Source organism: Quercus robur, chromosome 8, assembly GCF_932294415.1.
Source record: "Quercus robur chromosome 8, dhQueRobu3.1, whole genome shotgun sequence".
Classification (NCBI taxonomy): Eukaryota; Viridiplantae; Streptophyta; class Magnoliopsida; order Fagales; family Fagaceae; genus Quercus; species Quercus robur.
The window spans coordinates 28,919,244-28,991,021 of NC_065541.1; the positions used below are offsets into that span (position 1 = coordinate 28,919,244).

The 71,778-nt window shown below is 37.6% G+C and overlaps 4 protein-coding genes and 1 pseudogene across 4 annotated transcripts; 2 read left to right on the top strand and 3 right to left on the bottom strand.

The window, feature by feature from the left end:
- The first annotated feature begins 3,390 nt into the window (after positions 1-3,390).
- Positions 3,391-17,098, top strand: LOC126695129 (polynucleotide 3'-phosphatase ZDP). The gene is made up of 10 exons (XM_050391770.1): positions 3,391-3,804; positions 3,898-3,954; positions 4,755-4,826; positions 5,029-5,085; positions 5,792-5,868; positions 14,071-14,152; positions 14,323-14,439; positions 15,615-15,742; positions 15,905-15,974; positions 16,801-17,098. Exons 1-10 carry the CDS (start codon positions 3,523-3,525, stop codon positions 16,846-16,848), a joined length of 990 nt encoding a protein of 329 aa, XP_050247727.1. The 5' UTR covers positions 3,391-3,522; the 3' UTR covers positions 16,849-17,098.
- A 1,975-nt stretch (positions 17,099-19,073) lies between these two features.
- LOC126695130 (uncharacterized) lies at positions 19,074-33,548 on the top strand. Its single transcript, XM_050391771.1, has 8 exons — positions 19,074-19,512; positions 19,680-19,817; positions 20,552-20,743; positions 23,803-23,864; positions 24,024-24,181; positions 26,767-26,915; positions 26,998-27,144; positions 33,274-33,548. The coding sequence occupies exons 1-8, from the start codon at positions 19,144-19,146 to the stop codon at positions 33,451-33,453; spliced, it is 1,395 nt and encodes a 464-aa protein (XP_050247728.1). The 5' UTR covers positions 19,074-19,143; the 3' UTR covers positions 33,454-33,548.
- On the bottom strand, positions 21,423-23,572 carry LOC126694000 (40S ribosomal protein S29-like; annotated as a pseudogene).
- A 1,956-nt stretch (positions 33,549-35,504) lies between the features above and the next one.
- Positions 35,505-40,004, bottom strand: LOC126695131 (GEM-like protein 2). Its single transcript, XM_050391772.1, has 4 exons — positions 39,649-40,004; positions 39,384-39,485; positions 36,823-37,097; positions 35,505-35,885 (listed from the first exon to the last, which is right to left on the bottom strand). Exons 1-4 carry the CDS (start codon positions 39,767-39,769, stop codon positions 35,682-35,684), a joined length of 702 nt encoding a protein of 233 aa, XP_050247729.1. The 5' UTR covers positions 39,770-40,004; the 3' UTR covers positions 35,505-35,681.
- A 21,620-nt stretch (positions 40,005-61,624) lies between these two features.
- Positions 61,625-62,080, bottom strand: LOC126696116 (uncharacterized). Its single transcript, XM_050392901.1, has one exon. The coding sequence runs from the start codon at positions 62,078-62,080 to the stop codon at positions 61,625-61,627; it is 456 nt and encodes a 151-aa protein (XP_050248858.1).
- Between the last annotated feature and the right edge of the window lie 9,698 nt (positions 62,081-71,778).

A 71,778-nucleotide genomic window follows, 5' to 3' on the forward strand; every position in this document is an offset into this window, starting at 1 on the left:
TATCAATACTTATCACTGGCTTATAATGTCTGAATCCATCAATGCATGAACCGAAAGCCCAAAAGATATAGCGCAATAAAGTATCATTGAACTCACTCCTGGGTATGGTGTAATAGAAGTACCGGGTGCTCGAATCTTGATCTAAGTATGCCAACAACAACTTTCTCAACTTTTGGTAAGACTCTTCCCAATCCCCGAATATCTTTGCAATAGCCTTTTTTTTTTTTTGCATCTCATATCTTTTAGTAAGAAAGCTTATGATCATAATACTTCGCTTTAATGATGTCTCTGAGGTGATGAATTGTTGGCGTGTGATTTTCTTGCAATGTTGGAACAAATTCTACTGCAAGAAAATTAGTATCCATCATTCTACCATCTTTTGTCATGGCAAGGGGTATACAACTGTGAGACCCACATAAGATGTGACCATCCATAGTCCATTAAGTTTAGGCTTCACAACTGCCCCAACGTACCATTTGCAAGATACATCCATGCATTTCACAGATAGTTTACTTTTGGTCAACCTACTAGTCATAAAGTTTCTTTTATGCTTTGCGGTGTAAATTGTTAATGCATGCTTCACCCCCTCTTTATTCGCAAAAATCAACCCTGTACTAAAATTCATCTCCACATTCTAAAAAGAAGCAAATGCTTGCTAAAGAACTTTATAAGGATTGGAAGTAATTTCATGGTCATCAACACTCCTGTCAAAGTCACCTCGCTCAATCCTCTCTTCGTACTCATTTTTATCGTCAAGATCTTCACCATTAATGGCAACATGATCAACACAGTCTTCGTCTTTGTCTTCAACTACTGAAAGTGTAGAGGGTTAACCTTGATATGCACAAAATTAATCTTTATATCTATTGCCAGTTTCGCTCTTAATTGTTGTTGGTGTCTCAAGAAAAGGGGGTGTATAGCCTCCCAATGTGGTGCATCGATCATCTGGGACTGCAAACTGTAGAGATGTAGTTGTTTGTAGAATTTCCTCTATGCCAACTTCCGCACGCGGCTCCAAAGAGTGACGTACAACTTAAAATTTGCTACTTGGGACATGTTTTGCATCCTGTTAAATATGATCCTCACATGTTTGTCTTCTGTTATCGTCATATATTTGTAATTAATGTGTTGATTGAGGACTTCATGCGGAGAATGAAAAGTAATATGTATGTCATGCAAAGCAAGGTTCACTTGCAACTCTTTCATAATTTTTATCTTTAAATCATTCAGGGTCTTTAGCTTATGATGTAACATCATATAATAGCACTAGATACCTAGACCTTGAAATGGGAATTCATTAAAAGGGTTGGCATTAGAAAGGGCTCCACCGTAGTATATATTTATATAGATCATTGTCAACTTATTGATCATCAAGTGTAATTATGTTAGTGACAAATTTATAACTTTCAATCAACATCAATCACAAAACTTTGAGTATGAAATGCAAATAATACTAACTTCAAACAAATTTGATATAGTCACCTTAGATCACATACAAAAATAGTCATTACCTATTTCATATTCTTTTAAAATTCCAAATCATCCTAGGGGCATGACATTCAAAACCCATTCAAATAAGTTATGATGAACAAAGATATTATACCAACCCACTCATTATCCATTTCATCTCTGTTACAAATCTTACACAAATATATCTTGAAATAATTTATGCTAAAAAGACTACAAATACTATCTTAGGTATCGAACTCATAATTTATTTCATACCCATGATAAAAACCTAACAATGCTAAATATTCCTAATAATTAATCACAATATTTAGTACTAAATATTCCCAATAATTAATCACAATATTAATTTTTTTTAAAACCTAGCAAATAATTAATCACAATATTTACACTAACAAAAAAAATAAACAAATATTCACAATATGTTGTAATAACATAATTAATCACAATATACTAAATATTCCCAATAATTAATCACAATATTATTTTTTTTTTCAAAACCTAGCAAATAAATTAATCACAATATTTACACTAACAAAAAAAAAAAAAAAAAATTCCCAATATGTTGTAACACATTAATCGAATTATCCTTAGTACTAAATATTCCCAATAATTAATCACAATATTAAATTTTTTTAAAAAAAACCTAGCAAATAATCACAATATTTACACTAACAAAAAAAAAAAAAAAATATTCCCAATATATAACATAACACAATAAATAAATAACATAACTCAAGTACAAATTTATATAAAACATTACCTGTGAGAGAGTGTTGTGAGAGTGGATTAACTTTTGTTGAGAATATTATTGTGTGAGAGAGTGCAGGGAGAGCTGTGAAGGAGTGTAAGGGAGTGTGAGGAGAGCTGAGGTCTGAGTGTATGAGTTCTGAGTGAGAGGGACGGGTAAGGGGGGAAAAAGGCCCTGCTAGGACCCTCATGCTACACGTGGGGGGCTGGGCACCATTCATGGAAATCGAGTTCTTTAGACTCGGTTGGATTTTTTTTCAAAATAACACTGAATCCCAAACAATTTCGTTAGTTAGCAAGTTTTCAAAACAATTTAGCAAACTAACATCTCGAGTGGCAGGGAGTCGATTTAGCACAACTAAATTGAGTGTGAGGAACTCAAGTTCCATGGAACTTGAGTCTTCAAGACTCGATTTCCCTGAAATATCCACCAGAACGTCATCAAACCAAAGACCCAACATATCATCATCATCACACCCAAAGACCTAGAGAAGAAAATGAAGGAATTAGAAGAAAACCTTCGCCTAGAGCTTCGTCGTCGTCGCTACCTAGGTTCAGTCTAAGGCGAACGTTTTCTTCGTGTTTACTCTAGTTAGTTTTTCTTTTTCGTTTAGTCTGGGTTTCTTCCTTCTAGGCTTGGGTTTCTTTTGGGTTTCTTCTTCGTTTGGTTTCTTTATGGAAATTGAGTTTATAATGCTTGAGTTCCACACATAGAACTCGAGTCAGTAATGCTCGATTTAGCGCAACAAAATCGAGTTCCTCGCACTTGAGATCTTAGTTTGCTAAATAGTTTTGAAAATGTGCTAACTAACAAAATTGTTTGAGTTTTAGTGCTATTTTGAAAAAATCCCGACTTGGTTTCCATTAAAAAAAATTGAGTCTAAAGGACTCGAGTTTAGTATGCATGTGGCCAAAAAGCAAACTCAAGTACTTTAGACTAGATTTTAGTAAACCAAAAATTGAGTCTATAGGACTCGATTTGCATGCCTACGTGGACGGTTTGTCCATTTTAGCTGCTGCTGCTGCGATGGGAAAATTGAGTAAGTTACTCTTGATTTATAACTCTAGAATCGAGTATATTGGTCTTGTGTTGTTAGATACCAAAATAATTTCAAAAGTGTGCTAATTAACAAAATAGTTTGGCTTTTAGTAGTGTTATTTTCCAAAAAAACCCGTAAGGTCATAAGTAACAGCTCTGCTTCACCGCCAGTAAGGGTAAACGCATAAGTAACAGCTCTACTAGCTACCTGTGGCAACCGGCGAAGGCAAACGCCGCCGAAGTGTGCTTCCATAAAAAAGTCGGCAATGGCTTCTTCTTCTTCTTCCCAGTACCAAATTAAAATCATGGCGGAGTATGCCAAGTCGGATCGGTCGTCTTGCAAGAAGTGCGCGAAACAGATCGCCAAGAAGTCTCTCAGAGTGGGAATGGTGAGCCGAGACGCGCGAGGCTTCGACATCACCAAATGGCACCATTTGGAATGTTTCCCACTTGGCTCAGCCCAACCCTCACCCTCTCCTTCGCTCCACTCCATTAAGGGCTTCGATTCACTGCAGACTAGTGATCAGGAAGCACTCAAGAAACTGTTGGTAAGTCTGTAGAAGATGGAAAGGTGTAATAAATAAATAAATATAAATGTTCATCACCATTCTACTTAATACCAATTTTTTTTTCATTAACAGGTTCGCAAAAGAGACGAGGATGAAGTGGTAGAATTGGGGAATTCGAAAAAAGCCAAGGTAGCCAAATCTGTTTCATTCTCTCAACTGGTTTTATGATAATAATATAATTTACTAATTAATAGGTTCTTTAAGAAATTGAGCGTTTCAGGATTGTGCAGCAATCCTATCAAGTATTGATTGCTGGTATGGGACAAGGGTAAAGATACAAAAATCTTTTTATTTTTTTAACTTGACGTCTATTAGTTGAACCAATGAACTTTAAACAACTATTCTAGTGTGTAGTTTTCATAATTATTGAAGTAATTTAGGTTCCGAACATTAGAATATGCCCGAGCCTGATGATCCTAGAATAAATTTGTTTTGATATTTCTCGACATTATTTTGTTTCATAAGAATATAATCATGCTATCAATGTGTATTCAAGTTGAAAGTGTGGATTGAAATGAGTTCACCAGTGCATTTATCTGTCTTGTTGGAACCCATGCACAACAATGCATTATATATACATCTCATGAGTACATCAATAACAATTTTTACATGGATCTCGATGGTCTATGGAATAAGTTCAGTGCACCATTTACAATTCTGGTGGGTGTGGGTATGATTCTACCCATGAAAGCTGTCGCTTGCTGGGTCATACATATTGCACTTAATTCCTGGTGAATGTGACCACATGCAAAAAGCATTTAATCACATAGGTTGTTGCTGTAACTTTTGGTGGATTATTGACAATTATGGATCATTTCTTTTAGTACAGTTCATCTTGTACACTGTTTCTCTACCTTCTTTAATTACCTTTTAATTGTTCGGTTGTAACTGAGTTTGTTGATCTTTACTTTTCACTCAATTGCTTGTAGTTATCAACATCTCATGGGGAACCCAACCTAGAAATAGCCTTCTCACTTTCTGACATCAAGGAGAAGTACAAAGTATGATTCATTCCCATTGTTGCTTTTTCTCTGTCTAACAATTCAATGATTTTTGCACATTTATTGTTGGTCATAGTATATATTGATTGTAATGCTGATCTATATTTGAAAATTATGTAGCATCATACTAATCACCTTTTTCTTGCATACTTTTGTTGCGTTCTACCAAGTTTTCTTGTGTTGAAAATTTTTCTTGATTCAGGATGCTACACTTCCACCTAAATGGAATGCGTTCAAGACAATAATATTTCTTGAACAGGTGAGAATATAGTATTGTATGTGTTTTTTTAGGTTGCTTGTTTGGTCTTGGATACAGAATATGCAGTATAATATTATTATTAAATATATTTTTTATTTATGATTAAAAATCTGCACTAAGTTACTCCAATCTGCTGTTTTCTCATTAGAGGAAACTTTTCTACAATGAATAAATATGACGCCAAAATTGTATTTTTTACTTTTCAAAATTCTATTGGACATATTCAGCCTAAACCCTAAAGATTGCCCAAACAACACTGGTTCCTGCATTTTTTACTGTTTACTGACATGTATTTATTTTACAGCTGTTATTGGCAATTTGATTGCTTATCAAGAGGAAAAAATTACTTTGTTACACATACAAGTTTTAAGTTGCACTTGTGAACTTGTGCCCACTAATATATTTGGTCTAAATGTCATCAAATAACAATGCTCAGCATAAAAAGCTTTAAGTTTTTATTCTTCACATTCCTAGGTCGTCCACTCTCTCCACGGTTTCTCCGATGGATTTCCTAGATACTCTACTTTTTGTGCCATTAATTATACGGCTGGTTTCGTTGTATTTTATTTTCTAGTCATGTTTTGCTTTGCTGCTTTTCTTTGATTTGTACACTCCCTGTTACACTTTTTTGTTTTTTAATAAATTACAATTACCTATAAAAAAAGTTTTTTTTCTTCACAAGGTCTATATGATTCACTTTTTGCAGGATGATGGTCTTCTCAATTCAAATAAAATTGCAGCATTTGATTTTGATGGATGCCTGGTAAAAACATCTGTAAAGAGGTATGGCTTTATCTTATGTTCGAGCAATTTAAATTTTTTATAAAAATCATTTATTATATTTTTTTATAAATATATTTCCGAGTTATTACTTATTAAAAAAATATTTCTTTTACACTTAAAGTTCCGTTTGTTTTGATGGAAAACCTTATGTAAAGATAGTTTTCCGTGTATTTTCGGTATTTGGTAACATAAAAAAAATAGGTCAATGGAAAAATCTATTAAAAATAAGGCTTATTTTTAGAGGTTTTTTCCGCTAAAATTTTTTTTTTTGGGGAAAACAATTTCTCTCTCTCTCTCTCTCTCTTTGTCTTCGTTTGTAAGGCCTCTTTAGATGGTATCTAATGAGGTTTCCAATCCAATTATCATTGTGTTCCATTTTCACAAAGCTCTTCAATACCTTGTGTAGTAACAGGTTCAACATCTAAATCAACAAGGTTATTAGGTCAGTCTGGATGGTTTCTACAACTACCGAGGAAGTGACATCCCATAGGGCTATTGTGTTAAAAAACTATTTCAACCTCATGGTGCTACGTTAGATGTAGGACAACAATGGTTTTTTTTTTTTTTGCCTACTTGGATTACCGTTGGCTACCAGACATATAATTATAAAAAATTATACAAAATTTTTATAATTTTTTGTAATGTTTATGTGCTATATATATATTGCTAATTTGAGAGTTACAATAGAAAGAGGATTGAATTATGGATGTCTTCGTTAGAAACACTAGGAGGTGTCAATCAATTGAACTACAACACTCTTGGTTATGTACTATTTTATTTTGATTATGTAATTATTTTACACAATATACATGTTATACATGTTTTGAATTATGCAAGAAATGTTAGTGATTTTTTGTGCATACTAAATGCCAAAAAACGTTTTTAGCTCATTTTTAGGGTCAATACCAAACACAGAAAAATGAGATGACTTTTTAGAAAATGACCAATTTTCTAGAAAACGTTTATGACGAAACAAATGGAGCAATACAAGGTATTGGCAAATAGATTTATAGTATAAAAGAAATTTCTAAAAACAAGTTACATGGACATGTATTGGATTACAACTCTACGTAGGATTCATTTAACTTATTGGCAATAACTACATGTATTCTATTTTTCCATTCAGCCTGTTAACATGATTATGACGTTTGGTCAAATGATAGGCATTAGGCAGCAATGTTGGTGAAAGCTTACTTAAAGGTGCAAAGCACATAGCTCCATAGCCACAGTGCTTTAGACAGTTAAAACGAGCAAAGAACTACACTTTTTATTTTTCATAAGTAATAAGATTTATTGATGTCAAAAAAGGGACACCCTAGTACACATGGAGTATACAGGGGTTAACAAATCAAGTACTGAAATTACATAAATCAAGAAAATCAAGAAAAGAAGTAAAGGGTTGGTTTTGCAAAGCCAACAATTAATCCAATAAGGTTCTAAAGAAAGATAACTTAAGGTCTGGCAAAGATCTCTCATTATCCTCAAATCACCTGCTATTCATTTCCTTCTAAAGACATCACATTAAACAATGGGGAACAATTATCCATATATGTCCATTTCGTTGGCGACCAAACTGACCTTGCCAGCTAGCTAGGAGCCCAACAACTGACTTAGGCATAACCTAACTTACTCCAAATAATCCCAAAACCATAGACCGCAGATTTATAGCAACCAGACAATGAAGGAAAAAGGTGGTCAACTGATTCACCGTTATACTTGCACATATAACACCAGTCCAAAATCCAAACCTTCTTTTTTCTTAAATTGTCAATCGTCAAACATTTCCCCAAAGCAACAATCCAGAAAAAGAAGGCCACTCTAGAAGGGATCTTCTACTTCCATATGCTTTTCCAAGGGAAAAATAAATCATTATTGCCAACTAAAAGAGAGTAATAAGCACTAACCAAAACCCCTTGTTTCTATCTAGTTTCCAACACATTTTATCCTCCCCAATCCCCCTTATAGAAGACCCATATATGGTAACTATGAAGCTCAAGTAAGCCTCCACTTCCCAATTGTTGGCATCCCTAAAAAACTTACATTCCAAAAGCTTTTTGTGAAGCTGAAATGATCTTGCCCATGACCGTGCATAGTCAAGTAGCCAAAACTTTAGCAATAATTTTATAAACACCCCCCAACAAGATTGATAGGGTGAAAATCCTTGACTTCTATTGTTGTAGTTTTTGTTTTTGTTTTTGTTTTTGGGATGAGAGTAATGAAGGTAGCATTTTTGAGAGAATCTCCTAACAAGATTGGAAAAATGCCATAGGAAAACCAACAGGTTTAGGTGATTTGTTACCATTAAAATCCTTAATGACTTCAAAAGTCTTTGTCTTGTCAAAAGGTCTCTCTAACCAGTTTGCTTTTTCTCCAAATATCGTTGGAAATTCCAACACATCTAGAAATGGCCAATCATCTTGCTGGTCAAAGTATAAATTCATAAAGAATTGAGTAATACAATTAGCAATCATATCCTAATTGGAAGAAATACTCCCATTAACCATAAGATTCTCAATATTGGTATTTCTTCTTTTTGAATTGGCCATCCTGTGAAAAAATATTGTATTGGAATCCCCCTCCTTCAAGCGCAGCACCTTAGACTTTTGCCTCCAATTAATCTCTTCTAATAAAGTGATCTTCTCAATTTCAATATGTAGATTTACTTGTTCTAATATTTCCTCAGTTGTTAGAGGGTGAGTCTCCCCTTTAACATCTAAAGCATTCAAATTTCTCCATAGTTGTTGCTTCTTAACAGTGAAATTGCCAAACCCCATTTCATTCCACTTTTTTAAATCCAATTTCAAAGCCGCTAACTTTTTAGCCAAAACATAGCTAGGAGTTCCTTGAAACAAATAAGATGCCCACCAAACCTGCACTTTGTCTACAAACTTCTCTGTCCACAACCACATATTTTCAATATTAAAAGGAGTTCTCCCTCTCTGTTGACTCCCACCCTCCAGCAAAATTGGAAAGTGATCCAATAAGACTCTAGGCATCCTTTTTTGGGAAAAGTGAGTGAAATAATCTGCCAACAACGGAGAGAAGAGAAACCGATCTATTCTAGATGTAGAGGAAGAATTAGACCATGTGTAAGTGCCCCCTTCCAAAGGAATATCCATCAGCCCATGAAGAGAGATAAAGTTAGAAAAGTCATACATAGCATGAGTATAACTTACAACCCCTAACCTCTCTAATGGAAAACGGATTATATTAAAATTGCCTCTCAGTTAGCATGGCACATTCCACCAATTGATAAGACCTACCAATTCTTCCCACACAATTCAATGCTTCCTGTTCAAATTTGGACCGTAGACACACCCATTCAAACTGATTGCCAACATTTTTAAATTTGCAAGAGACTGAAAATGTCCCACTGCATCCTCCACTTTTTCCACAATCCTACGATCCCACATAAGAAAAAAATACCCCTAGAAGCACCTTCAGAAACTAGATACAACCAATCTATATAAGGAAAACTCCAAATACTTCGATTGATACCTCTTGTAATCCACTCCAATTTAGTCTCCTGCAAACAAACAATATCAGCCCCAAGAACGCAATAAATTACATATCTGGAGTCACTTTTCCAACTCAGGATAATAGCTTCAAATTCATTGGGAAACAAGCTAAGCCCTATCCCTACTAGTACCACTACGCCTTGCTGATGTAGTGCCATAATTAATAGAGCTGAATTGACCCCTCATCTCCCTTAGTCTTTTCACTCCCGAACTCTTCAAATTTCTTGCATTATTTTCCTTAGCAGCCCTTTGAAGTAACTCAGCTTCAACAGCCAACTAAAAATTGGTTGCTTACTCTTCCAAACCGTTTAGAGATGTTCCTAGGAAATCATCAAACTCATTGAATCTACTTTGAAACCAATTTGAGTAAAGTTCTTTCTCCATAGACTTCTCCACACCCGCTTCTACTTGTCCTTCACAATAATCATCATGGCACCCAGTGGTTCAATAGATAGAGGCAACAAGCGACTCTTATTTGTTTGATAGCATCCTCTGAATAGGTATCTGAGACCCAATTCTCCACTACAACTTCATCCCCTTCAACCTGAACATTTGACATCTCCATATAGTCTGAAGACTTCAATGGAACCACCACCAACTAGTTTTGCTCAACTGAACCAATTATGGCATCACCTGACGGCAGAGAGATCTGAATCAGAATTGCCACCCTTCTCCCATTACATAATTCAAGAACCCATTGCTTAGAATTACCCCATTTCTTGCTGACATTGCCAGAATGCTCTTGAAGGATCAAACGAAGGTCGTGTTGCAAGGCCTCATCACAATTGGGTGTGGGTATTGACCCCTTCAGAGTCTCCATAGACTCATCGAAGCTGAGAAACTCAGCTGCGGCACCATCGGAGAGCAGTTGACCACTATGGTTAGTATTGTAGTGCTTGTTGTTTTGAATTGTAACTGAATCGGCCTAGCCACCACTGCATCGGAACTCAAAGACACCGGGGGACCCATCTCGGTGCTTGTTGAGACCCATCTTGCTACATCGGTACTTGTAGACACCAGACTCCCCATCTTGGTGCTTGTTGAGACCCATATTCTGCATCTGAACTCGAAGACACCAAAGGACCCAACTCGGTGCTTGCCGAGACACATAACTTAGAGCTCGACTTCTGAGGGAGAGATTGATGACGAATGGAAACATGGTTATGGGTGCACAAGAAGTGTTACAAGGCTGGTACCGTTTGGGCCTCCATGCCGAAATGGGTTTGGGGTTGGGCTTATAAGGATATGCATTGGTGGGCTTAAACTGGGGAGCCATGGGTTTCAAAAGAGTTGGGCCCACTTGATGGACTCTGGACCATTTGACCTTCCACTTACCATCCAGATCACGTTCCATCTTAAAAGAGACATCCAAAATCAATCCTTCTTCCGTGCCATTAGAAACAATGCCATATATAATCGACAAAATTTTCGCCCCAATATTTGCTTTTTCCTTCCTAGCATTCCTCTCATGAAAATCCTGGTTTTGACTACTCAAGATATTTTTCAAATTTTGAAAGTTTGGAATTAATTGCTTTCTTTTATTACCTCCACCATCTTCCCTCCGACAGCCCTCTACCACTGCTAACATGTGAGTTTTGGTATCTCTTTGTCGGCACTGCTCCACTATTGTTGGTTTCAAGACAGACTGGGATGGCAGTTTGATTGCAAGAGTCTCAGCAGCGATAGCCTTCCGTAGATGAAATCCAAACCCTCTCCAACCACTACCCAATTTTCCTTCCGGCACCACTATGAAACCTTTCTAGCAGCCATGAATAAGTTCTGAGATCATAAAAAAACTACCATATGCATTGGAGCCCAATTGCAGGATAAAAACTTTATCTCCATCCCTAAAGGTACATGGAACCTCCCATGACAACAGGAAAAACAAAAATTTCTGACTAATCCGAGGTAGCCAGGCCTCCTCTCATGGGGAAACTCCTACTAAGAGAAGATGCTCCCAAACAGTACCAAACAGTATGAGGACCTCAGATGTCTTGCACTTTTCTAATAAGTGCAAGTGTTCTTTTTAGTGCTTTTTATTTTTTGTGTAAAAAAAATATGTATTATTGAATTTAACTATTGGATCTCCCTTGATTGTTATAAAAATACCAAATATTGTGGTGTGATACACTCTATACATAAGCGAATCTCTCATTACTTCTCAACTCAATTAATTTTAGAAGAAGAGAGAAATAAATCAAACAAACCGCATAGCACTAGTAATAGCCAAATCTCAATATTTTATCAGGAAGATGACAAGGGTTACAAACGTTGTGATGACAATGATGACAGTCCTTTGCTTTGTTCTTTACATCTAGGTCTAGGGGCTTTTGCGCTTAACTGCGCATCACACTTTCACAAACACTGCTAGGCAGTTTTAGCCACAGATCAAGGCCCCAGGCATTTGTAAGGTTTATGGCTTTGCCAATGGGATCAGGTTTGTATCTCTATTGTGGTGTGTGTGGGTTGGGGGCTGGGGTGGGAGGAGGTTCTTATGCTTCTTTGTTCGAGAACTAAATACCCTACTCACTTTACATGTTGTCACTGACATTACCATCAACAGAAATATTAGCTTCATAGCACTTTGTTAATATAAAATCTTCCCATTTTTATTTTGTCTGGATGGTTCTTTCTTGTTTTGACCATTATATTTTTCTATATGTGATAAGAATGCTTTTACCTTCTTCTAAGAGCATTCACATCAAAGCTCTCAAAAAATTTAGCATTTAGCAACTAACTCAAAAAGCCATTTTATCCATTTTAACAACTCACTTTGCAATACACCCAACATCAAATGTTCTATTTCTACATTCATCTCATTAAAATAATATAAACATATTATTAAAATAAAATAAAACATCCCCACAAAAATTCATAGCAACCAGCCAACAGCCCCCAGCCCTGTTCACCACCACCAGCACCGCCGTGGCAGCCACAACCCACCACAAAAAAACTCAAAACAAAACCACCGCCACAAACACAACAACCTAGAAAAACCCAAAACAACCCACCAAGACCACCACCAGCTGAAAAAAAAACTCATAAAACTTCAACTACCAACACAACACCACCATTACCACCGTGACCCAAAATCAACCACAGCCACCAGCCATTGCACAACCACAGCCACCAACCATTGCACAATCCAGAAAAACCCATCAAACGGATACCCACCACAAACCGTACCCACCCACCATCAACAATGGCAAAAAATTGTTGTCCACCTCAATAAGCCATGACCTCATTCTCTCACTCGTCTTGCATCTCCAATCCCTTGAATCTGACTCTGGATAATTATCCAATTCGGCGTCATTTTCCTCTGAATAATTCTCCTATCCCTTCATCTTCTCTGCTATCTCCTTCAGGTCTTGCCGATTCGTCGATTTTGATACCCAATTGGATCGGACTGTTTCGCTATGGACCCCGATTCGCTTTCTTCTGCTTCGACACCAACAGCTGCAGAAGAAGAAGAAGAAGAGCCCTTAGCTTTAAGAGCGGTGAATCTGGCAGATAGATCGGAGTTGTTGTCGTTGGTTGATTTGTGCAATTGAGATTGAGATTGAGGAACAACGGATGAGGAGGAATGTCGAGATTTTTTGAGTGCTTGGAAGCAACGGTCAAGATCAGAGTCTATGTAGTTGGGAGAGACTCGGGACATGTGAGAATCGAGAGGGAGAAGATGAGAATGAGAGAGAGAAGCAAACTGCAATAGACAGAGGAAAGGGAAAGAGGGGCATGTGTGAGGAGAAAATAAAACTGTATTATTTTATTATAACATTCAGCTATAGTGAGCTGCTAGAGATGGCAACTCACTGTAGCTGAGTGTCAAAAATTATAGCATTTGACATGTTTGATGTAGTGTGTTTTTTGTGTGTTGGTTGTTATTAATAGCATTTTTAGTATTTTAGCATTCTTGATGTGAATGCTTTAAGAGTATTACATTGGGAATGCTGTTCCTAAAACAAGTGCTTGAGCAAAATATTAAATCTTGCTTGATGTAATCCTGTAATCCCTCACACAAACATCCCAAATCACTATTCAATTTACTAAGGTTTTTTTTTTTTTTTTGGGGGGGGGGGGGGGTGTTCCTATGAATATAATTTGCTTGACAAGTTTGTTCATTTCCTAAGAGTGATTTTTTGCCATCTGGAGCTCTTACTATACATAATGATCTGTTTATTTTTATTTGTCAAGTTTTAACTTCATTTTGTGACTGGTGGTAAGCAATGTTATTTATACCCGGTGGATTCCTGCTCTATAGTGCAATTTGGCCAGCTTATTAATTGATCGAGCTGTTTATGTTATTGCTGAGAGAGATTCCAAAACCAAAATTGGCAGTTTATCAGAATTGTTGAATCAGCCATACAATGTTAAACTGTTGGATCTCTAACATTATCTGAATTCTCCATTCATGATTACCTTAGTTTTTTTTTTTTTTTGGATAAGTTATTTGTCTCAGTTTGATTACTTGATTAAAATGAATGCTCTGGGAATTTAACCTGTATTGATTGCTTAGCTAGCTTATACTGTTAATGCTCATGGTCAAAGTCTATGTAAACTATTTCTCTCCTTATTGGTTGTCCTGTTTAATGCCGGAAACATTTTTCATGTGTACAATTCATCTCACTAAGATTATTGGAATAAATTGATTGACAACCTAATATTCTGCTCTACTTTCTTTCAGAGTAGGTGCAGATGCATGGTCCCTTATGTATCCTTCAGTTCCTGATAAACTACAGAGTTTGTACAATGATGGCTTCAAGCTGGTTTGTTTCCCTTTTCATTGAAGGCTAGTTGAAATTTATAATAATTGTGCTGTGGTTCTCACACTTGTTTTACAGTACTTCTTACTTTCTTAATTTGTAAGTGTTACTTTAGCACGGCAGTTTTGGTTCAATAGGTTTTTGTAGCTTTCTATTGTAACCATCATCATCAGGTAATCTTCACCAATGAATCAAATATTGAGCGCTGGAAGAAAAAGAGACAGGTAGCGGTGGACTCAAAAATAGGACGCCTCAACAATTTTATCAAGCGAGTAAATGTCCCGATTCAGGTAGGCTTTGTATGTCATTGTGATGTTATTTACAATCACAAGCCAATTGTAGTGAAATCATCTTTTGGTTAAGTATGTACTTTTTTGGAAATTAGGGTATTTGGTAGATGGATTAAAATAATTTATTTACTTTTGGTTCATAAGCTTTTAATTTTATTAGTAATATATGTTAAGAAGTTGATAACCAACTGTTTTGACAATCACATGCCAATTGTAGTGAAATCATCTTTTTGGTTATGTATGTACTTTTTTGGAAATCAGGGGATTTGGTAGATGGATTAAAATAATTTAGTTATTTTTGGTTCATAAGCTCATAATTTTATTACCAATATATGTTAAGAAGTTGACAATCAAATCCTTTTGACATGAAATCAAGTTTCAAATTATTCTGGTTCTCAAGTTCTTTGGACCTGAATTTCGAATTTTTCACTAAGGCAGTTGGCGTAAGATAGATGCAGGAAATCTTTCTATGTGCTTGCCATGAGTTTAGGATTAGGAGAATTTGTGAGTCTAGGGTTAAAAGTTGTAGGAGAAATGGTTAGGGCTTAAAATTTACTAGAGTTTAATAAGACGGGGAAAAAAAGGCAAGAGCAAACGAGGGTCTAGAATATATATATATATAAATATTTTTAAGAAATGAAAATTTTGTTGATCAAAAAAGGAAGCACCTGTGTATGCCGGCGGGGGTTTACTTGGGGAGCAGTACAATCAATCTTTCAAATTACAGTGCTCAATCTTATCTAGAAAATTAGAACAGGGAAGAGGTTTAAAAGCAACACTCTAATCCAGTAAAATATGAAAAAAAAGAGAGATTTAATCTCAAAAAAAGAATAGACCGTTCACATCTCTCAAAGTATCTCACATTCCATTCCCTCCAAAGACACCACATAATGCAATGCGGTACAATCCTTCAAAAGCTATATTTCAGTGTCTACCAAAGGAAACTTGCCAAGCTTCTAACAAATCAAGGGCCTCTATTGTAGGGCTGAGTATCTAGAAATTTATAGGAAAATTATAGCAATAATACTATTTTTCAAAAAGAAATGGAATATATGGTTTAGGGCTACTATTGTATCACTTGTCCTATCAAATTTATTCAATGAAATAGTAGCTTGCATTGATGTGAAAAGTATCCAGTAAAATATGCAAGTTGAATTGTAATTATCTTTGTGCAGGTTTTTATAGCTTGTGGGTTAGGTGAATCTTCCATCCAGGCGGCAGACCCCTTTCGTAAACCCAAACCAGGGATGTGGCATGTTATGGAGAAGCACTTCAACTCTGGCATTTCCATTGATATGGATCAGTTAACTTTCCATTCCCTCTGTTTCTTTGCTTTGTTTCTATGACAGATTTTCTCAACATTGAGCAAAATTTTCAGTGCTATCTTGTCCATTCTTCTATAGGAATTTACTTGAATACTTAATTTTATAATATTTAATTCTCCAAAAATATCTCTGCATTGTAGATCCTTTTACGTTGGTGATGCAGCTGGGAGAGAGAATGATCACAGTGATTCTGATATTAAATTTGCGGAGGTAAAATTTTGGTTTTATTGGAGCATATTTATTATTTTTATGTGGTAGTCTTGTTTCACCGTTCCACATTAAGTCTTGTGATTCAATAATTTTTCACCTCATCTTGTGTAATTCTTTTTCCAATCGTTTTTACCTGTATTTTTTTTAATAATTGTTGCTTTCCTTTCTCTGTCTGCTGATACTACTTCTCAGTAATGCTTGATTCAGACAAGTGAAACTTTTGCCTCTGGAGCATGATATTTTTTTATAATTTTTTCCTTTCTAAATTTTTTAATAAGGTTTTCAGATGGCAATCTTGCTAGAGTTTCTGAATAGTTCAGAACAGAAAATATCTCTTACAAGTACTCTATGAATGACTTAAATTTGGGATGATATAACTAGGATTGTCCTGGAAACTTTACATTATGAAACTGTCAATTAGCATTTCATAATGCCGACTTATAGTGGTCTAAGATTCTAAGCTGGTCTTGCAGTCTGAGGCTTCATAGCTTCCTCTTTATCTGAAGTTTTGATGCCTTATAGTGGTCTAAGCTGGTCTTGCAGTCTGAGGCTTCTTAGCTTCTCTTTAGCTGAAGTTTTTTGTATTTTATTTTTGAAGTTCAATTAGATGATTAGCCCAACAATAGCCTTTCTTTAATATATAGAATTTTTTGTATATCTGAAAATGCTTTTTAGTATTTGGACATCAGAAAGTCTGGTAAAACCATTACTTTTCCAGTGTGCTGTGGCAGTCTGCATTATATATGAGGTTGTTTGATGCACATAAATATCCTGGGTTAAAAGAAGGTTTATTATTTTCTGCACAAAATTTTCTTTGTGATCGCAGGCCATTGGTTTGAAATTTTTTGTCCCCGAGGAATACTTTGGTGCCTGAGGCGAATTTAGTGGTCATTGGCTTCTCAAGGATTGACATCAGTGTCACTTTGGCAGTTAATATTGCACTGACTAGCTAGTCATCGTTTACTGAAAATTATCCTAATTACTAATTAGTCATGTTTGCATTGGGATCTCTGTGGAAACTTTTGTATAAAGCTGAAAGCTCAAGTAGAACAGAATTTTCCCTTGATTGGGTTTTCTTTTGTATAAAGCTTAAGTAGAATAGTATTTTGACTAAATTTCCTTAATTGGGTCCTCTGTGTGTTTGTGTGTGTGTGTGTTGTTGGGGGGGGGGGGGGGGGGGGTCGTGGTGGTGGTGGTGGTGGTGGTGGTGTTTAGAGCTAATTCTTTGTACCCTGGTTATTGATCAGTTAATCGTTGTTTTGGAGAATTTGGATTAAACTGGAAATTTTTTTCATATATATATATATATATAAATAAAGCAAGGGTTATCTTAAGAAAGGATCCTAAATAATTAGTTGTCACCGACTCACCATGACAACAATTAGCATGAATATGAGAAATGGGTGATTTCCAGTTTCCACAAATGGTTCACAAGATAATTTATTGCTCTCATCATTCTTCCTCTATCACAGGTTGTTTAAACTTGACACATCAATATAATATAGAGTTCAAACCTAATGAGAGGGCAACACAAAGCCATGCCAAGTTACTCCAACATGCATGTCCACTGCGTTGTACGTGTTGAGTTAATATGTGATTAGGATTTAGGATGGGGCTTTTAGAGCATTCGCATCTAGAAAAGTCATCCTATTCTATTTTAACATTTCAAAAAACTATTTTATCAATTATACCATACCATTTTACAACACATCAAATATCCTATCTTTTATTTTCCTATACAACATATTAAAATAATATATCTACATAATAAAATGTTTTTTTTTTCTCTCAATCTCATTTTTCTCTTCCTCTCCATCTCAACCACTCATCAGTCATCCCCACAGAGAGGGGGAGGGATTGAATGAGAGAATTAGAACTGAAAAAAGAAGAAAATGAAAAAACAAAGAGATGAGATGAAAGTGACCGGTGAGAGAGAGAGAGGAGTTGAAAGACAAAATATCAGTGAAAGCAAAAAGTGAAAAAGGAATAAAATATTAATATTTTGGTTTACAATTGTGTTACAGTACCATCCTAATGTAGCACAATTGTAAATTTTTTTGCAATTCTTAGATTTTACAAGTCTAGCTGCTGAGCTCTTTTTAAGCCTTGATGCTAAATTTTCCCTACTTTTCTCATTTACAATTGCCATTGAGAATGCTCTTACACTAGTCCATATTGGAATATAACTATGGAATGTTGAATTGGAAGCTGACCCACCCAACCGCATAGGTTTGGGTGCCTAACACATTATCAAGTTTATACATTAACTTTGGACTTGATGTCTGGTTTGTTAGACATTTATAAATAACAAATGAGTTGGTTATCGGTTACTTGGCATGCTCTTGGGCCTGTGTGTAGGTTGGGCTCACATATGGCTACTTGGTTTGGCCTGATTACAATTTAATCGGCAACAATTATTTATCATATTTGACCTCCTAAGGTTTAGATTAAAGTAAATCATTGAAAATGTTAATTTAACACCCAATTTAAAATATTCTCAAAAAAAAAAAAAAAAACCCAATTTAAAAGGTTAGGCTACACTTATCTAATTATTTCACGTTGGGCTTTTAATTGACTATAATTTCGATAGTCTAGATGATCTAAGAGTATTGATAAGTGCTTATTCCCAAATTTTTTTTCTATTTTCAAAACACTCACATTAAATTATCTATTCTAAATTCTATTTTGTTAAAATTTCAATATTTTTTATTTTTAAAAATTGTTTCTCTCTATTCACATACTACAACCATTATCCAAAAACACTAAAAAATAATAAAAACTAAAATGCAAGATAATAGTTCTTGTGTATATTTGCACAAGTGCAATAGCAAAGATGCATTTTGCATAATAAATATATATAAACTAAACGTTTTGGGATTGGTGGGAAAAAAATTATTTTACATATACTTTTAGAGAAATATGATGTGGATAATATTTTTACAAAAAATTTTAAACTAGGAGGATGCTATAATCGGATAATAACGTAGGATATAGAATTTGTGATAAAAAAGCGGTAGAGTTAGAAAATTTCTCAAATTTTATTGCAAATCGAGGGCCTGCCTAGGTTTCCTATAAAATGAAAGAAGAGCACGTAGTAGGGTGGGATTGTATTAATTGATCCGATCACAGTAATTAATTAATTAATAAATAATAAATTAAAAAAGAAGAAATGTGGAGGCGGAAGCAGAGTAGCAGTAGTACGGAAGTGGGTTGCATTGCGTGCGAGGAGCTGAGCTTGGTTGGGGCCGGAAAGGAAGGGTGGCTCGTGGAGGACCCAAATCTTGTGTGCGCTCTGGACACTCACGCACTAGCGCTCGCCCACAACTCCCTCATACTCCTCCTCGGATTCGGATCTTCTTCTTCTTCGCCCGATTCCCGTGTCAGCATCCGACCCGATTTGTCCCCGATCGAGTCCGAGCATATTACAGCCATTGAGTGGCTCGTTTTTGAAGATTACGATATTCGGGTTGTTGTGGCCGGCACCTCTTCCGGCTATTTGCTCTTTTACTCTCTGCTTGGTCATTTCATTCACAAACAGGTTTTAACCAATTTCTAATCATCATCATCATCATCATCATCATCATCTGGTTGTCCGTTTTGTTTGATCAGCATCTTTGAGCAAAAAGTAGTTTACCTCTTTATTTATTTTTTTTTTTTGAGCTTACAAAAATTGTTGATGAAACTAGTGAAAATTCAATTACACAGATGATACATCCTGGGCGAATTCTAAAGTTGAGAGTTCGTGGAACAAAGAGAGATTTGACCCAAGACACTACTTCCTCAGAAGAAGTCTGTGTTGTCATGCCAGGCATAGTTGCTCGCTTTGATGGTTCTCATATTCAGGTACATTTTCTGTCTCTTATTATTATTATTTTGCAACTACTTTAGACTAACATGTACTAATGTACATCCTCCAAAATTTGGGTTAATTTTGCTTTTGGTCCTTGGAGAGGAACAATCTCTTGAGAGAGAGTGGGTTGGTAGAGTTAGTGGAAATGTTGCCATAGCCAGCTGTGGTGGGTGTGGCCATTGGTAGATGAGGGAGAATATAAAACAAAAGCAAGAAAAAGAAAAGGATTAATTTTTTTTAATAAAAGTACTGATGTGAATTTTATTTGGTTGGATTGTTGATATGGATTAAATAGTACTCAAAACGACATAGTTTCAAATATGAAAAAGTACGTTGTTTTAAGTACAAGTGGGAATTTAACAGCCATGTGTGGCTGTGATGGATGGAAGAGTCACATTAAAAGCACTCCCAAACATAAGTGATTAAAATTACAACTTTTAAATTTCAGAGATCAAAAAAATTGGTCCAAACTTAGAGGATGTACATTGCATTTTATTCTATACTCTATTATTAATAATGCAATTGTTATGTTAATATGATGCAAATGAGTAAGTTCTTGTCTTTGATGGGTTTCTAAAAGAAAATAACAAGGTATTATTCAATGATTTGTGTGAGTATAAGTTTATGGTTGCACCGTATATATTCTTGTTCTACGTTTGGTGTTATTGGATTCTGGCCTTTAGGGATCTTCATTCTAATAATGTGCTTTGCATGCTTGTTTTCTTAGAGTATGCTGCGCCAATGGTTTGAAGAAACACATACTCAGTATTGGGATCAGAAACCAAAAAAGCGAGGTTCAGAGGGCCAAGAAACTCCTTATGGAAGATTACCTTTCCAGTTATGGAATGTTAGCAAGTATGGTACTTGTGCTGATGCTGCAATCACTGGTATAATGCCTCCACCACTGATGGAACTCCAGGTATAAACTATTCTCTTGATTTTATTACTGTAAAGTTGGTTTCTTTAAAAGTCGTGTTCATTGTTTAAGGTTCTGTTTAGTAAACAAGTGGTAATATTCTTATTTATGTTGGCTTATAAAACATATTAGGGTCAATTACCATTTTGGTCCCTAACGCTTGCCCTATGTGTCAAAACAGTCCCTAATATTTCAAATGTGTCAGTATAGTCCCTAATGTTTTGGTATTGTGTCAAAATAGTTCATGCCATTAATTGGTGGATGGAAAAAGTTGATGTGGCTGACAGTAATATTAAAATATTAACTTTGGTGCCAGCAAGGATGCCTCTTGGCCTTAATTATTTTAAAAAAAAGGCCAGACTAAAATTCCAAGACCTGTTGGTTGGGTTTTCTTCTTCTTCTTCTTCTTATTTATTTTATTTTTTATTTTTCTTAAACAATCTACCTAGCCCCAAAGCCAATACACCCTTTTTGCTATTGGGTTCATAGCACTTGCAACAAGAATCAGATGGATTTAAGGAGAGCACCGACCGAGCATTTGATGTTACTATCTAATGTGCTTTGATAATTTGATTGTTGGAGATTACAAGTTCAACATTAGATGAACTAAAATTGAAAATCAAAAGTTGCTTCAAACTTGGACCGAAACCTCTATTTGTGTGCCATAGACAATTACAACCATTTACCTGTACTTAATGAAGCTAATTTCCTTGCGTTAGTGCAGAAGCACCATCTGCAACACATGATACCATACAACTTGATCAACCCATGAAGATTCTTCCACACATGACAGGCATAGGAGCCAAGGCCAAAGTTTTTAGAGTGAGAGTTCCACATGTTTGAGTGCCCTATGATTGGTTCTTGCTTTGTAAGGTGAGTCAAGAAAGAAGTCTACTGAGCTGTATTTGAATCTATGCAAAATGATTAGAGATCTAGGTATTTTAGTTTGGCTGATATTTTTTCTTTCTTTTTTTAAAAAAATTGTTTTTGTAATTGAGGCCATGCGGCATCCCAAGAGGCATCAAAGTTAATATTTTAATATCATTGTAAGCAACTCTAGTTTTTTCCATTCACCACTTGACGGCAGGGACTGTTTTGACGCAATATCAAAAGGTTAGGAACTAAATTGACACATTTGAAAAGTTAGGGACCATTTTGACATATAGGACAAACGTTAAGGATAAAAATGGTAATTAACCCAACACATTACTCTATACAAGCTGTCAATGTTGTGCTGTCTTGTTTTTGTTCTAGTATTTCCTCATAGTAATACTTCTAGTAGTTTTTTGATGGTGAGAAGCCAATTTCGTTTTAATTTAATTTTATTTAGTTTCAATGTCAAGGGCAATTTTGTAATTTATGGTTTCTAGGGATAGGCTGTTCTAATAGTCCAAATCTTACTAGGGGTCAAGAAGTTCAAATTCTACTAGAAATAGGTATTAATAATCTATTTATACAGATGTAAATGTAATGCTTTCTATTTAAGAAAAGGAATGATTTTTCTAATTTTTTCAGAAGCAATGAAGCTTTATTTGTGGTTTCTATGATACAACCTTCTTTGAGTTGTGATGCTTTGAAGTTTATTCTTTTTCTTTTCTGTCCTTAGAGTTCAAACAACTTGAAACCTAGAAACACACCTTAATTTCTGATGCAGGAGAAAACCTTGAATGGGTTCTGATACCAATTTTGATGTAGGATTTTTAGGAGTTTGGCACTAAATTAAATTCCTCGATGGGATGTTTAAGGGTAAAGTAATCAAAAGATTGGATGTTTGGTGACTGGTGTTAGAAGCAGTGAATAGAATGAAAAACAAAGAAGGATAAACACTAGGCAATCTTAATGAAGTTTTCCTAAGCAATCACACCTTCAAAGCTTTAAATGAGCTATTGCAATTTTATTAAATTAAGCTCATGTCTTTTTGACTAGAGTAAACGCTTTATATAGGCTATTACTAAATCTTTTCCTAGAAGGACTAGAACTTCTAAATAACCTATTCCTAGAAAGACTAGAATTACTAGTAGCAAAGAAAAATTACTTGAGACCTTCTAAACCAAATAGAAAAAGGACACCAAATACAAAAAAGGACTCAAGCCATGGACAGCCCATTCCTGAAAATTGGAATTTACCAATTTGCCTTTATTCTAGTAAACTTAATTAAAACTTAACCAGCGATTGTCTGAACTAAAAACCTTAATACTAAGACTCAATAATTACTAAAGTAACATATGAAAAGTACAAAGAAAATCCTACATCAAAACTATATTAGTTTACCATATATATTGAATCTTTTGGTATTTAATCTTATTTTCTCGCGCAGTTGAGCTCTTTATTGTTTGCATCAATCTCCCTTGGTTGCATAAAATCTAAAATTACCAAATTGCCCTTATTCTAATGAAACTTATTTAAAATTGAACCAACAACTTTCTAACATAAAAAACTTCTAATATTAAGACTCAATAATAACTAAAGTAACGTACGAAAGGTGCTATAAGAAAGTTCCACATCATAACTATATAACACATCTTGAATATTTTGGTATTTAATATTTTTTTCCCTCAAATTCTTTATTGTCCGCAGCAATTTGTCAACTTCAAACCCTAAAATTCAAAATTTCAAAATTTCAAAACCCTAAGGGCCTGTTTGGTGAGTGAGTTCAAACTCACATTTTCACATTTTAAACAACATTACACATATTTCCATACACTTTTTCATTCATACGTATTTCAAAAAACTCCAAACAATAATTCTCAAACTACTTTACCAAACACCCCCTAAATCATCCATCCATCAAATAACCCAAAACAGCCCTATTACTGTTGGTTTACTGCTCATTACTCTGGAACTGCAACCCAAACCTTAGATTTTCTCATTGATTCAATTCTAAATCCTACTATTCATTTTCACCATTTGAAACCCTATAGTCCATATTATTTTCCAGCTTTATTCCCACCAAACCTTAAGCCCTAATCCCTGAAAATCCAAGGTGTCTACCAGATCTCATTGATGGAAACTTTCTGAAGGTATTTTGGTTTTTGAATTCAGCTGCTTTTATTGTTGGGCAGTCAAGTCAGCGTTATTACTGTGCGGTCGCTGTTGGAGAGGATGCTGTTGTTTCGGCATTCAGGTACTGATGGGATATCTTTCTCTATAATGATTATTAATTTATTGTCTTGACAAAACTGACTCTTCTCACTTTGCAGCCTAAAGGGCTATCTTTGTTATTTGTCCTTTACTCTTTTACATTGGTATTTTGTTGACTAAGTTCTATTTCAACCTCTAAAAGGCTTTCAGAAGACAAAAGCAGGTCTTTAGTGGGAGCTATTTTATCAAAAGTCGTTCCTGCAACATTTTCGACAATTGCTTCTGTTTCAAGAATGTTTTGGCGGAGTGAACAAATGTCACCAAGAAAATCGGAAGTGAAGACTCAATCATTTGCTCGAGGTAGACTAATTAATAATTATGTTTCTAAATTGTGTGAGTTCTGCTGTAGATTTTTCACAGAAAAATTCACATACTTTCTCATAAACTCATCCAAGCTAATTGAGACCCACCACCAATGTTTTGAATTCCGTTCTAGAAACCGTTCCGGATTGACTAGTGGAACGGAATATTTCGGTACCGGTGTGCATTGGTGCATTGTTTTGGGATTACACATTGGATATATATATATATATATATATATATATTATAACCTCGATAAAATCCCTAATTTTAGTTTGTCTATCTAACCAATTTTTTTATTTAAAAAAAAACCGTCTATCTAACTTTTATTTGTAAGCAATATAAATATAAAATGTTAGTATAATAATAATAATAATATTATTATTATTATTATAATGAAACAAAATATAAAAGAGAAAAGAGAAGTGTCTTTTGTCTTTGTAAGCAAAAGCCCAAACGGGTAAAGTCAAACCCGACCCAAATTTGAATTTATTATTTTTTTTCCTTTTTCATTTTGGTTTTAGCTTTCCCTCCATTCTCTCTCTCACCTGCCAAATTTATGTCAAAGATCTCATTAAATGTTAGACCACATTTATTTCTTACTTTTTCTATTTCCCAAATCCTCTCTGCACTCTCCCATGTTCAGCCGTGTTCTCCTCATTTTCAGTCCACCATCTCCCTTTATTTTGTTCTCTACTTTTTTTCTCCTCATCTTAACTCTTTTTCTTCCTTCATCGGCTATCAGTTCTATCTCTTTCCTCATCTCCACTTTTCTCAAGCATCATATCAATTGCCAATTTTCTTTCATGCTTTCTCTCTCGCCTCTCTCCCTTTTTCAAGTTTTTTTTTTCTTCTCTTGAGTGTTATAATTTTGGGCCGGTACACTCATTTCACCCGGCATACCGAAATTTTGGCTGGAATGCTGGTTCAGGCTGGCACAGGGCGGTATTTGGAATGATATGGAACAAGGGGGTTCTTTGCACCGGACTAAGCACTGGAGCGAAAAATTCTGGCCATTCCAGTGGGAATGGAATGGTATTCAGAACATTGCCCACCACAAAACAAAAGAAAGAAGAGAGAAAAATAGTTTTGGTGAAAAAGTCGGTGAATTTTGGTGTCACCAGACTTTTCCATTGTGTATTATGTAATATAGAGAAATCGGCGCTCTTTTGAGGATACCAAGAAATCCTTGGTTCAATTACAAGCTCTATGCCAAAAGACTTTATTTGATTGGTCTAGGTGTTGGGGCTTCTCGGATTGTTCCACTATCTTGGAGTTTATTTCGTCTCTTAGTATTGCTCTTTAAGTTTATTCTTGGTGTTTGTTGCTGTTTGTTTGTTTGTTGCATTTCTTTGTGTTCACCATCATGAACACCTTGTATTTGCTTTCTTCTATTTTTCAGTTTGATTAATAAAATTCTTATTACTTATCAAAAAAAATTATGTAATATAGACAATATATATTTAGATGTGCTGCCAATGACCTCTATCTCAAATTTTTCTTCCTCATTAATGTGAGTTAAGGTTTTAAGTACTCATCCATCTAAATACAACTGTTTGGTGGGAAGAAAAAACGAAGGCGTTATACACACACGCACTAGCCTCATCACACGCTTGTGCGATGAGGATTTTTTTGTAGAAAAAAAAAGCCTGTGTTTTTATTTTATATTATGATTTTTATTTTGAGAATCTAATTTATGAGTGGATAAAATAATTTAAAAACTAATAGGAGAGTGACCTTATTTTTTAGGTAATGTTTTAGTGGGAGTTAGAGTTGTATTTTTATAGGATTGTCCTTTAGTTTTGTCTCTATTTAAATATAGGGGCGTATGGTCATTTTTGAACAAAAAGATGAGGATTCCAAATAGGGAAGCCCCTTAAATAGTAGTATAGATATATATGAAATAAATAATTACCTTATACATGGTTTTGGCCGGTGGTATTGTGTATTGTGATTTACTCTCTAGGGATGAGTCCAAATGACCTTGCCTTGGTGAGGTTCCAAGTCATCCCAAAAAAAAAAAAAAAGGAATGAAGAAATTTGTTTAAAGATATGGGTGGTTTCCATTGAGGAAATATGAGGGAGAGTTGTTTGAGATGGTTTGTTCATATACAAAGGAGAGATTAGTGTAGCAACGAGCAAGAGCAATTTCATTTAAATTAAGGGAACAAAAATAGGTATAGAGATCTATAATACTAGTAGAAGTAGTAAAATGAGACATGTTAACCAAGCAAGTAACATAGAATATATTTTTGGATATGATAGAAGGATGGAGAAGAATACATATGGTTGATCCTGCTTTGTTTGTTGAGTATTCATAGTTGATCCCAAAAGTTTGGGGCCTAAGGTTTTGTTGTTTTTCTTTGGGCTTTCCCTTCTTATCTTTATAGTCCACATCTCCAGTGTAGCACATCTGCATGTGCCATTTAATCATGTCTTTGTTGAAAATGCTATGACATAGTCTATCTCCAGTTTATTGTGAATGTGAAGTATGAATAGTGTTTCCTTCCAAGTTTCCTGTATCCAACTTTCAACTACCTACAAATTTCTATTGGCTGACAGGTTGGCAACTTGTTTTGTGACAGCTTCTCCTTTGACGTGTTTGAAGGATCACCCAAGGAAGGGTGAGAAGCTGACCCTCTCACCTAGTGGTACATTAGCTGCAATAACAGATTCACTTGGTCGTATATTGCTCTTAGACACTCAGGCACTTGTGGTGGTGCGGTTATGGAAGGTTTTCCCTTGGCATCTATAATTTGAAATTTTAGTCTGATGTAAGTATTTTCCCCCTAACAGTGGATTTAAATAATTTGCAGGGATACCGCGATGCTAGCTGCCTATTCATGGAGATGCTAGTCAAAAGAGATACTGCTGCAGCATCAAGTTCCAATTATTATGAACCAGTGAAGAGTGATTACTGTTTGTGTTTGGCTATTCATGCACCTCGAAAAGGAATTGTTGAGGTATGCTTTTGTTATGTTTGAGTGACTCATTGATGCCTATTCATGAAAGTGCATATTATTGTTTGGTAATTGGTATATTTTTCAAAAGCTAAAGCATAGGAGGTTTAAGCATCATTGAAATTGGTCTGAACCAATAAATATATATATTTTTAATAGTTAATTGAAGTTTCATCGATAAGAAAAGTAAATTGTATTTACGATGGTAAACCCATTGTACTAATGAATACAAACAAAATCAAAGAGAAGAGCTAACAAATATTAAAAAAATCAGACATAGTAATACAATGCAGAAAACCCCAAATACGAGATCACTCAAACAAAGTATTGGTTAGCAAAGACTTCAAAAGATCTACAAGTCTCTCAATGTCTTCAAACGTACGTGTGTTGTGTTCATGCCAGATTAGCCACAAAAGACAAGCCAATATTGAAGAAAATTTCCCTAACTAATTCCTCTGTGCAAAAAGAAGAGAAACAACTGTATTCAGCATCACCCATTGAACTCCAAACATCAAAAAAAACTTTGCCCCACAAAGCAGGGGCAAACTTACAATGAAGTAGAAGATGATCTATAATTTTCCTCATCATGATATAAGCAACATCAATTAACAAGAGGCAAGTTCCTCTTAACAAGGTTATCAATTGTGATAATCCCACCCCTAGCTGCTGTCCATAAAAAGAAAGATACCCTTTTAGGTACCTTTACACACAAAATGCTATTCTAAGGGAAAGAAATAGAAGGGGCGTCCAATAGAGAATTATAAAAAGAATGCACATCAAAAAACTATTTTGAATCAACTACCAATTTAAGACATCATCACCCTCCCCCCTTGGCATTTGAAGTAAATATGCTAAAAAAAAGTAAACACTCTCTGCAATTCCCAGTCATGAAAAGCTCGATAGAATAGTAAGTTTCAACACCTACCTCCCCCTTCAGGTGCATTAAAAACCAAATCAGCAATCCATGATTCTTTAGAGATAGCTTTGACAAACATCAGGATACAAATCTTTCAAAGGATCGGGATCACTCCAAGGGTCATACTAGAACCGAATATGAAATCCCTCTCCCACTGCATACACCACATGTCCAAAAAAACTCTTTGCACGTCCTTCTAACAACTCTATTGCACCAACCCCTTCTGACCTCTCCATATTTGGTTGCTACCTCTAGCCTCTCCATATTTGGTAGCTATAACTTGATGCCATAAATGGGTGGCTTTGTACCCAAAACGCCATAACCACTTTCCAGGCAAAGCTTGGTTAAACAACCCAATCCTCCAGATCCCCAAACCACGTATCTCAACCGGCCAACAAACCTTATCCCAAACAAGCAGATATTTGAAGACTTCATCAGATCTCCCCCCAATGGAAATTTCTCTTAATTCTTTCTAATCTATTCGCCACATATTTATGAATAGTAAAAAGAGATAGATAATAGGTGGTAAGGCTCGATAGAGTACTTTTTAGTAAGGAAAGCCTACCACCCTTTGACAAATATAAATGTTTCCAACCAGAGAGCTTCTTTTCCATCCTTTCTATGATAGGGTTCCAAATTGAGGAATCCTTATAATGAGCCCCAAGAGGCATAACCAAATAAGACATGGGCAAACTGCCAACTTTGCAACATAAAATATGAGCCAAAGCATCCAAGTTGCTAACCTCACCTAGTGGAAGAATCTCACTCTTGCCAACATATACTTTCAAGCCTGTGATAGCTTCAAAGAAGATCAACACCATCCGTGTATATAATAATTGCTCCCTAGAGGCATCACAAAATAAGATGGTATTGTCAGCAAAAAGGAGATGAGAGATATGCAAACCTCTTTGCGCATAGGGATTTGCTTGGAAACTACTAAGAAAGCCTCCCTCATTTGTTCTCTTCAACAATCTACACAACTCCTCCATCACCAACAGGAAAAGGAGTGGAGATAGTGGTCCCCCTTGACGAAGAGTGCAAGAGCTACCAAAAAACCCAGCTGGAGACCCATTAACAAGAACTGAAAACAAATAGTAGAAATACAAGCCTTCATCCATCTCCCCTTGCTTCTCCTTATAACCCATCCTCTCCATAAGGTTAAACAATGCATTCCAATTCACATGATCATAAGTCTTCTCAATGTCCAACTTGACAATCACACTTCGGATGCTACTCTTTATTCTGCTATCCAAGCATTTTTTTGCAATGAGAATAGAATCAAGAATCTGTCTTCCTCCAACAAAAGAATTCGGGGAATTGGAGATGAGCTTATCCATCTCCCCCACTTCTCCCCAAAACCCATCCTTTCCATAAGGTTAAACGACACATTCCAATACACATGAGCATGAGCCTTCTCAATGTCCAACTTGACAATCACACCTGAGATGCCACTCTTTTTTGGGTATCCAAGCATTCATTTGCAATGAGAATGGAATCAAGAATTTGTCTTCCTCCAACAAAAGAATTTAGGGAATTGGAGATGAGCTTATCCAACACATTACAAAGTCTATGAGCCAACACCTTTGACAAAAGCTTATACAAACTACCCACAAGGTTAATAGGAAAAAAGTATTTAATGTTAAGTGCATTAATCTTCTTGGGAATCAAACAAAGGAAAGTGGCATTGAGAGGTTTTTCAAAGACACAATGTCTATGAAAATCCTAGAAAAAAGCCATAACATCCCTTTCAAGCATGCACCAACGCTTTTGAAAGAAAACCATAGTAAAACCATTAGGCCCAGGAGCCTTATCACCCTTAGCCTCCTGAAGTGCCTTTGGATCTCCTCCTTTTCAAACTCCCTTTCTAGTGATAGCCTCTCAGTTTCATCCAAGCTAGCAAACTCTAACCCATTAACAGTGGGCCTCCAAGATTTAGACTCCCAATATTGTCCATTGTTTCTGAGTTATGGTCGATGGTGTTCACCTTGTTTGGTATTGGGCGATGCCAAAGACTGGTTGAGCTCCTTGCATGTTGGCAAGGAAATTTTGGTCAATATTGTAATGGTGTTATTTGGATGGCTGTCCCTTATCGTTTGATGTGGTGCATTTGGCGGGAGAGAAACAATTGGTGTTTTGAAGATTTTGAAAGGACTATAGCCGATTTAAAACTTTTCTTCTTTAAAACTCTATTGGATTGGATGTCTATTATAGGAAGTCATTCTATTTTTTTGGTCTATTATTTGATGGATGTTTGTAATTTATGTATTTGATTGTTTTGGTCCCCTGCTGTATACTTCCTATATACTTGGATGACTCATTCTTATGTCTTTGAATAAAATTTTCTTTACTTATCCCAAAAAAAGAAAAAAAGATTTAGACTTCCGATATAGATTCTTATAAGAATCCACTACCTAAGCCTGAATATCTGAATCAGTCTCATACAAAACGCCGTCAACCTCCACACCCTTGAACCAATAATGTGACTTGTTATGCTATATATCTTAGTTGCTTTACTGCAATGCAATTCTTGCTGCAAAAATTTATTGTTGAGAAGTTAAGAAAAGTATGGACTTGAGGAATAATAGGTAAAATTCTGTAAGATCAAGCAGATTAACACAGTTTACAAAGGGGCCTGTTTTTCATTTGTTATTGTTGAACCATGGTTGTGATTCTTATTGTATTGGGTGTATGATTGCCTAGAAAATCTCATCTTGGTGACTGCATGATCTTTAGGAATTCAGCACTAAATAGATTTCTTGATGAGATCTTGAAGGTTTCTTGAATAGGGTTAAAGATATGGATCTCGAATATGGTTGATAGAACAGTGAATAGATTGAGTATAAAGAAAGATAAACTCAAGAAAATCACACCTAAGTCTTCCTAAGCAATCACACTTAGGAAGGTGAAGGAAATCACACCCTCAAAATGCTCAAAGCTTAAAATATGCTGTTGGAATGTTATTAAAATCAGTCTCACTATCAATGTTGTTGACTGCAATAAAGCCCTTACCCATCTGCTCTCTCCCCCTCTATTTACGTTACTTCCCCCCCCCCCCCCCCCCCCCCCTCTTATAAACTATAAAATAAAGAGTACTAGGGGTATGAGAGAAAATTTATACAATCTACAGTTTCTATCCTCTCATTTTTCTTCTCAACCAAACAAAAATGTTTTCCATCCTTCCACTTCTCCCCCAACTAATCAAATCTCATCTATCCCTCTACTCTTCCATCCCCCAACCAAATGAAGCCTAAGCGTAAAGCACAGGTACACATTTGATTGAAGTGAAGTGCATATTTTAGAAGATAATGTAATAAATTTGAAATTAAATATTAATGGGCAACATAATGATCAAGTTATTGACTAATCATATATAATTGAAATACAACATTTTATATGATTTTACTTATAAGAAAATAACATTTTATATGATTTTCTTGTGCTTTAAAAAATATACACAAATATGATATTCGATAATATTTGATAGCCATTATCAAATAAAGACATGAAATACATGGTTGATACAATCCAAAAAGCACTAAAATATTGAGTAATGATTTCTATGCCTAAAAAAAGCAATGCAATGTAATCCTAAGAGTATATAAATAATCATGTTTATTAAGCATAGGACCATTATCATTAGCATCAAAAGATTTGTAACCCATCATCTTCCACATCTACTTCATCAAAATTAATACTCTCTCATGAGGAGTATTGTGAACTAGAAGTCTAGAACTTGAACTTGTTGCCTTCCTTAGTGACCCCATTCTTGCTTGATTCGGCTTTGGCGAGGATGAGCAGTATGTGGAGTGTGGTCCCTGGATGGTTTTTTATTCCTAGAATTTGTAAAGGTGTGGAGGGGCGGGCTTAGGTGTATGTTATCATGCCATAAAATTGACTTTCATATGAAAATCAGTTTTATATATCAACAACATTAAGATCCGATAGCTACATTTTACATTTTTTTAAGCTAAAAAAACTAAGCTTTGCTATTATTGAAAAAGCTCCACAAAGGGTATGCTTTAGGCGCACATTCACAGATGTGCCTTGCTTTAGAGGTGAAAAGCACTGAGCTTTTGGGGCTTTGAAGTTTTCTCTTGAGTGCACTTTTACGAACAATGGTTTATTATATTGTTTATTTACTATTGGATCAGTTTTAGTTTAGTTCTTAGTAGAATAAGGGCAATGTGTTGATCGTAGATTTTCTTGAACAGGCTGTCCTTGACTAAAGTCTGAGTCTTATTTTACTTTTTCTTTGTTATCAGTAGTCCTATCTTTCTAGGAATAGATTATGCCTATATATTCAACCTAGACAAGCCAAGAGCATTGTAACTCGGTGGCATTGATTGGTCTTCTTCATAAGGAGAACCATGGCCCAAAAGAGCCCTCCATCATCCGGAACATTCCAAATTAATGCTTGTGCACTAGAATCAGTTTTCTGTCACCTCTTTTACATTTTCAAAGGAGGCTTCCAGTTACATTCCCCGTCACAAAAGTTCAAGATTGGAAAATTTGAAACCTCAAAAGGCATGCCATTCTCATCATTAATTTTGCTGGCCTTAAGGGTGCTTCATTTTTAATCTTTAGGTGAGCCTTGTGGGTACTTTCTCTGTGCATTATGGTTCCCTTGCCAATGAAACGTTTTATTATGTGTGAAAAATAAAATATTGTTCAACTTCCTTGAAATTTTTTAGAATTACTTATTTACTTATTTACTTCTGCATTCATTTGTTATCTGCTTTAAATTTCTATTTTTGAGAACATACCATGCCATCTGCAGTCAATTATCCTTTGAATACTATTTTTATTTAACCTACTATGCTAAATGTTTGGAATGTCATCTTCCATGTTCTGCTTTTGGGTAACAGAATTACTCTTGCTTTCAGGAAGTTAGTAATCTGATAATAATTTTGGTTTCTTTAAGGAACCGCTTGTTCAATCTCTATTAATATTCTTGAGTGTGTAAATATTTGGTTCTGAGGCTTGTTTCTTGTCCTTTATCTCACTTTTGGATGTTAATGACCTTAAAATCTTGTTATGCCCCTAGTTTTATTACTCTTATCTATTGTTTCTTATCCAAAATTTCAAAATGTCATGAACTTAAAACAAGATGCTATTACTGTGCCCAGCCAACCTAAGCATTTCACCACCAATAATCTTTCACCAAAGTACCAGAATGATTTCTGAGTATGTTTTCTCATGTGAACAACTTCCTGCAGATCTGGCAGATGAGAACTGGACCACGTCTTCGGATTATTCAATGTGCCAAAGGTGCTAAAATACTGCAACCTACCTATAGATTTGGATCATCTATGACCTCTCCTTATGTTCCTTTGGAGGTTTTCTTGTTGAATGGGGATTCTGGTCAAATATCAGTTTTAAATCGAACCCTTAATTGATTTGTACAATGTAAAACACTCTTTATCCTGATATTTTACTGTAGGAAAATGATAATTTTTCTGATTAAGATGGCTCTTTAAATTTGGGGGATTTATATGGCTCTTTTAAATTTTCATTTGGTTAATTGGAGGACCGTTGGCCAATTGATTCAGCCATGGGGTTTGGGCATTCAAAGTATTGTGTGTTTTAGCCAAGCCCTGCTTGTCAAATGGTTGTGGCGTTTTACTACTGAAAGGAGGCAATTTGTTGTGATGTTATTTCTTTGAAATATGGTAGCCTTTGGGGTGGTTGGACTTCCGGGTAGCTGACAGAATCCAATGGGGTCAGTTTATGGAGAAATCTTCAAAATGGGTGGAAGAGCTTGGTGAGTTTTCTTATGTTTGAAGTGGGTAGTGGTTGTGAGTGTGACATCCGTTTTTGGTATGATTGTTGGTGTGGTGACTTATTTTTTATTTTATTTTTTTAATAAGTAATAAACTTCATTGAAGGAAAAAATAGTACAAGAACAGCCAGAGCACACAAGATGTGTATTAAGGAAAGCATAGGTACAAAGAAGAATAAAAAAGTAGTACATCTATCAAGCAAATCAGATAACAAAGAAAAAGATAAAACCCCCGAAGCATTAGTCCACCCAAACAAAGTCTGGAAAAAAGATAGGGATATGGAAGAGTATGGAGACTTTTGTCTAAAGGATGCTAATCCGGATATTTTTTGTCTAGCCAGGGATAAAGATGCAGCTCTAGCAGATTATTTTTCAGGGTCTGTTTTTTGGAATATCTCTCTCACCAGACCTTATATTGGGAAGAGGAGCTTCTACTTTACTTTATAGAGAAGTTATATTTTGTCAAGATTGGGAGTTCTGGGGAGGATTGTCAATTGTGTTTAATGGATCCTTACCACCAGAGATGATTTTGAAGTAAAATCTTATTATAAAGCTTTGATTGCTATAGGATCCAAAAGCTTTCCTTGGAAGAGTATATAATAGACAAAGGTTCCAAAGTTGCGTGGACACTCTCTAAGGGAAAAATCTTAATTATGAACAACCTCTGCAAAAGGTGTTTGTGTGTGGTGGATTGGAGTTGTATGTGCAAGTGGAGCGGGGAGTTTATTGAACATCTGTTATTTCATCACCCTTTTTGCTCATGAAGTTTGGTCCATGGTTTTTGGCATGTTTGGATTAGCTTGGGTTATGGCACCAAGTGTATTAGCATTGATGGAATGTTGGAAGTTAGGGTTTGTTATTGAACCCAAGAGGTAAATACTTAAAACCTTTATATAATTTGATGTATGAGAACATGAATATAGTGTTTTCCTTCATCCGTAAAACCTAGCCATCTTGGCTTAGCTTTTGAGCTCCCTGTTTTACTTCTCTCCCAAATTGTAGCACTTCCTCCCCGAGCATCAGGACACAAGGGTACCTGGGTGCCAATAGGCTACTGAGGCCAATGGCGCCAACGACATTCCCCTGAGCAGTTACTTCAATGGTATTTACATCAAAGTACCGTCTGCTCCATTTTGCACGTAGCATTAGAGCCCATATACCCGTGCAGTTCATTTCTCTAAAAAAAAATTGCTCCATCTTAGTACTGCAGTAAGCAAGGACATCAACTTGACTCTCCAACGAGTGAAAAATTTCCCATCAAATCTAATGCTGTTTCCCAACATCTTGCTAAAAATGATGAAGGTACATGAAAGTGAATCTGCTTTATACCCTTAATTTATAGGCAGTTCATATTTACAATCAAAATATCATGACTCTTTAATTCTTAAAAAAGAACAATTATGTTTCAAAAGTCAGTTGTTTTTATAGCAGAAAACTTTCACCGATTATGATTTGCATCCCAAGTGTGTGACACAAGTGTAAGTAAAATATAAAGTGACACAAACATCAACAAATAAATCATAAGAGAGAATCTATGGACTCGTGGCAGTGGAACTAGAACATGCACACGGCATGTTATGCAATGTGACTCTTTGTTGGTGTCACCTTATATACCCAACAAAATTTTTTTTGTAAACTTTCTACCTGTGTAGTGTCATGCACCTAAACTCGTGAAACCTCCCTGAAATTTGTTTACACAAAATGGAAACCAAACAGTTGTTTTAACTGCCGATTTATTTTCAAAAAAAGAAAAAAGAAAAAAGAAAAACAGTTGTTTAAACATTGCAGTCCAACATGCTTCTCTGTCTGTCTAAATTATACAAGCAATTACGTGCAATGTTGCACTTAAACTCGTGAAACCACCCCTGAAGAATTACAAGCTCGCTGTAAAGCCTCAGTTAGCTTCTTGAGTGCCTTGTCATATGATATAAATCCCATGAACCAGAATTCATAACCATCCCTTGTGACAATGTGGATGTACTTTTCTGAGGGGTTCAATCTGTTAGCAGAAGGATTAACTGCTCTCAATTGATCAAGCTGCACAACCATCTACATATTGACCCAGCAGATATAAAAATATAAGTTCAAACTAATCGAAATAAAAATTTAAAATTCAGTTACTTAGAAAGTGAAGATGTATGAACTCTAATTTGCAGCTTAAATTAACTAAACCTTCATCCTTGTTACTTAAAAAAGTTTTGAAATCTAAAATGTACATAACGGTAATCCTACAAAAGGAGTCATTGCTAGAGCACAAGCAAAAATGTGTTTGTTTGGCTTGCAGGTGAATTTGTTTGTTTGGCTTTTTTGTATTTTATTAATGATTACTGCAGGTTCTTCTCATGTTGGACAAGAAATCATGGAATCAGTTCTCCCTTTTATTTTAAGAAGTATTCCCCATTCAAATAACAAAAAGAATCGAGAAAGGACCATTACTAACAAATTATAAAAAGAAGAAGAAGAAGAAGATATTCATTCGCTCTCAGCAAAAGGGTTCATCTCTCTCTTTTCCCTTCTCCCTTTTCTCAATGGATGCAACCATTCCCACTTTAAACTTAAGAAGTGGATATTTTTAAAATATCTGATATGCTTTCCACCAATGAAACACAATCAATCTGCTGATTTGGTAGCCTTAAGATGCCAATTGTATGACTATCAACATTCTAGTAATAACGTGGTACGTAGCTGACAAACATAAACATTCTTCACACTTCATATCTCTAGACAATCCCCAAGTTGGAAGAAAACTCAACTAATTCATGGACAATAATTGGTGCTCTATTAGAGTTCAATTCTTGTATGCATGCTCAAAACTCTATCCTTAACTTTGCCTCTTAGCTCAAAAACCTGAACTTGTAGTTCGATTAAAAGTTATCTACTCAGATATTGAGAAACGATAATCTAATGGTTGCCAATGCCAATACATGGTTAGGTTAAGAATATGAGTCGAGGATTGTATTATTAAGTGAAAAAGGAATGATAATACCTTGTAGTACATCCACTCTGGCTGCCCTGTGGATGAATAACAACAGAAGGAGTAATCACTGCAAAATGCTACTCTTTTAGTGGATAAGTAAAGCGTTCCAATCACAGGTCCGGAGGTAGTTGATAAATAGCAGGCATATGAGTTCAATAGCTCTTCTCCTGGCAAGATATTGAATGCTTGCTGGAATGCATGATCAAGCCCTCCTTCAGCAAGTACCTTTGTCCCTTGAACAAGTCTTGCCATTGCTGCATCAGTGAGACTAGGACTAACTCTGACTGTAATACAAAAAAGTAGATTAATTGTCTGACTCAAAATGCATATTTGAAGCAATAGGTAACAGAATTATGCAATCAAGTGAGAATTTAATGATTATTTCTTTGATTGTAATCCTATGTGCCATACAAAGTCATATTAGAAGTAATTCTGTAGAAGCCCAAGGAAAGAGAACAGAAAGTGATTTCTGACTACAGGATATGCAAATCATTTTACTGTTAATAGCTGAAGTAGCCTCTAGTACAAATTACAATACTATTAGTCTACAATTTAGATACCTTAGACAAAGTTTGGCTACAACTCCCACTAAAACAATTAACATAGCTATATATTTTGAAAATATAACTGTTGGATTGTATATTCTTTATATTTTTAACACGCATATTAAATTTTGCGCTAATAAGATGTTATTTACTATTCAATCTATAAACTTATTTTTTATGTAAAATTTTAGATTACAGAAACTTGAAATTTATATATTTAATTGATGATATAGCTATTGATCTTTGTTTTTATGGAAATTTTGCAAGCGTGGAGAATATAAGAAGAAAATGTTATCCAATAGTGGATTTATCAAAATTCACATCAAATAAAAAGATATGGAGTGGAGTTGTAGTCATTAGCTACAATTAAGTTTGGTAGCCAAACTTGGTCCAGATACCTTATGGAATTATATGCAACAATGCTTTGATCATAGTACTAAGGACTAAGTTGAGATCCTCTCCAGTTCACTTCAACGAAATCATCCTTTACCTATTACAATCAAGCTAGTCAGACTCATTGCTGCACTTAATTTCAAAATCTAATGACTCCTTACAGTTCTATAGTCCACAATATTTTTAAATGAGGGTTAAGCTAATCCTTTTTATTGACGGTGAGAAAATTTTTAGAGAGAGAGGATTCCTTTGAAGGAGAAGAGATAAATGAAAGCAAATAAGTAAATCATATTCAAAGGCAAATACTCTTTGTAATGCTTCCCACTCACTCCTTTTCTTTCTTCTTTTGCATGAAATCTGCCCGCTTCCAACTTCTTCACTTATTTCCCCTCAACAATGATAAGATGGTCTAAACCCATGTTCTTCAAATGTATTTTGGCATTGTAAGCAGATCTTATAGATTTCATGAACTCCTTTCTGCATTTCACAATGCTTAAGGCTTGTAGCAATCTCCTTCAACATTTATATTGGAAATTCCAAGTTCTTAATTTTTCTCAAACCCAGCAAAGAGATGGAGCTCAGCTCCTTTAGCTTTTGATACTGAAAAGCTCAGAAAAAGTGAAATACTAATGCTTTCGGATGGAACCCATAAAAGGCCTCTTGTTTCTAACTGTCGGGCAGACTTCAAGGGGACATACTAGTAAAATAATTCTCAATCACAAAAACGGAAGAAAAGCGGTGAAAGAAGAAGAAGAAGAAGAAGAAGCTATGTGTTGAAGAACATACTGCCTTGCCTTCTAATTTCAAGCATTCCAACACACAAAAAGTCACTTAAAATTTCTTTTTTGAAAGTCTGAAGAAACCACTAAATTAATAGATTTCCCATAATATATCAATCTTATTCAGTGCCATATATGTTATACAGAATTTATTTATTTATAAATTAAAGGTAGTAAGTTTCATGTCCAATAGCCACGCAATTGTCCCAAATGATTTAGACGTATCCCAAAATGAATCTCTGCTTTATTTGAGAAATGGATCAAAATAAGCAAGGTAACTGGCTATTTAGTGAAAGTAAGATGACGAGCAGGGAGTGAAAGCATGCCTTTATGCTTGAGATGAGCATGGGAGAAACAAATGGAAATGACATTAAATTAAAGAATGGTTGGAACTGTATGCATATTGGCTACCCTGTGATTGTGAGGCTTGAGGGTGAGGGTAGTGTCGAATGATGCATCCAAAACACTAATGCTTAAAAAGCATTTAAAGGGAAAATACACCGATTGGTTTTTTGTGTAGGTGGGTTTGAACCCCAGATCCCTTATGCAATAACAAGAGACTTTATTAGTTGAGTTAATAGGAGCACACATTATTTCTAGTCACACGGCAATAGGGCATCACCCCTTTCAAGCTAGCTCCTTCTTTGATCACCATCAAGATCAGTCAAAAAAGTTAAAGCAGATATTGCAGCAGAGTAGAAGAAGAAGAATCATGAATTGGTCTTCCAAATCAAGTTAAAAGTTACAATATGAATTCGATACACTAATAACTCATCAGTTTCACATAAACACCACTGCAGCAAGTTACTGTTGCAGTTAAAAGAGAAAGAACAATATTGTTGAGAAGACTCACGGTGATGCCAGACATCGTCGGCTATGGCCTCTGCTTTTCTTGTGGCATATTCAACCCTCTTTCCACACCGACTCAACGTGTCAAACATCCTATCTATCGAACCTGCACCAACACGGACCATATATAGCTTATTTACCAATAATAACAACAACAATAAGAACTCTGTTTTTTTCTTTTCAAACAAAAAACAATTAATAAACCAAACATGTTTAATCATAACTGCAAAAAAAGTAGAAGCATGGTTACAAAAGTAGTGAGTGCTCACGCTTGCAAGATGAATAAGACGATGTGGGATCAGGGGAGATGATGATGTAGGGGTTATTTGTGTGTTGGTTGTGGTTATTGTTAGTAAGAGGAGGGACCTGTGACTGTGAGTGGTTATACATTTTGTTGTTCTTGCTGTTGCTGCTTTCTTTCTTCCTGTTTTCTGGATTGATATGGTTTTTGCGTGAAGTTATTGTGAAAAACAGAATGGGAATCCAAGTGAAGGAATTGATCTCAGTGAGACAAGAAATGACGATGCCAATAGGACCTAAAAGCAAAGGAACAAAACCAGTACTGTTGACCCACCACTCTTTTTATCAAAAGCCCAAAAAAAAAAGCGAGAGGAAACTATTGACTATTGTACGGATTGGGGATATATCAATTCCCACCCCCCACAGAAAACTGAATATGTTCTCCAAGGACCCTTTTTCTAGAATGTTCCCCCGTCCAAAAAAAGAATACTAATTTATTTCTATTCCATAAAAAAGAATACTAATTTATTTCTATTCCATAAAATAATTATCTACACGCTTATTCTAACGTGGGAAATGTATTCATAGTTGGGCGATTTTAGATGTATTCGTGTTAGCTATAACTCAGAAATATATTATATACTTAAAATTGTTAAGTATTTTAGATGTTGGAGAACATAAATTTAAATTGCAATGACAATATTTTGATGTTTTCATTTTATGTGTCATTTATATTTGTTTGGGGCGGTTGGGTTTAGACCCTTGTCAAAACACTATATTTAACCCGTTTTAAGGTGAACTTGATAATCAATCAATCAATGTATCATATCTAATACTATATATAAAAGCAGAAGCCTTTTTTCTGCAATTAAGGAGATTGTGGGTTCTTTTTTTTTTTTTTACAGTACCCAAGTCCAAGTAGAAATAGGGATCTTGAGACTTATGCTTATGGTTTGGTGGATCGGGCTTGGTTCACCGTAGTTGTTTTGGGCTGATTACGAACCAAGTTGCGCACAAAACATGATTCTTACAACACATACACATTTATACATACAAAATATATATGTATTGTATAGTAAGGAACAATAAAAAAAGGATAAATAAGACGTAGGGGATCCTCAGAATGATAAATAATATCTCATTATTTTTTGAGTTTTAGTACATTGGATCCTTCTTTTCATTGGGATGTGTCATAAGGTTTAAATAAGTTCAAAAGTTACATACTTAGATAGCTCTTTGTAGGCTTCTAAGACTTGTGAGGTTTGAATCCCTTTGAATCCAAGTGTATCCTTTAGTGTTTGTCTCAGGATTCCTCATAGTGTTTTTCCCTTTTTCTATTTTTCTGAGATTTAAAGAAGTTTTTCAAAGGATCTTTTTGCTCTAATTCCTCGTTGTTGAATGAATTTTACTGATGGCTTCACCCCCTTTTATAGTATCTTTCTAGGGTTTTTTGGTGTACCACTGATTCCCTCCATTTGCTGCCATGGGTATCAAAACTAATGTTGTCAGCAACATTGGTTGCTGGTCCCTTCCTTATTTCTCACTATTTTTCCCTTTTGAGGTTTCCCTCCGAAAAGTCCCCAGCGGACCTTCCTCTTTTGGGAGGTCCTAAGAGCCAACTTTCAATCTTCTCTTCCCAAACCTTCTAGATGCTCCTTTTCAGGCCCACCTTTTTGGCTGTTTTACCCTTTGTCATTTTCTCTAAATGGGCGAATTCCTCTTTGTTAGGTTGAAAGATCCCTAACCACCTTCCTTTATGGTCCACCTTTCTGTGTTCCCTGAGGTACCGGGCTTCTTTTCATGAAGTGCTGATTCCTAAGTCATCAGTCTTTTTTTGAACCATAGGCAGCTGATGGGACATGCCTATCTTCGTTCCTTGTGTCCATGAGCATGCTCCCTTGAGCTTTCCTAATCCCAACTGATCTCTTTTTGTATTTCTCGAGGATCCCAGGTTCCTAGGAGTCTCATGGTATCTTGGTCCAGTCCCTTTCTAGGCTCCCTAGGAAATTTTCCTCTTAAAGGCTGGGCTGAACTTTCTTTTTCCTTTTCGTTTCTTTTCTAAGGCCCAAAGCTTATCCATTCATTGGTTTGGGCATCCTCTTGCTTATTTTAAGTGGCCTTGGTTGGCGGATTGGGCCTTGCCTTTCTTTGAGAGCCCAATTGGGTTTTAGATTCCAATATTTGTGATGTTTTGGGCCTCAACACAACACTTGTGATATTTTGGACCTCAACATTTAGCCCCCCAAGCTCATGGGTTGCTTACAACCCATACGTAAGTAAACAAGATTTTGGCCTTCCCAAAGCTCTCTGGTTGGTACTTTTATTTCCTTCGGGGTCCTTTTTCCTTTTTATTCTAGAATCTTGGCCATTCATGGTGTCTTCTAGTGTCCTGATTCCACGTATCCCACTTCTTTTGTAACTTCCCCTCTTTTCAAGGAACGTGGCAGTTGAGGATTAAGTGTCTGGGTAAACCTTTTCCTCCTCTTTTTATGTTTCCCATAACTCCCATTAATAACTGACAAATAACCTTCCTATAAAATTGAATTTTGGCAACTTGCACGTTTTTCTATGTTTCATCTTCTTCAACTTTTTTCTTCATGCCATTATTGCCATCACCTCAATCCTTTCCTCCAAGCACCTTTTCACTTTTAAAAAAAAATTATTTCCAGTACATTCTTTCTCTTTTGCTTCCTCCTTTCGTCGTCTTCCTCAACTTCCAACCCCTTTTTCTTTCTGCTACATTGTTCTTTCATGGCTTCCTCCTTTTCTTCACGAAAAAGGAAGGAGCATTCACCTATTCTTTCTGAAGGTTAGGGCTCCTCAGCATTCACCTACTCTTTGTCTGATCCTATTCCGAGGCTAACTAGCGGCCATGTCGTATGTCTCACCATTTCCACTATTCCCGACTACTATGTAAGTCCCTTTACCTATGTTCTGCATTTTATTTTCAGCATTTAAATTCCCGCATATTTGCACACCCGTATAAGATAGACAAAAAGCAAAAAATATATGCATTTTCCTAAGATAGCATGGCATAAATCATGGCAAAAAATATATGCTTATGAAAATTCCAAAAATAAAATAAGCACTAGCATGCATCCCTAGTAGTATTGCTACTAACATTTTGCAGAAAAAAGAAGAGAAGAAGAAAGATAAACATTGACCTCAAGTGCAGAAGAGATTGAAGCAGCAGATTGAAGTAAATAAGTTGGACCCACTAAGTTCGTAAGTTGCTCCAGTGAACTTTTTAGAAGTGAGAAGTCAAAGGAAGGAGTGAAATGAGATCAAAATGAGCCAAAAGGGGGATTTTATAGGCCTTTGTATAGCGTAGGTTGCTCGGTGCATGTTCCTGGGTCGTCGAGTCAGCCTGGTGTACCTTGAAGGGTTGCCGATCAGCATTGACCAAGTTAACGTTGACCCGGTCAAACTTCCAAAAAAAAAAGAGAGAGCCTTTTCCTCTCTCAGAGCTTAGAGATAGGTCTAGAAAATGTTTCAGAAGCAGCTGAGTAGATCGGTCTAGTTAGGTAAAATCTGGTCTCGATCCGTGAGTAGTCTCCACACGCAATTTGGGGGTGACAAAATTCGAAATCACATTCTTTATCCGACACCTCTCATTGCACTCGAGATGTCAGATAAAGAAGGGGTAGTTGTTGATATCGTATTTTGTCCACCCTCGATTTGCGTGCTAGACCCCAAAAATCCAAAAATATCATTTTCTCTCCATGGGGCCGCGAGAACATCCAGAATGACGTGGCGCAACCTGTTTGGACATCGGAGCACCCAAAGTGCATTTTTAAGCTAAAATGACCAAAATGCCCATAGTCAACCCTGGGTTGACCGAAAGTCAAACAAAGTCAAAATCCCCTCAAAACAGCACCTTTCAGTGTTTTACATCAAACCCGAGCTTTTGGGAAAATTTTGACAACTTTGACCAAGTTTGACTCGAAGTTGACTCTCGATGGGCCCTAGGAACTCTAATTTTGATCTGGCTATCAGAACGGGTTGAAACCAATGCCATTGCGAAGATTATCAAAATCTTAGTCCAACGACTATTCATGGGTCGAAATCGGAGTTAGAATGGCTGAGATATCATGAAAACTGGGTTAACGCATCGATTGATGCACCTCTAACTTCTGGGAGTCATAACTTTTGATCCGATTGTTGGATTTTCGAGTTCCATACCTTTTTAGAAACTGGAAGTCAAGATCTTTCTAGGGGTGTCAAGATCAACCCCATCTAGACCAAAGAAAAGGATACTTTCCTGGCTGCTTGCTCTCTGCATGGACAAATTTTGAGCTTTTCTCCTCTCTTCCCAACACAAAAAAGTACACAAAAAACACATCAAAGCCTTTTGATTATTCTCTTCATCAAAAATACAAGGTAGTGTTCATACCTTCCATCTTCCTTTCCTTGGTTCCATACCTTGGATTTGAGGTTTAAGGGGTATGGATGTAGCTTTTTAGCTACCATCCACACCCCTTTTTCTTTAAAGCTTCATCTAGCTTTTATCTTGCTTTCTCTTGCCTTAATAACATGATTTATTGCTTTATCTACCATGCTCTTTGCTTTATTTGCTTCTAGCATGTTTTTGGTTTAATTCTGTATGCTTCCATGTTTGTTCATGTGCTAGTTGCCTTTTTCTTCATGCTTTATACTTTATGCCATGTTTAGATCCTTCTTTCTTATGTGTTGATGTTTGGGTCTACATGCCCTCGTACTTGATATCATGTCTAGGGTTATGCATTGCTTAGATCTACATGTTTTTATGTATGTTCTATGCTTCTATGCCTATGTCCATGTCAGTCACATGCTTGTATGCTTGGGTTTGCATTCTCCCATGCCTTTATGCTTACATCCACATGCTTAGATGTACATTCACATGCCTACATGCATATCTCCATGCTTATATGTGTAGATCGGTGTATTTACATGCTTAGATCGATGCGTTCTACATGCTTTATGACATCTCTCATGTGCTTGCGTGCTTTACGCCTTGTTTATGTGCTTAGGCTTAGACCTTGTTTGTCATGCCATGTGCTATTGTAGCCTTTTTGTTCCTTTTATCACATTTTCTTGTGTTTTGGCCTAATGGTTAGGACCTGATCTATACCTTATGGTCTTTGTCATCGTCCATGTACCAGGGCCCCATATCAAAAGGGTTTGGATCGTTCCTATTTGTATGTGTGTGTATGCTTGCTTGCTTCTATGTTTTATGCTTGTGTTAGCCTCTCTAGTTCTAGGCTTTGCCATGTTTGGTGCCTTTCGTGGGCTTGACCTTGTGTGGTTACATCTGACGCCCATGAGGCCTTGTTCGGATGTAACCATTTGGGAGGCATCTTCAAATGCTAGGTTGCTCTGTGCGTACCCCTCCCTTTTTCGCTCCGCATGATGCTATGCTTACCATGCTTGTTTGTGCCACCCATTGGCTTTCTATGCATCTTTACATGCTTGCTAACATGTTCATGCATGAGTCTTGCTTGCTAGTGTGTCATCCATACTTTAACACAATGAAGTCATGGACATCTGATCCAAACCTACATTTGTCCCCCTGCGGACATCATCTTTTGTTTGCTTGCTTCCTTGTTTGTCTGCCTTTTAGTTCACTTGCTTAGCTTGTTTGCTTGCTTCCTTATTTGTTTGCCTCCTAGTTTTCTTGCTTATCTTGTTGCTTGTCATGTCTCCTGCCACATGCTATGCTTGCTTCGCTTGTATGCTAGTTTGCTTTGTACCCATTGCGCATTATCTATGCATCTCTTTCTTTCCATTGCTTGTCTGCTGGTTTCTTACCTTTACCTTTGCATGTACACACATGGAGAGAGGATGCATGGAGCTAGGACACGGTCTCCAAAGCCCAAGCAAAAAAGGTGAGGATGCAAGCATGTGGATATGAGCCAAGTGGCTATGCTTAGTAGAATTAGGGGACTAGCCTCTCCCATTTGGTTATGTACTCTTTTAAACCCCCTTCATTCCTTCTTGTTTTCTCTCTTAGATGGGTTGTATTAGTTATATCATGCCATGTACCATTCGTCCTTATCTCTAGAGTATGACTACCCCTATTTACTTTCCTGCACCTATATTTTGGGTCATGCTCTAGGGATGTAGGCATTTACTTTCCTGCTCTGTGTGCTTGCATTGTGCATGATGTATATATATATACTTGCTCGCCCCTCTCGGTGTGATTGTCACAGTGTCATCTAAGGTAAAATAATGCCTAATTTCTGCCATGAAAGTAAGGTGACATGTCGTAGGATTTTTGCTGTGGAAATCTGGTATTTGCCTAACTACCTTAGGAAAGCATAGATTGGGACCACATCGATTCAAAAGCCAAACCTCAAAGCCCCATGCATGCAAAGCCCCAAAAGCCAATGTTAAAATCATGTTTTTCACTGCCAATATTCAAAAATTAAGGTTTTATCAAAACTTGGACAGGCATTGTGGGCTCCCTAACACCTTCCCCACAGTAACCAAACTTTCGGACTCAAGAATCAAGATTTTTTTCCATCCACATTAGATTAGGAAAAATGCCCTTTTTCTTAGCCTAGGATTGGTAGTAAAATCAACTAGAAACATGTGACCAATCACACTTGAGAAAAACCCAATGATTGGTGGTGACTTCACTTACCTTTGGTAATCACCTAAAATTTGGCCAAGATTCCTGCCACACCTCCAAAGGTAGGCCTACCTTCCTCCCCCAAGAGAGAGTGCACTCGAAGCTCCTCTTGAACCACACAAATATTGAAAGGGGCCTCTAACAGGCCCCACGCGCGCAGGAGCATCGCCATGGTGGGTGGTCAAATGAATGCCCGACAGCGGTTTCTCAATTGTTTGAGGCCCGGGCGTCGACAACCCCTAGTTTGTGGTGCTAAATTCCCAGCGGGCAGTCTTTGCTTTGAGTGGCTTTACTAGTTATTGAAGAAGGGTTCAGAAGTCCTTTTTAGACTTTGTTGGTTCAGGTACAATCGGAGGGGTCCCTGACCCTGATCTCTTTTCTGCTCCTTCTTATAACAAGCGTTTAGCTCTTCCTACTGCTAGTGTTGTGTCTACTGTAATAAGCAGCAAAACTGGTTTTATAGAGTGGCACACTGCTAGAGGTGGTTGGGTGTCCTATGCTAATGATTTCCCTGTTTCTTGGCTAGAATGTGACCTAATTGTGGGCTCTTACTCGGGTTTGACCATTAAAAAAGGGGTAGCTAAGGAAATCAGTGCTGCTACTCCTGTGGGTAATGGTAAGGAGAAAAAGACCAAAAAGGAAACTGGTAAGAATCTGAAGTTGAGGAGAGTGCTGAGGGCACTGAGGCTGGCCAAGGTACCAAAAGGAGAGTGCTTGCTTCAGCATGCAAGCAGCTTACTATTTCTGAGGACCCTAGGGAAATGGACCCCTCTGCTGTTGGAAAGGAGGTTAGCCATCCTCCCATCCCAAAGATCAGAGTGAAGACTAAGGTAGAGTCTTCTATCCTTCAGATCCCTGTGGGTTCCCTTAAAGGAACTTCTTTTGTAGCTGTTACTTCTCTAGCCCAAGGTTTATTGGGGTCCCCTACCATTATTCCCCAATCTCCCCAGGGACCTTCTGGGTGTACCTGTAGTAAGCAGAAGACTGCTGAAGAACCTGTAGAGAGAGAGAGAGAGAAGGGCAAGGCTTCATTCCTTCTTCTCTTTTAGTTGCTTGATGCCTTCTTATCTTATTTCATGGTTTGTTGTTTTTGCTATGTTTCTTTTTTACTTTTCTTTTATTGATGAGTGGTTTATGTTTTTGTAGTCTAAATGCAAATCCAACCCCAAGGGAGCAAAAAGCCCTTCCTCTGGTGATGATGTGGTATGATACTTTCCATCCTTCCTCACTTTTTTCTCTACTTGTCTTTCCTTTTGGGTTTGTCCATTCCTGTTGTTGAGTTGCCAATTGTCCCCCCTTTCTTTCCTTTCTTCAGCTGGTGGAGGTGCCTCCCCCTATGACTAGTGGTACCTCGTTGGAGGGAGTAGTGGTAACTTAGCCCCTAATTGTTTCTGGCGTGGAGGAAGGGCTCCCTAGTGGTAAAGTGACTAGGGAAGCCAAGCAGGTAGTCAAGGATGCTGAATCTGTGCAAGCTCCTATCTCTTCAGTTGTTTAGGATCTTGGAGCTACTCAGACTCCTGTCCCTAAGGATCCCAAGCCTGGGCAGACCCCCAACCCAGCTAGAACTGTGGTTGCTAAGTAAGTTGTTGAACTCATGGTAGCTATGGAATCCTTTGGGGCCACAACCTCATCAACAAGAACGGGTAGACCTTATCTTGCCATTTATTCTTTTCTGCATATATTAACATCTGTGTTGTTCATCTTTCCTTTTTTTTTTTTTTTTTTTTTTTTTAAGACACTGCTTCCCTTTTCTCAGGCCAAATTAATACCCAGATTTCCCTTGAAGCTGATCCCACCTCAGAGACTAAGGCCTCTTAGTGTGTATTGTTTTTGTTTTGTTTTGTTTTTTGCTTTTTTGTTTTTTTTTTTTGTTTTTTTTGCTTCAAGCATGGGTCAACCCTCTGTGCTCCTCCCCTCCTTTAGCAATTTTTGCCAAAATTTCCTCTCCTTTCTTTCAACATGCAATGTGTTCTTCTATAAAGTCCCTTGAAGAGTCAAAAGGGCAGGAGGACGAACCCCCTATGATGGTTGAGGCAGTGACTCATATTCAAGAGGAAGTCTCACCACGAGAGACTGGTACTTGCACTTTACCCTTTCCTTTTTTTTTTTTTTTTTTTTTCCCTGTGCCTCTTCCTGCTTCATGACCTTATTAATTTTATAGATGTTGATATGGGCACCAAGGAATCCAAGCTTGTGACTATTGAGGAAGCCAAAGGACCCCTCCCGGCTGTCTAGACTTTTGAGGCTTAGCCAGGGATCTCCCGAACCATCCCAAGGCCTGAAGGTCTTTCACTTCTTAAGGAAAAAGACACAATGATGGAGGAGGCCTTAAAGATGGCTGTTTCAAATCCCAGCTCAGGTCTTCCTGCCTTCTTGACTCATTTTGACTCCTTGGAATTCAACAGCCTTCCTGTAAGTCACTTTCATTGCTTTGGGCCACCTTTTGTCAACTTCTTGCGATTCTCTATGCCTGCTGAGGGCTTGCCACTCCTGGAGGGATTGCTTAGAGTCCATGGGGACTTCACCAATGGGTTTAGGGGTGGTGTGTTCTTGAGGAATATCCTGATGGAGTTCCTTTGTGCTGTGCTGGTTTCCCTGAAGGATACATCTCTTGATTCCTTATCTGAAGGGAGAATTTTGGAGTGGAGGGGGGGTGGTACAGGATCTCATGGAGGCAAGACTCAATCTGTCTTTTTTGTTGGAGTACCTTCGACCTTTGGCTCATGCACTTTTTCAGAGGAAGGGCTCCAAGGACCTTGATGTTAAGATTGTTACTGCTGAGGAAGCTTTGGCCCATGCTCACAAGGTGCTACATGACTTAAAGATTAGAAAGTAACAGGCCCTTTCCTTTTCAGTTACTTCCTCTGCTTCTATAGGTCCTCGAGAGGGTTCTTTGCTGGCTGGTCTCATACCTTAGCTTTTTTTTTTTGGTTTTTTTTTTTTCCAAGAAATTCAGAATGTATAATTTTCTTTCCTTTCTTCTAAATACTCTTGGCTGCTAAGTTATTGTTTTTTTTTTTTTTGATATGTGAACCTTAGTAACTTCTTGCTTCTAGTAACATATACTTCTTTTCTTTTCCATGTGTTGTCTTTTTTGGAAAAACTGGTTTTGCATCTTATGCAAAACCTACAGCGGAAGCAACATAAGGATCTACTTCATTCATGAGAGATAACATGTAACCTTGAATTCTAGAATGAAGAAAAGAAAGCGTACCTTGATGCAGTGAGATTCAAAAACAAAACTTGAGAATACCTTCAATCTTCATCCCAATTCCACATGGTGCCCAAGATGAGTGGTCTCTTAATGAGTTCTTGTGTATGTTGATTTTCCTTATGAAAAATGTATTTTTCAGATTCTATAGAGAAAAACTATTTTCTCTTCCTTTAATCATATGTACATCTTAACTCCTATTAAATAAAAACTGATTCTCAAATTGGGTTAGCCTTTTGGGCCAGCGCAATTGGGCTTAAGTGTGTGGCTTGGGATGGGACCAAAGGGACTAATAAGGCTCTAGCTCCAATGGGCCTTAGACTTATCTGTCAACTCTTAACAAGCCCAAAGTTACAATTAATTATATAACAAGTACCACTATAGAAATATAATTGTACTCTAGGCTTTATTAATAAATTATATCCCAAGACTCTAATATGATATCATTTGACTTCTTCATGAAATATCCATAGTGAACAAAGTCATAATGAACTGTCACTTTGTAAACAACTATTTTATTCCTTGAGTACCCAGTTTAATCTTTTAGTTATTTATATTTATGAAATCTAATTTCATAAAATATGAACTTTAGAAACTCTTTACTAAAGTGGCCGACCCTAAATAACCAGTTTCCATTAAACTTATCTCAAGGAGATATTTCGTATCTCTATAGAAAGAGATTATGGATTCCATCTTGAGAATATGTGTTCCCTCAACATTATGTGTGGTTACCCAACATACTGAGATTTTGACTGTTAAACTAGATCTCACTCCTAATACATCAAAGTAACCTACATTTCATGATTGGGTTCACTATCCTCTTAGGATTGAGAGTCTATGAAATTAGAGGTTGTAAGGTTGAATTTAATCAACCATCTTGTTGGCTTTATTCCATGCCAGATTTGCTTGTAATTTAGCAATTAGTAACCCTGTGTTTAGGTGGGAATCATGTAAGGGTAGTGTGTGAGAGAGTGTGAAGAAATGCTCAAGACTGTGCAGTGAAGCAGGGACTCGGGGCTGGATCTCGCGGGTGGCTCGCGGCTTGCAAGTTGCCAGAAGATGCACACGAGTGAAGCATGTAGAAAAGCTGAACCGTCATGCCAGCTCTAGCACTATAGGACAAAAATTCCAGACTGGCCATTCAGTTAGCTTGCGGCTTGGACTCACGACTTAGTCAAGTTGCAAGGCCAAGTTGCCAGTCCACTCTGTTATGGAAAAACTGACTTTTCGCATTCCTTTCTCACTCTAGTATAAATACCCCTTATACCCACGAAATATTGAGAGCTTCTAGAGAGAATTTTGAGAGAGAAACCCTAGAGAAAAAATAGATTGACTCATCCACAATCTTCACACAGTGACTTTTCAAATTCCTCAACTCTTACCCTCTCCATTGTTAGGAAATTTAGACCCCGGTTGATAGAATTAACAAGTTTTAAATCCAAGTTGTTAATTAGATTTATTATTAATAAAACTTGTTAAAACAAACAAACATCAATATTATGTCAAAATCATGCAGCGGAAAAATAAATAAGACAAGATATGATAACCTAGGAAAACCAATGAAACAAACTAGTTTCACAGTAAAAAGCCTGGGGGGAAACCTTCCCAAAAAGCAATTCACTATAGTAAAGAGAAGTTTCAGATCTAGTACAAAACCTTTGCCCCTAGACTCTACAATCTCCGTAGATGAACTCACAGCAAAAACCTTCTACCGCTTCAGAACCTCTGAACTCTTCAATATATGAACGCCACCCTTTAATGCACGAATCCCAATACATGACTAACCAATTGTACGGATCCCAGTACGCGACTTAATCACCAACTAGAAGAAGATTGTTGGTTGCAAAGTTCTTCACTTCATCAACAATGAAGATCAAGAAACACTTGGTTACAAAATCCTAAGGCGCAAAGATGCAGTAGCTTCTTTCAGAGAGAATAAGGCATCGATCACCTTTTTCATATGTTCTCCTTGTATTCTTTTCTGTGATGGCCGCTAAAATAAGCCTTATATAGGTCTAGGGTTGTGAGAAAAGAAACCCTAAACAAATATATAAGCATGGGCCGAAAATCCAGATTTGAAAATCTGAAATTCGTAAAGCTCGACAGATAAGGTGTCGAGTAGGTGTTGAGCTAGGTGTCGAGAAGCTATCGAGGAGATAGAAGATTTCTCGATCGAGCGACCAGCTATCGAGAAGGTGTTGAGATTGCGATAAGAAACACCTTAAGAGGCTCGATAGATAGCCTAGCTGTCAAGAGGTGTCAAGCAGCTGTCGAGCTATCTGTCCGTAGGTGTCGAGCTATCTGTCCAGCTTTAGTGAACAGCTTTTCTTCACTTGTTTCTTGGTCCAATCTTCATGGCTTTAATACTAGACTTAAACAACATGTTTCTTGAAGTATTAAACACATCCTAGATCTACCCAAATACAAGTAAAGTGTGTTTTGTCAAAGGATTAGCCAATTACACAAAATATGTCCTTAACATCCATTGTTACATCCTTGAGAGGTTCTTTAACCAAATTCTTTTCTCACCTTACCCATATTTGTGAGAAGGCTTTTTGGTGCTTTGGGAAGCAGTTCGGAAGGAACCAATTCATATTAGTTGATGCTATGGGTTATAGCGGAATCCGGTAAGCTAAAGAAGAAACTAGGTAGATTAGGCTTGGAGGGTCTTCTGCTGTTCATATATCCCAACTACATTCTTTAGTGGATTATTTACCGCTTGGAGGGCGGCGGAGAGGTTTTACGCTGAGGGCTTCAGTTTCTTCTTCGATAACACTTCGTTGTGTTGTCCTTGTGTTTGCATCTCTCTTCCTTTAATCTTTGCCATTTAATTTCTGTTGTGAATGTGATTTTATTTGGTTTAGATTGTTTATAAATTATGTTATATGCTTATGTTCATATTCCGCACATTAATTGTTTGATAATAAACTTGAATTGATAATTTGGAAATTGGGGGTCTAAACATTCATAGTGTTTTATACACATATTGAACATTCATTTGGTATCAGAGCGGGTACACTTATATTGGTTTTATTACATTAGTGTGATCCTTGACCCCATATTGAGATGGACCGGTCTTAATCTCTAAATGCTTCACCATATTTTGATGGTAGCAACTATGCCTTTTGGAAAGTACAGATAAGAGCATTTTTATGTTTGATAGATGAAGCTATTTAGGATGTAGTTGAAATAGGTTGGACAAGGCCAGAGGCATCCAAATCCATATGGGATAAGGCGTTAAATGCTAGTAGCAAAGCACTTAACGCTATTTTTTGTGGTGTGTCTCTAGATAAGTTCCACCGGATATCTCACATTACCATTACCAAGGAGGCATGGCAGATATTGGAGACCATTTATGAAGGAATGAAGAAAGTAAAAGACATGAAGCTATAGATGCTGACCACCCGATTTGAGGAGCTCAAAATGAGTGAGGATGAGTCTTTTGACTCTTTCTATAGTAAGCTGAATGAAGTGGTCATCGGCAAGTTTAATTTGGGAGAGAAAACAAAGGATTCCAAGGTAGTAAGGAAAATTCTTCGTTCATTCCTAGAGAGCTTCCGTGCAAAGGTGACTACAATTGAGGAGAGCAAGGACCTTGATGAAATCAAAGTCCAAGAGCTGATTAGTTCTCTCCAAACATATGAGCTTTCATTGCCAAACCAAAGAAAGAGCAAATCACTTGCTCTTAAGACGATAAATGAAAGGATAGAAGCTCACGGCTCATCGGATGAGGATGTAGTCGAAAATAATGTTGCCTTCCTTGCAAAGAATTTCCACAAATTTCTAAAGTTCAAGAACAGTGGGAAATTTGGTGATAAAGGAAAATTCATGAGTTCCAAAAAGGAGAAGAAGGACTTCAAAAGGAGAGAAGGGAAGGAGTCCCAATCTACTTAAGGAGTCACTTGTTTTGAGTGTAATGGGCATGGCCATTTCAAGAAGGAATGCCCCAACTATTTGAGATTGAAGGGCAAGGCGTATTCCACCACTCTCAGTGATTCAGATTCCTCCACCTCTGATTCGAAGGATAGCTGTGATGAATAAGGGAACTTCTCAGCATTTATGACTATTGCACATGGTGAATCTTCAGAGGACTTGAATTTGCTTGTGCAAGAACTTGGGGAGCATAGTGATGAGGAATGGGAATTGTAGAAGAATTGGATGCTGAAGAAGATGAAGATACAACCGGTCTTCAAGAGAATTACAACTCACTCCTTGAGAAGTCGGGAGAGTATTCAAGGGTGGCCAAGGCGGTTATGAAGAAGATAAAGAAAGCAGAGGAGGACTATCAAAGTCTCCTAGTGAGATACAAGGAGACCAAGTGTGAGATTGAGATGCTAAATGGTGAGCTAATTGAAGCTTACACCAAGGTGAAATTCCTTGAGCTTGAGGTAGTTCAAGCAAATGCCAAGGTAGAGTGAGTATCCACAAAAGGCTTGATGATGTCCTCTCTCATCAAAAACCCTTCTTCGACAAAACCGGATTAGGATACACTGGAGAAAGTAGTTCATCTGTGAATATCTCCAAAGAAGTAAAGTTTGTGAAGGCCAAAGAGCCGGTTGTAGTTGCCCTTACCGTGGAGAAGGCAAAGGTTGAGAAGAAAAAGATTGTGGCTGACCAAAGGGTGCAGAATAAACCCCATAACCAATAAGTGGTCAGGTCTGAAGCCAGAGCAAAATAACTTCCACGATCACAAAGAGGTCCTAGAACGAACCATGTGTGTCATCACTATGGACTTCAAGGACACACCCGACCCAATTGTCATAAGCTTAGAGCATTGAAGAATGCAAGTGATCAAAGGTCAAGAGGACCAAGAAATGACAAGAGGACTTGGGCTGTTGAGTCATCAAGAGGTCGAAATGATGATCTCGGTGTGATGGACATGATGAAGATGATCGGTGCATTCACCACTTGCTTGGAAAGCTTCACAAGAAGGTTTGAAAGCCTTAACTCTCGTACCCAATCCTATAGGGATATCACCCCAAACGCACGTGACGTGTGGGTGAAGAAGGGTACTCATGCATAAGCATTACAACATGTCCATGCATCAATACTTCCTATGTTGTGTGACTATGCTTGGTTGTGCGCTTTTTGCTAGTTTGAGTTGAAAAATTGTCTGTTTGTCTGCATTTGTTTTGATCAATCTTTTCTTGTTTTTGTGTCAAAAATCCAAAAACACATAAAAAGTAGAAAATCAAAAAGTTTGATTGACTTTGTTGAGTTTTGTCTCATAGCATATTTTGCCTTGTACCTTTGTACTAATGGCCTTGTGCATTTACGAGCGTAGCTTATTCCCTATGCACTTATATCATTGTGGGAGAACTCTTGACATCTATGTGACTGTTGTAAATAGATTTTCAAACTTGTTATGAATGATTAATGAATGGTTTTGTTGATCTTGATACATGCATAGACTTGTGCCTATATATCTTCCCACTCATTTATTTTATTGTTTTTGCTTAGAGAGCTCACCAAATGTAAATCTCCAAATGAAAAGAGATATTGAGTGTGATTGTACTTGATTAAATGTGTTTTCACATGCTCAATCTTTGTTGATCGAACACAAAAAGATTTTTGAGTGTTTTATCTGTTTTTGGAAAGCATTTTGTTTTTGAAAAAATTGTCAAAATCTTAAAAAACAATGTTGCCCTGTTCTGGCGACTTAGTCGTGGGTTGGTCCAGTCGTATGCCCTAGTTGCGAGCCCACACAGAGATTTTTCGTGACTCACTGGCAGGTTAATGTCCCAGTTGCGAAAAATACTTAGAATATTTTTCAAAATTTGGGTTTTTATGTTTCTTGTGGCTTAGATTGGCGACTTGTTCACGGGTGGAGGTTCCAGTCGCGAGGGGTACTCAGAGATTTTCGCAGTTCACTTCGTGACTTCCTCGCGGGTAGAACTTCCAGTCGCGAAAAACACTTAAAAAATTTTTCAAAATTTTTTCCTTTAGTGTTCTAGCGACTTGCTCGCGACTTAACTCAGTTGTGAAAATCGCGTGTTTTGCACAAATAGGTCAGTTTTTAAAACATTTGGGTTTTCCCTTGAACTTTTGTGACTGTTTATTGTCTTCCCCAGTTGAACCTCTTTTAAACCCACCGTGTTCCTCACAAAAATCCCCGTTGTTACTCATCATTTCTACTTCAATCTTCAAGAAAGAGGTATGGGTTTTCTTATTTTTCATAAGTATTTCATACTCTTTGCCTTGAACTTCTTGATTTGTGAGATGTTATTGTGATTTGAGTTTTATTGATGGTTGAATATGGGTTTTTGCTGTGTTGCTGAAATTATTGTGTGGGTTGTGTTGGATATGCGTTATTTCACTCTGTCTTTCGCTGCACAAATGTGTTAGTTGTAGCACACGCACATTCTATGATATGATTGTGATTCTAATATAATGATTTTAGGGTTTTTCCACAATTTTTTTGGGGTCTAACTCTGTGCTAATAAAGTTTGTTTTCTTGTGTGGTCTCTGTTGCTTCCTGATGTAAAATGATGCAGCTTAAAAATGTCTCCTTTCAAGAGTGCAACTATGAAAGGAGGGAGCAACAAGGGAAAAGAACCGGTGATTGATGTTGATGACCCCTCTCCTAGGCCAAAAAGGACCTGTTCATCGTCAGGAGTATATGATCCCCACAAATTCAGATCCTATGTTGCATTTTAGACCCATGAAAATTATTTCAGAGACGCCACACCACTAGTTGAAAGGGCTGTTGACCAACCATCTCTTCGTGAAACCAACATTCCCATATGGTTTGCCACCAAGGATTGGAATTTTCTTCTCTCTAACCTTGATGTTGTGTATGTGAACATGGTGAAAGAATTTTATGCTAATGCCATAATTGAAGGAGATGAGCTCAAATGTTGGGTTAGAGGAAAGAGTTTCTCCGTGTCTCCTATTTATCTGGCGAATATCCTACACATCAACCAGCCAATGCTTGCTACAACACCGGTTTATGATGATTTAAATCTAGATGAGGATTTACTTTGGGAAACCCTTGGACGAAACTTGGAATTCTCCCAAATTGGGAATTCAATAAGTGTTTCTTCCGTATCTTCCGAATTGTGGGTGCTTACCATCATCATGTTCCATAATCTATATCCTCTATCCAGCATCGGATATATGAATCTAGGGAGAGTCGTGTTTCTTCATGATTTGATTTCGGATGAAGAGATTGACATCTGTGCTCATATCTTTCATCTTCTGCGCAAAACGGTTCTATGAACTGATTCAAGGGCATGCATTCCTTTTTGCTGCCTCATTTCAAGGATTTTGAAGCTCAAAGGCATTCATCCATCTGACAATGAGTCTCCTTACCCAAAGCCAAGTCCAATCAACATCCGTACACTCAATGCAAGCATTGGTCATAGTCGGAAGGGAATCAAGACGGAAAGTTCAGCACCTCCTACTGGTTCACACTCTGCCTCATCCTCCTATGATGAGAAATTGGATAACATTATGGCATCCATCCACGACATTAGCACCAAGATGTTTGGGCTTGCTACTCTCCTGCACCATCACCACATTCGTTATGATACAAAATTCACTTCCTTCCAAACCCAATTGGACCAAATCCAAAGGAAGCTAGAAGAAAGTGAGGACTAGCTATTCCATGACAAAAAGGGGGAGATGATGACGATAGGGGGAGTATAATGATAGGGGGAGTACTGATGCTGAGAAGGAGCTGATGTTGAGCAAGAGCTGCCTATGTTTAATGCTTTGTTTATTTGTTATCTCATGACTTAGTTTATATTCAGTTTTTGTACTTTGGGTTTTGTACCTTTGCTTTGTAGCGTAGTACTTGTTGTTTAATGTTTTGCATTTTTTTTAAGTACATCACTCTTGTGCCCTAGTAGGATCTTGTTCCTAGATGCATATATGTTTTGTGCATTGTTTGAGTGTTGGATATGCAAATGATACTTTGCATTTAAGCTTATTAGCTTGCATGTCCGGATGTTCATTTCATATGTGAATGAGCATTATGGTCACTATTCTATAGTGATTGCTTGTATGGTCAAGCCATGGTTTATTGCTTTATTTCATTTTGCTTGATTGGATTGTGCTTGCTTCATTTGCATTATAGGTTTTCTGCATACAATGATCAAATTGTGTTGTTGTGTTTCAAGAGATACTTGTTCTTATGATTCAAGAGCTTCACAAATTCTAGAGTTAGGTGTGAGTGAGTTTTGTTCAACTGTTCCCAACTCGCATATTAAGTCTAGAGTTTTTTTTAGGGTTTTGTCACGGAATAGCCAAAAGGGGAGATTGTAAGTTTGAATTCAATCAACCATCTTGTTGGCTTTATTCCGTGCCAAATTTGCTTGTAATTTAGCAATTAGTAACCCTGTATTTAGGTGGGAATCATGTAAGGGTAGTGTGTGAGAAAGTGTGAAGAAATGCTCAAGACTGCGCAATGAAGCAGGGACTCGCGGCTGGATCTCGTAGGTGGCTCGTGGCTTGCAAGCCGCCAGAAGATGCACACGAGTGAAGCATGCAGAGAACCTGAACCGTTATGCCAGCTATAGCACTACAGGACAAAAAGTCCAGACTTGCCATTCAGTTAGCTCGCGGCTTGGACTCATGACTCAGTCAAGTCACGAGGCCAAGTTGCCAGTCCACTCTGTTATGGAAAATCTGACTATTCGCATTCCTTTCTCACTCCAGTATAAATACCTCTTATACCCATGAAATATTGAGAGCTTCTAGAGAGAATTTTGAGAGAGAAACCCTAGAGAAAAACAAGATTAACTCATCCATAATCTTCACATAATGACTCTTCAAATTCCTCAACTCTCACTCTCTCCATTGTTACATCCTTGAGAGGTTCTTTAACCAAATCCTTTTCTCACCTTACCCATATCTGTGAGAAGGATTTTTGGTGCTTTTATAAGCAGTTCGGAAGGAAACAATTCATATTGGTTGATGCTATGGGTTATAGCAGAATCCGGTAAGCTAAAGAAGAAATAGGTTTGGCGTAACCTCGTTGGAGTAGGAGCTTGGAGGGCTTAGGTACATTAGTTAGATTAGGCTTGGAGGGTCTTCTACTGTTCATGTATCCCAACTACATTCTTTAGTGAATTATTTACTGCTTGGAAGGCGGCGGAGAGGTTTTACGCCGAGGGCTTCGGTTTCCTCTTCAATAACACATCGTTGTATTGTCCTTGTGTTTGCATCTCTCTTCCCTTAATTTTTACCATTTAATTTCTGCTGTGGATGTGATTTTATTTGGTTTAGATTGTTTATCAATTCTGTTATATGCTTTTGTTCATATTCCACACATTAATTGTTTGATAATAAGCTTGAATTGATAATTTGGAAATTGGGGGTCTAAACGTTCATAGTGTTTTATACACATATTGAACATTCAGAAGTCGTGAGATTAATTATTCAGGTGATAGTTATTAAATGAATAATTAATCTCATAGTGGTCCAGCTCAATATGTCTTACACACTTAAGATATATGAACACATCAACTAGAAGTCTCCACTTCCATGATTAAGACAAACCATCTTAGTTGATGTGTTATAGTCTTCACAAATGAAATGCCCAATTTCATCACCGACTACGAACTATATTTTGAGGTTACAAGGAACTTGTGATTTATATCTTCTGTAACTAATTCACATAAATCACATACAATGCATCTCAAGGACTATGATAATGTCCCATTAGTTCATTTATAAATAGTCTCATATAATTAAATAATTTAATTATTTATAACATGCCAATAAATTGGATTTTAGGGCATAAACCCTAACAGTCTTCTCCTTTTTATTTTTATTTTAGAACTAAGTCCTAGGCCATGGTTCCTGGGGATTCACTTTGTGGTAGGTCCTGGGCCAAGTACTTTAGTGATTGTGCTCCTACACAAGTCCTAGGTCATGGACCAGGTGGGCTCTTTTATGACAAGTACTGGGCTAGGTACTTTAGGAGGCTTATTTTCCATCCTAAGTCCTAGGTCATGTACTTGGATTGATTCTGGTGTAGGTCCTAGGCCATGTACTTGAAAAAGATTTCCTCTTCTCTTTTTGTTTTATTTAAGTGCTGGCCCAAGTACTTAACCAGGATTTTGGCCAAACTTAGGTCGTATTATATGTAGTACTATTTAAGTATAATTGTATGGCTTACTCAATTTTTCTGAAAGAAGATTTCATTGAAATTCATCATAATGACTTAAAAACATAAGATGATAACTTAAAGACATAAGATGGAAGTGGGCCTAGCATAGAATGGCCTTTTCACATGGATTGTAAAGAAGAAATTGCTAAATAAAGTTCTTGGAAAACAAACATATGACAAACGATAATGCCCAATAACATAAATGGTGATGAAACACTTAGCAGAATGAAGGGTGTCAAAAGGGGTCCCTGGTGTACCCAGAGTCTTCATGCATAGTACTGCTTTAGCCATTTTCTGTTTATGGGATTTGCTAGGGAGGTCCCATCCATCTTTGCAAGGTAATAATAATACCCACTGTTGTGGGATTCTCTGACAACATAAGGGCCTTCCCACTTTGGAGCGAACTTGGAGAGTCCTGGGATATTCTTCCTTACGTGTTTAGTTGCTCTTAATACTAGCTACCCCTCTGTGAAGATCCTTGGGTGTATTACCTTCCCATATGCCTTCACCTTTTTCTGCTGGTACCTCTGACTTCTCTTCCTTGCCACTTCCCGTTTTTCTTCTAGTCATTCCAAGTCTACTAACCTTTCCTTGGCATGCGTGTCCTCCGTATCTCCTTGGATCTCCTCAAGTACCACCCTTGGTGGGGACAGTTAACTCTATTGGGCTGATGACCTCTGTCCCATAAACAAGGGAGAATGGTGAAAATCCTGTAGTTGTCTATAGGGAGCTCCTGTCGGCCTATAGTACATCTGTTAGGTGGGAATTCCACTTCCCCTCATACTCATGCTTCATTTTCTTCAGGATTTTCAGTATCACTCTATTAGTAGCCTTAGCTTAGTCATTTCCCTGTGGGTAATACAACATGGACCTCCTGTGTTTAATGTGGTATGCCTCTTACAGGCTCCTTACATCCTTGTTTACAAACGGGGTACCATTGTCACTGATCAGACTTCTGGGGATACTAAACTACGTGATGATGTGCTCATGAATGAAGTTTGAAATTGCTGCTCCGGTGGCTGCTAAGATCCATATGTGGCTGTTGGAAGGTGGATTTATGGGCCCTATGAGGCCAAGCCTCCAAGTATGGAAAAGCCATGGGGTAGTCATATCTTGTAGCATGTTTGGATGAGTATGTATTGCATCCCCTAGTACTTAGCATGCACAACATGCCTTAACCAGCACCTGGGAGTCTTTCTTCATGGTGGACCAATAATATCCCAATTGCTAGTTGCTTATGGAGCCTTCTCTTCCCTGGGTGACTCCCACATTCCCCCGATTGAACTTCCTTTGTTGCTTCCCTAGCTTCCCTGGGCCCTAGACATCTCAAGGGATCCCCGTTATACCCTTTTTTGAACAAGATCCCATTATGTAGAGAATATAAGACAACTAGCTTCTTGAGCTGGTGAGCCAACTTCCTGTCGGCTGGTAGGATCCCTTGAGTCAGGTATCCTACAAATGGGGTCCTCCAATCTTCTGCAACAAATACAGCATAGCTTTCCTTTTTGTCTATCGAGAGTTGGCAATTTTGACACTTTTCTTGTACGGTTGCAGCTTCTTTGTTCATGTTGGGCTAATAGTACCCTATACGTTGTATTCTCCTATATAGACTGCTCTTCTCTGCCACCCCATAGATCTGGTTTTGTAATTCCTCTAACTTTAGTTTTCCTTCCTTTTCATTGATACATCTAGACAGGATCCCTTCGGGCAGCCTTCTGTATAGCCCCCTTTCTATCAAAGTGTAATCTTTCAATTCTTTAATACTTCCCCTGTGCTCTAGCTTTCCCACTTCTCTCTTTATCTCACTCTTCTAATCTTCTTTATCTAGTTCCTTTGGAAACATTCTTTTGAGGGTCTCTACGATGGAGTTTTGCTGTTTTCTTACCTTTATCAATGTGCTTTCTTCCTTAAAAGGTATCTAGGATCCCAAGGTGGCTAGTGCTTCAGTGAACCGGTTTTCACTTCTCTGGGTGTACTCCACACTAAAGGTTTGAAATTTTCCTTCTACCTTCTATGCCCAAATCCGTAGGATGCTAGGCTTAGCTCCCTTAATGCAAAGTCTCCTTTGACTTAGGTGACTACAAGATTGGAATCTCCCAATATCCTTATGTGCTTAATCCCCATACAAAGTGCTATGGCCAGTCCAGTTAAGTACGCCTCGTACTCAGTAGCATTATTCGAGCTTGGGAACACGAGTTTGAAAGATAATGGCACAGTGTCCCCATCTTCATAACTCAGCACGACTCCTATGCCATTTGAGGCTGTCGTTGCTGACCCATCAAATCTCATGGTCCATTTCCTTTCTGGGAGTTTTGCTACTGCCACTTTTCCTAGGATTTCCTCGCTTAGTGGGCACTTTTCTTCTCCAGGGAACTGAGCCAACAGATCTACTATAGCTTGGCTTTTGACGACCTTATGGGTCCTTAGACCAATGACATATTGAGAGAGCAATACCAGCCACTGTGCTACCCTTCCGGTCAATAAAGGCTGATAGAGGAGTGCCTTTATAGGATGAGACTTGGTCATTAGGAGGATTTGGTGGGTTGAAAAGTAACGCTTTAGCCTTTAGGATGCATAAATGACCACTAAGCATGCTTTTCTATCTTGGGATACCTGGTTTCTGTATCTTTCAAGACCCTGCTCACATAATAAATGGGTTGTACATTTCCTTCATCATCTTCCTAGGCTAGTAATGTCCCAATTGCTTAGGAATTAGATGCTAAATATAGCAGCAGAGGCTGCCCATGTACTGGGGCTTATAAGGTAGGCAGATGGTTCAAGATTTGCTGGATCCTTTGAAAGGATCCCTGTTATTTAGGCCCCTAAGTGAACTCGGCTCCCTTTTTCAACAATTTGGATAGCTCACTTGTGACTGAGGCTAAACCTGGTACAAACCTCCTGATGTAAGAAACCCTTCTTAAGAAACTTTTGAGCTCTCTAATTATTGTGGGCCTCTTTATGGTTGCGATGGCGGTGGCTTTAGCTGGATCTATGCTTATGCCTCTGTGATGTACCAAGAATCCCAGGAACTTCCTAGCAGATACCCCAAAGATACACTTCAAGGAATTCGTGTGTAGCTTATACATCCTGCATCTTTCAAAGACTTGTTCAAGTACTTGAAAGCGTCCTACTCTGGTCTTTGATTTCACCACAATGTCATCTACATAATCTTCCATTTTCTTATGCATCATATCATGGAGGATGGTCGTCATGGTGCGCTGGTACGTGGCTCCTGTGTTTTTAAGGCTAAAAGGCATCACAGTGTAATAGAAGTTCCTAATCGGGGTCTTGAATGCTGTCTTTTTTGCATCCTTGGTAGCCATATAGATTTGATTATATCCACTATACCCATCCATAAATGAGAACATGGAACTTCCCGCAGCTAAGTCTATGAGAAGATCAATGTTAGGTAAAGGAAATTCATCCTTTGGGCATGCTTTGTTTAAGTTGCAAAAATCCACACAACATCGATTTGGCTGTTCTTTTTCTTCACAGGAACTATATTGGAGAGCCATTTAGGATGCTAGATAGGCTTAATGAACCCTACTGTCAGCAACTTCTTGACTTCTTGAGTGATTTAAGCCTCTATCTCGGTGTGAAAGACCCTAGCTGGTTGGACTATTAGCTTGACTCTTGGATCTACATTGAGAGAGTGGACTACCAGCCCGGGATCCAGGCCAGGCATCTCATCATATGTCCACGCAAACACATCTACATATCTCTTTAGTAATTCCATTAACTGCTCTTTTTCCTATGCTGACAATTTGGCTGCTGATAAAAACAGGTTTTGGGGGTCCTGAATCAGCCCTCAGGTTTACTTCTTCCAACTCTTCTTTAGGCTAAATCTGTGCTTTTTTCTCCGGATCCTCCAAGATCTCCTCTTGAGCCATCATGCAATCTAGTGGTCTAGGACCCTCCTGCAATTGCATTCAGGTCCCGCGCACCTTTAGAAGTGATATATCAATTTACCGTCGGGTTCTCAGAATACCATACATTCCTTGGATCCCAAGGAGCTAGCTTCCTTCTTTTGCCTTTTTCTGTATAGGAGGTCCCTTAGGTCACGGGTACCCTTTTTTCTTCTTCTTCCAAGACAGGTGTGCCTGGGGTCCCAAGTGTGGGGCACTCGTCATCTGGTGCTAACTCGTCATAAAACATTGTCTCTACGAAGTTCACTTCTCCTTGACTGAAGGGATTCGGGTTGGTATGGATCCTTATAGGTCTCCTATTTAGTCTCCCTTTAACACACTGATAGTACGTTTGGGGAATGAGGCGGTGCTTATGGAGCCAGGGTCGCCTTAACAAAATATGATAAGAGACTTCCGAGTTGATCACATGAAACCGAGTCAGAGTTACTATTGGGCCTACCCTTAAGGCCTATTGCAAGTACCATTCAATAGATTTTGCAGCTCCCTCAAATCTTGTTATCTTTACAGGAGCCCTTAGGATCCTCTTGCCAGCCATGCCAACAACCTCTAAGGTACTTAGGACAATGAGGTTAAGTGAAGCTCTTATGTCTATTAGTGCTCGCCTAATTTAAACGCCATTTATGGTGGCTGTCAAATAAAGGGGTCTATGATCCTTCGGGTACTCAACCTCTATATCTTAATTTGTGAAAGTTATTGCATTAGTTGTTTCCAAGAAAGCCTGACTGGCATGAGATTCTGCCGTGAAACATTCCACCCCTGAGTCTGCTACTATGCTTATGAGGGACTCTATCGTAATCCTCCTTGCTTTTGGTCCAAATCCAGTTGGTTGAATAGTGACCTAAACTTAAGGTTCTTTTAGAGGGTCCTGATTGTGTTTGGATGGAAGGATCCTTCCGACTCTTCTGCCTCTTCATCAGTTAGGTTCCTATGAATTACCACAACCACCACCCCTTTTCCTTTATGATTGGGCAAAGGATTCCTTTGCACCTCTAGTTCTCATTGGGTAAGCTCCAGGGTCCCCTCCTTGAGTTTCTTGTGAAAAAGCCTTTGGATGGTCCAACAATCCTTGGTGGAATGCTTGACATAGTTGTGAATTCTGCAAAACAGGGGGTTCTTCCTTTCTTCTTCAGTGGGCGGCCTGGACACGGTGAATGGTCTGACAACCCCATCTCCAATCCATTTGTCTAGGACATGGTTCAGCTCCTCCATAGTACATGGGATCACAAGTGGTTCTTCTGTCACTTTCCCTTCAGGCCTCTTCCTTTTTTCTCCCACCGAAGCTGTCATGGCCTAGGAACTGGTACCCTTTTTGTTTTTATGGTTAACGCTATCCTTTTGATTCTTTGCAACAGGTCGGCGAACTGAGTAATGCATAAGTTCTCTAGATTAAGTGTAATCAAAGAGTGTAAGGTTGAATTTTATCAACCACCTTGTTGGCTTTATTTTGTGCCAAATTTGCTTGTATTTTAGCAATTAGTAACCCTGTATTTAGGTGGGAATCATGTAAGGGTAGTGAGTGAGAGAGTGTGAAGAAATGCTCAAGATTGTGCAAGGATGTAGAGACTCGCGGCTGACTCGCGACTGGCAAGCCGCCAAAGCTGGCACACGTGTGGAGCATATAGAGGAGTTGAAAAGTCATGCCAGCTATTGCATTACAGGGAAAAAGTCCCAGGCTGGCCAGGCCATTAGCTTGCGGCTTGAACTCGCGACTCAGCCCAGTCGCGAGGTCAAGTCGCCAGACCACCCTGTTTGGGAAAAACTGACTTTTTCCTTCTCACCCTACTATATATACACTCTTATACCCACTATATTTTGAGAGCTTCTAGAGAGAATTTTGAGAGAGAAACCCTATAGAAAAACAAGATTGATTCATCCACAATCTTCACATAGAGACTCTTCAAATTCCTTTACTCTTTTCCTCTCCATTGTCAAATCCTTGAGAGGTACATTACCAAAACCTTTTCTCACTATACCCATATCTGTGAGAAGGCCATTTGGTGTTTGGGAAGCAACTAAGAAGGGACCAATTTCATATTGGTAGATGCTATGGTCAAGTAGCGAAATCCGGTAAGCTAAAGAAGAAATAGGTTCGGTGTAACCTCGTTGGAGTAGGAGCTTGGGGGGCTTAGGTACATTGGGTAGATTAGGCTTGGAGGGTCTTCTGCTGTTCATGTATTCCAACTACATTCTTTAGTGGATTTTTTACCGCTTGGAGGGCGGCGGAGAGGTTTTACGTCGAGAGCTTCGGTTTCCTCTTCGATAACACATCGAGTGTTGTCCTTGTGTTTGCATCTCTCTTCCCTTAATCTTTTCCATTTAATTTCTGCTGTGGATGTGATTTTATTTGGTTTAGATTGTTTTTCAATTCTGTTTTAAGCTTTTGTTCATATTCCGCACGTTAATTGTTTGACATTAAACTTGAATTGGTAATTTGTCAATTGGGGGTCTAAACGTTCATAGTGTTTTATACACTAATTGAACTTTCAATTGGTATTAGAGCGGGTACACTTTTATTGGTTTCATTACCATAGTGTGATCCTTGACCCCATATTGAGATGGACCAGTCTCAATCTTTAAATGCTCCACCATATTTTGATGGTAGTAACTATGCCTTTTGGAAGGTAAGGATGAGAGCATTTCTGTGTTCTATAGATAAGGCCATTTGGGATGTTGTTGAAGTAGGTTGGACAAAGCCAGAGGCAACCAAATCCACTTAGGATAAGGCAGCCCTCGCGGTGTCAAATGCTAATAGTAAAGCACTTAACGCATTTTTTTGTGGTATGTCCCCAGATGAATTCCGTCGGATTTCTCATATCACCGTTGCCTAAGAAGCATGACAGATTTTGGAGACCACTTATGAGGGTACAAAGAAAGTTAAGGACACAAAACTACAGGTGCTGACTACCTGGGTTGAGGAGCTCAAGGTGAGCGAGGATGAGTCCTTTGACTCTTTCCATAGTAAGCTAAATGAAGTGGTCATCGGCAAGTTTAACTTGGGAGAGAAAACCGAGGACTCGAAAGTTGTAAGAAAAATTCTTTGTTCGTTGTTGGAGAGCTTCCGTGCAAAGGTGACTGCAACTGAGGAGAGCAAAGACCTTGATGAAATCAAAGTCCAAGAGTTGATTGGTTCTCTCCAAACGTATGAACTTTTGTTACCAAATCAAAGGAAGAGCAAATCACTGGCTCTTAAGACAATAAATGAAAGGGTAGAAGGTCATGGTTCATCGGATGAGGATGCAGTAGAAAAGGATATTGCCTACCTTGCAAAGAATTTCTGAAAATTTCTAAAGTTCAAGAATAGTGAGAAATTTGGTGATAAAGGGAAATTCATGAGTTTCGGAAAGGAGAAGGACTTCAAAAAGAGAAAAGGGAAGGAGTCCCAATCTACACAAGGAGTCACTTGTTTTGAGTGTAATGGACAAGGCCATTTCAAAAAGGAATGTCCTAATTATCTGAGATCGAAGGGCAAGGTGTATGCCACCACTTTCAGTGACTCAGATTCCTCCACCTCTGATTCGGAAGATAGTTGTGATGAAGAAGGGAATTTCTTAGCATTCATGACTGTTGCTCATGTTGAGTCTTCGGAGGGCTTGAATTTGCTTGTAGAAGAGCTTGGGGAGCATAGTGATGAGGAATTCATGGGAATTGTAGAAGAATCAGATGCTGAAGAAGATGAAGATATAGCTGGTCTTAAAGAGAACTACAATTCTTTACTTGAGAAGTCAGGAGAATATGCAAGGGTGGCCAAGGCAGCTGTGAAAAAGATGAAGAAAGTTGAGGAGGACTATTAAAGTCTTCTCGTGAGATATAAGGAGGCCAAGTGTGAGATAGAGACGCTAAATGGCGAGCTAATCGAAGCTTACACCAGGGTAAAATTCCTTAAGCTTGAGGTGGTTCAAGCAAATGCCAAGGTAGAGTGAGTCTCTACAAAGAAGCTTGATGATGATGTCCTTTCCTTTCAAAAGACCTTCTCCGACAAAACTGGATTAGGATACACCGGAGAAAGTAGTTCAGCTGTGAACATCTCCAAAGAAGTGAAGTTTGTGAAGGCCGAAGAGTCGGTTGTAGTTGCCCCTACTATTGAAAAGGCAAATGTTGAGAAGAAGAAGAATGAAACTGACTAGCGGGTGTTGAACAAGCCCCATAATCAATCTGTGGTCAAGTTTGAAGCCAGAGCAAAATCTCTTCCACGATCACAAAGAGGTCCTAGAACGAATCATATGTGTCATCACTGTGGACTTCAAGGGCACACTTGACCCAATTGTCATAAGCTGAGAGCAGAGAGGAATGCTAGTGATCAAAGGTTAAGAAGGCCAAGAAATGACAAGAGGACTTGGGCTGTTGAGCCATCAAGAGATCGAAATGTTGATCCCGGAATGATGGACGTGATGAAGATGATTGGTGCATTCACCAATTGCTTGGAAAGCTTCACTAGAAGGTTTGAAAGTCCTAACTCTCATACCCAATCCTATAGGGATATCACCCCAAACACACGTGACGTGTGGGTGATGAAGGGTACTCATGTATAAGCATTACCACATGTCCATGCATTAATACTTCCTATGTTGTGTGACTGTTGGTTTGTTTATTGATTATGAGAATTGAAAATTGTTTGTTTGTTTCATTTTTTTGTTTTTTTTGTTTTTACATTGTTGCTTCTAATCAATCTTTTCCTTCTTGTGTGTCAAAAATCCAAAAACCACATAAAAAGTAGAAAATCCAAAAAGATTGATCGGCATTGTTGAGTTTTGTCTTAAGATATATTTTACCTTGTACCTTTGTGCAAATGGTTTTGCGCATCTACGAGCATAGCTTGTTCCTTATGCACTTATATCATTGTGGGAGAAATCTTGAAATCTATGTGATTGTTGTAAATAGATCTTCAACCTTGTCATGAATGATTAGTGAATGGTTTTGTTGATCTTGAGACATGCATAGACTTGTGTCTATATATCTTTCCACTCTTTATTTTATTGTTTTTGCTAATAGAGCTCACCAAATGTAAATCTCCAAATGAAAAGAGATATTGAGCTGCAAAAGCCTGTCGCACATACTAGTATTTGACTAGGAAAAAGGGAAAGCGACCAAAAATTAAAAATTGTATGATGCCCAAAAAGCCAAAGGCTAACTCATCAAAGTGAAATATCAAAAATTTCAAGCATCAATCTCACAATGAGATGTGTTGATTCAAAAAGATCAAATGTTATGTCAAACATGGAGCCAAATGAAAAGCTTCAAAGATATTGTACTCAAGCCTTTGTGGGAGGTCATATATGCATATTTCTATAATTGAGATAGATCACATTATCTAGTGCTAGTTGTGTATGCCTTGATTGAATTGATCATTGAAGCTTCACATTAGACCAAGGACTATCTCATTTTTTATATTCACACACAACACACATGTCTATGTTCAATGAATGCCATATTCATTCATGTGATTATACTTGATTAAATGTGTTTTCACATGCTCAATCTTTGTTGATCAATCACAAAAATATTTTTGAGTGTTTTAGTTGTTTTTGGAAAGTACTTTGTTTTTGCAAAAATTGTCAAAAATTGTATTGCCTTGTTCTGGCGACTCAGTCGCGAGTAGAACCAGTCGCATGCCTTAGTCGCGAGTCCATCATAAAGATTTTTCGTGACTCATTGGCGACTCATTGGTGGGTATATGCTTCAGTCGTGAAAAAGACTTAGAATATTTTTCAAAAAATTGGAATTTCATGTTTTTCGCGACTTAGGTTGGCGACTTGTTCGCGGGTGGGAGGTCCAGTTGCGAGGGGTACACAGAGATTTTCGCGGCTCAGTCCGCGACTCTCTCGCGAGTGGAACTTCCATTCGCGAAAAGCACTTAGAAAATTTTTTCAAAATTTTTCTTTCAAGTGTTCTGGCGGCTGGCCCTGGTGACTGGAACGCGACTTGACTCAGTCATGAAAATCGCGTGTTTTGCACAAAATGGGTCAGTTTTTTAAACTTTTTCAGTTTTCCCTCGAACATTTCTGACTGTTCATCTCCTTCCTTACCTGAACACTCTCAAACTCACCGTATCACTCTCAAACAAACTTCCATTTGACTTCATTTCATTCTCAAATCTTCAAGAAAAAGGTATGGGTTTTCTCTCTCTCACTACATATTTCATGTTTTGAGCTTTGTTTTCTTGGATTTGTGATTCGTTACTAAGTTTTGTGATATCTGTGGTTTCGGCTATGGGCTGGGTTCATGTTTGTTGAGTTTGGGTGTTTGGGCTTGGTTGATCGTGTTTCTAGGTTGCTAAATATGGTTACTTTCATGTTTCATTTCTCTATTAGAGTTTATGAACTGATCTATGTTGTTTGGTAATTCTCATACCCATATTATTTTTGGTCACATCGTCATATGATATTGTTTTTGTGATATACTTTGTTTGTGAGTAATTCTGGTTCAATATGGTTGAGTTCTGTTTGTTGGGTTATTATGTCTTATCTTTTAGTTGCTATAGTTCATTGCTATCATGAATGCTGCTTTTGCCTTGAGGATACTGTTTGCTCTGTGTTGGCTTGATTATATCATAATCATTTAGATTTGTCTCATAGACATTTTTTTTGGGATAAATGTGGTACTCACTGCTACAATACAACTGAGTATTTTGTCCTTAGGAATGCGACCTAGAATTTTTTTTTTTTGGTTGCTGTGTTGATAAGTTTTTCTATACCTCTCTGCTTTGAGCTTTCTCATTCAACACCTATCTTTAAACTGTGTCTAGATGGAGTGTTTTGGTGCATTTTTTTTTCACTAACATGTTACTAATGTTCTGAGTGTCCATCTATTGTGCTCTGTATTGTGGCCTTTTCTGCTTGTTTACAGATGGCCCCCTCTCCTACAAAGAAAAAGACTTTTGCTAAGAAAGCTGACAAAAGGTTGAAAATGGACCATAACCTATTTAGGTCTGTTCAACACTTTGAGAGATATAGAGATTCTTTCTTGAGGGGAACCATAATTCAGGAGAGGTTTGTTGACTTAGAGGATTTGAAGGACACCTTCATTCCAGGTTGTTTTGAGGGCAGAGGATGGAAAAAATTGTTGAGTGACCTACCTCCTGTTTGTGAGCCTTTAATCAGAGAATTCTATGCAAATGCTGTGATAAGGGAGGATGAGTTGAGCTGTTGGGTTAGACAAAGGGAATTCACCATAGATGCCCATGACATTGATGAGGTGCTAGGGCTTGAAGGATTAGAGGACTCTGACTTCACCAACTACAAGGACAGGATGCTATCTATAGAAACTGTCCAAACTCGCATTGGTGGACAAAGAGAAGGGAGATGCCTCAACACTACAACATTCCCAGCTGACATGAGGTGCCTAACCACCATCATGATGTTCAATTTATACCCTGTGAGGAAGTTGACTACAATCAACAATGCCAGAGCTATCTTCCTCATGGAACTTAAGGAGAAAACCTTCATTGGCATCAGCTCTCACATCTTTGACACTATTGTGGATGAGACTAAAATCACCTCTAGGCCCAAGCTGATCTTTCCTAGCCTTCTTATGAGACTTTTCAGAGCAAAAGGTGTTGAAATCCCTCAAGATATCAGCCCTATGCCTACACCTTCAGCCATCAACAAGCTAACCATCATCAAGATTCAAGTTCGTCTTCCAGGTGATGAAGAGGTAGGTGATCAAGGTGAAGGTGACCAAATGGAAACTGAGACAGTGACTGTAGGACAAACTTCAACACCCAGAAGCCGAGGCAAGAGGAGCAGAGCTTCAACCTCATCAGAGGTACCTCCTGATGCATTCCAAATCATTCTGGAGAGGATTGATGGACTCAGAGAGGTCTAGAATTAGCATACTGACAGGATGGTAGCACTTCAGGATCAGCTCAACATACTTTCAGCCACGTTTGACAGCTTCAGCACCCAGCAGTGACCCTTTGGCTATTCTGGTCAAAAAGGGGGATAACTTTTGAGGGACAGCTCTTGAGGGGGAGTGTCATTTTAAGGGTGAGCTTGTCACAAACTGTGTTTTTCAGTTCATGCTTTAGTTTTACTTTTTGTTTATTATAGTTTATGGGTTTGATATGCCAATACACTTAGGTTATTGTCTCATGGATCTGTGTTTAAAACACTCAGGTTACTTTGGTCTGTTAATAGTTAAAGTTGTTATTCAGTATTTTGTTTATGTTTGTGCCCATGTTGCTTTTGTAAGCTTTTAGAGTTTGTTTCCATGTTTTTATAGGCTTTTATGGTTTATACCATGCTATGCAGCCTTTATGTTTTGTTGTCTTATACTTCTAGCTAAATGTTATGCATTTTCTTT

What these genes read in the sequence shown, in the direction of transcription:
- LOC126695131 (XM_050391772.1), bottom strand. Translation starts at nt 39,769, where the DNA reads ATGTATAACCACTCACAGTCACAGGTCCCTCCTCTTACTAACAATAAC. An exon ending in GTCTTATTCATCTTGCAAGC is followed by an intron (nt 39,486 to 39,648) that starts GTGAGCACTCAC and finishes GTGTTGGTGCAG; the next exon opens with GTTCGATAGATAGGATGTTT. An exon ending in CAGAGTGGATGTACTACAAG is followed by an intron (nt 35,886 to 36,822) that starts GTATTATCATTC and finishes GTCAATATGTAG; the next exon opens with ATGGTTGTGCAGCTTGATCA.
- LOC126695130 (XM_050391771.1), top strand. Translation starts at nt 19,144, where the DNA reads ATGTGGAGGCGGAAGCAGAGTAGCAGTAGTACGGAAGTGGGTTGCATT. An exon ending in TGGTGGTGCGGTTATGGAAG is followed by an intron (nt 26,916 to 26,997) that starts GTTTTCCCTTGG and finishes AATAATTTGCAG; the next exon opens with GGATACCGCGATGCTAGCTG. An exon ending in CTCGAAAAGGAATTGTTGAG is followed by an intron (nt 27,145 to 33,273) that starts GTATGCTTTTGT and finishes AACTTCCTGCAG; the next exon opens with ATCTGGCAGATGAGAACTGG.
- LOC126696116 (XM_050392901.1), bottom strand. Translation starts at nt 62,080, where the DNA reads ATGACCAAGTCTCATCCTATAAAGGCACTCCTCTATCAGCCTTTATTG.
- LOC126695129 (XM_050391770.1), top strand. Translation starts at nt 3,523, where the DNA reads ATGGCTTCTTCTTCTTCTTCCCAGTACCAAATTAAAATCATGGCGGAG. An exon ending in ACATCAAGGAGAAGTACAAA is followed by an intron (nt 4,827 to 5,028) that starts GTATGATTCATT and finishes TTCTTGATTCAG; the next exon opens with GATGCTACACTTCCACCTAA. An exon ending in GTAAAAACATCTGTAAAGAG is followed by an intron (nt 5,869 to 14,070) that starts GTATGGCTTTAT and finishes ACTTTCTTTCAG; the next exon opens with AGTAGGTGCAGATGCATGGT.